The 71874-nt window shown below is 43.0% G+C and overlaps 1 protein-coding gene and 1 non-coding gene across 2 annotated transcripts; one reads left to right on the top strand and one right to left on the bottom strand.

The window, feature by feature from the left end:
• Positions 1–17394: 17394 nt before the first annotated feature.
• FUNDC1 (FUN14 domain containing 1) lies at positions 17395–29946 on the top strand. Its single transcript, XM_043569906.1, has 5 exons — positions 17395–17591; positions 18313–18469; positions 22232–22307; positions 26945–27073; positions 29307–29946. The coding sequence occupies exons 1-5, from the start codon at positions 17564–17566 to the stop codon at positions 29382–29384; spliced, it is 468 nt and encodes a 155-aa protein (XP_043425841.1). The 5' UTR covers positions 17395–17563; the 3' UTR covers positions 29385–29946.
• On the bottom strand, positions 21966–22038 carry TRNAR-CCU. Its single transcript has one exon. It is a non-coding gene; the product is annotated as a tRNA-Arg (tRNA).
• Positions 29947–71874: the final 41928 nt, after the last annotated feature.

Below are 71874 nucleotides of genomic sequence, written 5' to 3'. Positions count from 1 at the left end.
GACATTCCTGTCCTTTGCATAAAGGAAAAACTTAATACACATTGTTGAATGGATAAATTAAGTAGCTAAATTATTCTTCACCCAAGCTGAACTTGCAGAAATAGCTCATTAACTGGGGAGTGGGTCAGTTGCTACTCATGTCTACTTTGTGCCTCCACCCCCCCATATGTAGGTTTCTACCTTATTGATGGGTCCCTTGCTGTCAGTAACTTAAGAATGTGACAAGATTTGGAGTTTTTGCTTAGGCAATACATTTAAGAGGGTTGAAAATAAAAATAATATAAAAAGGTGTGCTGAAGAAGAAATCTTTTTTTCTTTGATGTTTTGTTTCTTTATTTTGAGAGAGAGAGAAACAGAGCGCATGAGTGGGGGAGAGGCGGAAGGCGCCGGAGAGAGAATCCCAAGCAGGCTCCTCGCGGTCGGCGCAGAGCCCGATGCAGGGCTCGATCCCACAACCCCGAGATCGTGACCTGAGCCGAAATCAAGAGTCGGACGCTGTCCCAGATGAACCACCCAGGTGCCCCCGGAATGAGAAGTCTTAATCCCGGAATCTACCCGCTCTGTTCCTTCCTCGGCCTCAGCCACTTTCATTGGTGTTCGAGAATTATTTTGGAACACGCCTCTTTGGCATAAGGATCATTTTTGAGAAGCTGCACACACAGGGGACTCTCTGAAAACAGAGTAAAATTTGCCCTTTCGCACGGGAAACGTACATCTGTAAAGGAAATCTCCATTTGTAAGAATGTCTCCCCCCACCCCCCACCCATACCAGGAAGGAAAGGTGACGCTTAGACCACAAGAAACTCGGTGGGGAAAGGCACCTAACTTAAATCTGCACGACAAACTCACCCTTGTTAACTGTGTGTTTCCTGATAATCCTGCATGACTGGCCTCCCCAGCTCACATCTGGCTTTTGGCTTTTGCTGAAGGTGGTATTTAAAGTCATGGTTTGGGCCATTTGGGGTATTACTGCTTTCCTGGGTCTCTTCCACGCATACAGGAGGTATACATGTTATTAAACTTCTGCTTGTTTTTCTCTTATTAATCTCTCTTTTTGAAACAGGGAAGCCAAAGGGACCCCGTGAGAAACTGCTATAGTCGCTCTTTTTCCTGCTCCCTACCCCCCCCCCCCCACCTTACAAACACCTTATAGAACGGATAACGAATGTTCTCGTAAAGGTCGTAAAGGTCGAGGATTTAATGATTTCTTTGGAGTCTCCCAGCACAATAGATGTCATCTAAGGAGTGATTGGGTGGGGACCTTTTTGCAAAGACCTCTCATCAAGACCTCTGGTTCCAGGGCATAAGGGACTTATGGGGGACACCTGAACACTCTTCTTCGTTTCTGCATTACTGAGAAGACACGCAGGCCAGACCACCATACTCAATAAAAATGTCAGGCCCCAAGCGAAGAGAGGGCTCCCTTCCTGTCTCTTCCCTTTCCCCTCCCCTCCCCTGCCCTTCCCTCCTTTCCTCTCCTGTCCTCTCCTCTTCCAGACACGCTCTGGCTGTATCTATGCTCCCTCTGTCCGTTTTCAATAAACTCTTCTCTCACTTCCTCTCGGTTTGGGGTTGCTTCCCATCCTTCACGAAGCCAAGGACGCTCTGGGTCCTCGGATCCAGTCAGCCTGCATCATTTTATTATGGGGGGAGGGTGGGTCTCACTCAAGAACCTAGAAGGCTAGAGAAAAATTATTCCTCCCCCCGTACACTTTTGGCGATCCAGATGGGTCCTGCTGAGATACCCTACCTGCTCCAGAGCCTGAAGAACTCTGGAAAACCGGCAGAAGCCAGTGAAGGTTAAGACTTCTTACCAAAGTCAGGTCTCTGTCTATAGTACCCAATCTGGAGAGAAAGGGAAACATTTCACATTGTCCTTCCCTTTCCAAATTCAGATTCATAAGGGAGAAACGTTTCTAAGACTCGGTTCTTAGTTCTTTAGACTGTGACCCTGATTAAAGTTTGGTTTGGAGGTACCCTTTCCCTCCCAAGGATAGTTATCACTTTCCTGTTTAGCTCATCCTCTGTTCTGAGAACTTAGCGTGGCTTTCTACTGCCCAGGGCATGGATGTTTTTGGTTTTAAACTGTAAGGTTGGGCGCACCAAACATACGGCCAGACAAGTTACACGGGATGTGCCCTATTTGCTGTTGCCAGCTCTCAGGGGAGTTATCCGAGTATTTCTTTCGGAGGGTAGCACCTTCTGCACCCTTTTTGGGGACCCCTCTTGCATCCATGGGTAAACCATAAAAGGCTTATTGGTCTTGGTTTTGGGACATCTGATAGGGATGACTTAGGTTTAAAAGCAAAAGGGGGGTGGGCGAGGGGGAAGGCTGTTTAATGCCACCAGAGATATCTACTGTTTGTCCCAGCTGAAATCTGATAAAATATTTGAAAGGATTTTTTGTTTTTTTAAGTAGTTCTGGTCAGGGGCGCCCGGGTGACTGAGTTGGTTGAACATCTATCTACCTCTTGATTTCAACTCGGGTCATGATCCCAGGGTCATGGGATCGAGCCCCAAATCGGGCTCCGAAGCTGAGCATGGAACCTGCTTGAGATTCTCTTTCTCTCTTTCTCTCTCTAACAAAATAAATTTGTGTTTTATAAAGTAGCTTTGGTCAGAAGTTGGCTGTATTGGAAGCTGATATTCAGGGTTTGATATGAGTTTCTTTTTAGGCCTTCTCCCCTGAGATAGTAATCTTTTGATTCCCATCTTGGTTGGAAATCTTCTCGTTGATGTAAAGGAGCAAATTGAAGATAATGCATTTGGATCAGCCCCTTCATAACATTCAGGTTGCAAGCCAGTTCTTTGAGGAATTAAAAACAATGTCCTTGTCTTACAAATGGAGTCTTTACAAGAACAACTGGGCAACTCTAGAAGCAATTCAAAGCTCGTCTATCCCTTTTACCAATCCCCAAGCCTCCCCTATTCATTTCAGAAGGCCTGTGGATATTGTAAAAAAAAGAATCTGAACTTAGAAACAAAAGTCCTTTGAGGGGAAACTTGTGTCCTTTCTCTGTGCCTTGGAGATATAAAGGTTTACCTGGTCTTTTCTAGGAACCCAGAGTCACTTCTCTGAAATGCAAATTTCAGGGCGGTAATTCTTAACAGAAGGACAAAAAAAAAAAGTCTACTCAGAAAGTAGGGAATGAAAACCCTTCAAAGTCTTCTTTTACTAATAATTATTAGTAAAAAACTTTAGCCACCTCAGGTAGCGTTCATTTATTCCATCTGTCAGAAACCCAATTTGGATCCAACTGTCCTTTTATAAATGAGTGACTGCTGTGTTATCATACCTGTCTCATGCCTAATATTTTTATTTGTTTTTAATTTTTTTACCATTTCTTTTTTTTTTTTTTTTGAGAGACAGAGCACGAGTGTGTGTGTGGGGGGGGGGGGGGGGCGGTGCAGAGAGAGAGGGAGACACAGAATCCAAAGCAGGCTCCAGGCTCCGAGATGTCAGCACAGAGCCCGACGTGGGGCTCAAACCCGCGAACCGTGAGATCATGACCTGAGCCATAGTCGGACGCTCAACCGACTGAGCCACCCAGGAGCCCCTCATGGCTAACATTTTTAAATGAAAGCTATAAGATCTCTGTTTGCATCCATCTGTATGTTATAGACATGTGATTTTTCTACCTCTGGATGTCATTGCCGAAGTCAATTTGTAAAGAGCTCTATTAAATTGGCTTAAAGAAAAAGAACCACTTATATAAATTAAATACTCCTAAAACTCTCAAAAATATAGAAACTAACCCAAATGTTTTTTTCAAGTTCGCGTGATCAGGGATAATCGTCAGCAAATAAAAGCTAGTTTAAGGTTGTTGGTTTAATTAAAAGAGGCATGCCTTCAGAGCTATCAGCATTTAATATAGTGCAGCCATACAACTTTTATTGGAGCCTGCTCCGGATTCTGTCTCCCTTTCTCTCTGCCCCTCCCCTGCTCACTCTCTGTCTCTGTCTCTCTCAAAAATAAATAAACATCAAGAATTTTTTTTAAAAAAATAGCTTCTAAATCTTTTAGGTAATTTGAAACCTTAAAGTTGTATTAAGTTAAGTTAAATGATGAATATTGGGGCACTTGGGTGGCTCAGTCGGTTGAGCAGCCAACTTCAGCTTAGGTCATGATCTCATGGTGTGTGAGTTCAAGCCCTGCATCGGGCTCTGTGCCATCCATGCAGAGCCTGCTTTAGATCCTCTGTCCTTCTTTCTCTGCCCCTCCTGCACTCATGCTTTCTTTCTTAAAAATGAATAAACATTAAAAAAAAAAAAAAAACCTCTTAAAGAAACCTACTAGAAATATAAGAGAAACAACTGTGTATAAGGAAATTAGATGTGTTTTTGGTAAGAAAAGGTAATAGGAATGGGGATACATTTTTGTTCCGAGAAAAGAAAGTAATTTTGTCCTAAAGTAGAATGACTATTTCAGAATGAGAAAGAGGAGAATAAAGGACAAACTAAATAGATATAGAAATTTGGGAACTGACGGAGAGAGAATCTTGTGAAGTCAAGTTTTCTTGGACTGTTGGTCTGCTCTTGGTAAGAGATTGCTAAGGGTTTTTCTTTACCTTTTAGGTAACCTGCCTAGAAAGCAAAATAATTTGCTGTACTTCATGATGCCTTTATCTTTGGGTCTTTGATTACTTAAGAAAACCGAGTCTTCTTAATACTCAACGAACTAAGTTTTTTTTCAAAACTATGTAACCTTCTATTTTGCCTTTGAAATTGTTTATTGTCACTTTGGCTCAGTAGATAACTAAGCATTGTTTCATCATGATCTGTGATCCTTTTTAGTCAAATGACCTAGCCTTTTGATGTTTTTGACAAATTTCCCCAAATCAAATTCTAAGTGAAGTGTTTTGACCTTGACTTTGGGATTTTCCAGAGGGTTCCTGGGATACGGCAAAAGAATTTGTGCTCCTGCTTTATAAAAAGGGAGATATTAAACTAATTATGCTTATTTGTTATGTTAAGTTACATAAAAAGCATGATGATGTTCTTAATGTAGTTGTTTCTAGAAATTGTATGAAATTCCTAAAAATCTAGTGAGTCCCTCTATCATGTCATGTTGCATTTCTAGGGTTTTTTTTTTTTTTTTAAGTTTTTTAATTTATTTTGAAAGAGACAGAGAGAAATGCAGAGAGGCAATCCCAAGCAGGCTCCGCACTGTCAGCAGAGAGCCCGAATGTGGGGCTCGAACTCACAAACCGTGAGCCGAAATCAAGAGTTGGATGCTTAACTGACTGAGCCACCCAGGCGCCCCACAATTCTAGCTAGTATCTTAAAATGTTGTATGTTACAGAAAAGACCAAACTTTCACCATAGCCACTTTTAAGGCTTTTGTTATTTACAGATAGTTACTGTTTTTACTCTGATGCTTCTGTAAAAGTGCTTCATCTTCAAAGAGATTCCTTGGGGGGCGCCTGGGTGGCGCAGTCGGTTAAGCGTCCGGCTTCAGCCAGGTCACGATCTCCCCGTCCATGAGTTCGAGCCCCGCGTCGGGCTCTGGGCTGATGGCTCAGAGCCTGGAGCCTGTTTCCGATTCTGTGTCTCCCTCTCTCTCTGCCTCTCCCCCGTTCATGCTCTGTCTCTCTCTGTCCCAAAAATAAATAAACGTTGAAAAAAAAAAATTAAAAAAAAAAAAAAAAAAAAGAGATTCCTTGGAAAGAACTCTGCCAAGTACAGGTTTCTGATAACTTTCAGATCCCACTGTTGACCTAGGTGAGAACTCACAGAACTCTGATGGAAACACTGATGGATTCATAAAATTGCTGAGATCAACAGGAATCAATTGTACGGAGCTGAGTGAACAGATGGGGATGATTATAATTTTTATGACTTTTTGTTTGTACCACTGCTCATTATTTGAGGTTTTGTTTGTCCAGATTTGAGGAAACCTCTCTTAAGCTACCTATAACTTGCAGCAACTTGGTAAGTTATGACTTTGTAAACAGAACTGACATATTTATCTTTTTCTCCCTGCCTCACTCCTCCCGAATTATGAAATTCTTATCGAGTATTCTTAGTTTCATGGCAATATACTCCTTTGCATAAGTTCAATAAGAACATGTTCTCCTTGTAACAGGACACAATCGGAAACACGGGTGACATTACCACGACTGTGACTTGAATGCTGTATTTGAGAATGCTGTGCAGAGACTCAGATATGAGCAGATAGCTTTAAGGCACTGACGCTTTTTTCCAAAGATTTTCTTTTTACGTGATCTCCACACCCAACGTGGGACTCAAACTCACGACGCCAAGATCAAGAGTCTCAGGCTCTCCTGACTGAGCCAGCCAGGCACACCCCTAAGGTTGATTTTAGAGAGCCAATAAACTTTTTTGGAAAAACAGCCTGGGGGCACCTGGGTGGCTCAGTCGGTTGAGCGTGTGTCTTTGGGTCAAGTCACGATCTCGCCTGAGCCACCCAGGCGCCCCGAAATGCTGCTTATTAAGTACCTCCTGAAACAACTCTTTGACTTATCGTCAGGACTAGGCGACTGGATCACTGAGATACGGAATGATGTATGAACTCAGCTTCTGGACTGTGAGACTTCATGGAGAAGTTTCAAAGACGGGAACGAAGAGGAGGAGAATAGCCTCCCCCAAAATATCCCACTTGGCACACAGATTCTTTTGAGCTGATTATTTTTGAGGGGGTGTACACACAGGAGAATCTCTGAAAACAGAGTGGATTTTACCCTTTTTTTTTCCTTTTAAGTTTACTGATTTATTTTGAGAGAGGCAGAGAGAGCAGTGGAGGGGGAGAGAGAGAGAGAGAGAGAGAGAATCCCAAGCGGGGTCCGCATTGTCAGCACAGAGCCAGATGCGGGGCTTGAACTCATGAACCGCGAGATCATGACCTGAGCCAAAATCTGAGTCGAAAGCCTAACCGACTGAGCCACCCGGGTGCCCCAGGATTTTACCCTTTTTTAAGGGAAATTCACATGTATAAAGGAAATCTCCATTCGTAAGGGGTGTCTCCCTCTCTGTACCGGGAAGAAAAGGATGACTAAATCACAACAAGCTCAATGGAAAAGGCAGGGACTTAAATCTGCGTAACACCCTTACCCTTGTTTACTGGGGTTTTCCGGGTAACCTCCTTTACTGGACGGCCCCACTCCCTAGCATCTTTATTTTGTTTATTTGGTATTTAAGGCGATGGTTTGGGCCATTTGGGGTAGTACTCCTGTTTTCCTGGGACTCTCCCATGTATACAGGAAGTGTCCATCTTATTAAACTTCTGTTTGTTTTTGTCCTGCTCATCTGTCTTTTATTACAGGGAGTCTCAGCCAGGAACTTAGAAGGACAGACAGAAAATGATTTTTGCCACCCTACAGTTTCATATGTATTCTTCCAGTGTCCCTGTAGACAGGTACAAGCCACAAGCAAATGTACGTATGTACGTAACCGAAGGTTGTCACACACGAGGCAGCATTCTGAGCAAGGGCTAGAACCAAAGCTGCTACACCAAGGTTCAAGGCAGCATCGCAAAAGGTGGAAACAACCCAGGTATCCAATGAAATATCATTTAGCCGCACAGAGATAATGGAGCTCTGAGGGGTGCCTGGGTGGTAAAGTCGCTTCAGTGTCAGACTCTTGATTTGGGCTCACGTCATGCTCTCACGGTGGTGAGATCGAGCCCCGCGTCAGGCTCTGTCAAGAGTAGGGGGAGGAGCAGAGAGAGAGGGAGACACAGAATTGGAAGCAGGCTCTGGGCTCTGAGCTGTCAGTGCAGAGCCCAACTCGGGGCTCGAACCCACGAACTGTGAGATCATGACCTGAGCCGAAGTCAGATGCTTATTTTTTATGTGTAAGTTTTCATCTTTATGGAGTCAAATTTATGAATCTTCTGAGTCATTCACAAAAGGCTGCAAAGTTAAAAATGAACTTCCCCATGATTTCTCCAGTTGTTTTTTTATTATTTCAATGTCTACATCTAGATATTTGAGCCATTTGGAGTTCATCCAGTACATGTTGTAAGGTATGTATCCAGCTGTATCTTTTTCCACATGTCAGATACCAGCCTTGGTTGCTTCAGCAATAGTGTTTTTTGTTGTTGTTGTTGTTTTTTCAACGTTTATTTATTTTGGGGACAGAGAGAGACAGAGCATGAACGGGGGAGGGGCAGAGAGAGGGAGACACAGAATCGGAAACAGGCTCCAGGCTCTGAGCCATCAGCCCAGAGCCCGACGCGGGGCTCGAACTCAGGGACCGCGAGATCGTGACCTGGCTGAAGTCAGACGCTTAACCGACTGCGCCACCCAGGCGCCCCTGTTGTTTTTTTTAAGTAGGCTCTACACCCAGCGTGGAGCCCAACGCAGGGCGTGAACTCACGACCCTGACATCAATGACCTGAGCTGAGATCAAGACTTGGACGCTTAACCGACTGAGCTACCCAGGCGCCCCGCAACAACAGTTTTTTAAATAAAGGTCAATCTGGTATGTATTGTTTTTATTTCTGGACTTTCTATTCTGGTCCCTTTGTCTGTTCATACACCAGTCTCACAACTGTTTTAATTGGTACCTTTTTAAAAAATTATATTTGCCTATGTGATCAGGCTCGTCCTGTCTCACTGCTCTTCCTTTTTAGAGGTTTCCTGGCTATCTTTGCTTATTTTTTCCGCCCAGTACCACTGCCTTATAAACTAGTTCAGCCTAACAGGGATAAACGCCAAAGGGCCAGAATCGAGTCTGTAATGTAATCCATTCTGGCTTATCAAGTCTATGCATTTTTAGCAGAAATTGAATAAATCACTTGCAATAAAGGCATAAATACAATTTGGCATGCAATTTTTTTCTTCACTGAAGCACTTTCCTGTTATTACAGTCTTTTTAAACATAACATTCCTTAATTTCCATAACTATTCATTGACTGTTGGACGCTTTCCATTTTCCTCTATTGTTTCTATTCCTTTTCACTATGCAAACAAAACAAAACAAAGCGACAGCCATGTAATGAATATCTTTAAGCATACGAGCTCTTTATGCAGTCCTTGGCACTGATTTTTGGATGATTAAGCGGGATTATTGAGGCAAAGGACATGAGCATCTTTAAGACTGAACACACGTTGCTAAAATTTGTACCTGTTCACCCTCTGACACGCTTGTGTGTGCAATATCCACTTCAGCATCCTTCGCTCATGAGCAACTGGTTATCAGGCCTCTGAAACGTCACGCGAGAGCATTTTAAGTCCCGCAAATGTGGGGTGAGTGGGTTCCATTGTGTTGGGATCGAGGCAAAACGATACCACTTACAGACTAAATTTTGCACAACTTGTCTCCCTCTTGGAATGCTGATCGAATCTTCGGAGGATTAGATTTATTTGCATCATGGCCCAGGCGTCTTCTGGGTGTTAAGGACTACAAGCGTCCGACCCATCCTGCAAAAAACACTTCTGGAGAATTCAAATGATGGACATCTATACGGTTGGATAAAGGGTGAGGGTGATACCGATCAAGGCCTAGTGGCTTAAAACAAACAGTAATAGCCTTGAAGTCAAATTAGCAGAAAGGTTAGGAGACAACTATAGTTGGCACTTGAACAACGTGTGGGTTAGGGCCACTGATTCCACCCCCCCCAGCACACAGTTGAAAATCTGTGTATAACTTGACTCCCCCCAAACTTAACTACTGATAGCCTACTGTTGACCAGAAGCCTTACTGATAACATACACAGTTGATTAACACAGATGTTATATGCTGTGCGTACCACATAATGTATTTTTTTTAATGTTTATTTTTGAGAGAGAGAGAGAGAGAGAGCACGAGCAGGGGAGGGGCGGGGGTGGGGGGGGGACAGAGGATCCGAAGCAGGCTCTGCACTGACAGCAGACAGCCCGACGCGGGGCTCAAACTCAGGAACCGTGAGATCATGACCTGAGCCCAAGTTGGTCGCTTAACCGACTGAGCCACCCAGGCGCCCCTGGGCTGTATTCTTACCATTAAGCAAGCTGGAGAAAAGAAAATATTAGTAAGAAAAGCACAAGGAAGAGAAAATACATTCCCACTACCGTACTGTATGTATCAGAAGAAATATCCGTGTGTAAGTGGACCCACACCGTTCAAACCTGTGTTGTTCAAGGGTCACTTGTAATGGGTTAGCCTTGCCGTTGAACAGGAAGAAGAGCTGAGAAAGCTCCGGGAGAGAGAGCTGCAAAGCTCTTCAGTTGAGTTGCACACGGGAAGGCTGCTTCACCGACCAATACCGCTTGGACTTCAAGGTTAAATTTCAAAGCTAGGGGCTGAAGTGCTGGCTTCTGAGTCCTCTCCACTTGGGTCTCGATTTCAAGGCCAAACCAGTTTGAATGGGACTTCTGTCACTCGAACTTCTGGTAAGTTCTTTGGGATCCCAAAACCCACGGAGTGGGTAGTGGCTGAGGAACGGTATTAGTCTGCCCAGCCTGCCATAAGAAAATGCCAGAGACCGGGTGACGTACACGATGGACATTTATTTTCTCACGGTTCTAGAGGCTGGAAGTCCAAGATCGAGGTGGTGTCAGGCATGGCCTCTGGTGAAAGCTCTTTTCCTGACTTGGGAGATGAGTGTCTTTCCCTTCTTACACGGACACCAGTCCTATGGAATGAGGGCCCTGCCCTCAGGATCTCATTTAACCTAGTTGCATCCTTTTTTTTTTTTTCAACGTTTATTTATTTTGGGACAGAGAGAGACAGAGCATGAACGGGGGAGGGGCAGAGAGAGAGAGGGAGACACAGAATCGGAAACAGGCTCCAGGCTCTGAGCCATCAGCCCAGAGCCTGACGCGGGGCTCGAACTCACGGACCTCGAGATCGTGACTTGGCTGAAGTCGGACGCTTAACCGACTGCGCCACCCAGGCGCCCCCTAGTTGCAACCTTAAAAGCCCGATCTCCAAATATAGTCACATTGGGGGTTAGGATTTCAACATATGAATTTGAGGACCCAATTCAGTCCCCAACAGGAACATTAAGAAGGTACCTTGTAGCGCTAAAAGTCTCGCTAATATGGATAGTTTGGGTAGGAATGTGGAGAAAACCAGAATTGTCTATGGGCTATTACGTATACCGTTGGGAGTCGGAAGAAAGTTTAGAGACCTAAGACTTACTTTGTAGTTAAGGAAAGACCAAAAAGCGTAGAAGACATGTCTAAGTTAAATTTGGGATTTAATTCGTTATCCTCCCAGTAGATGGTTGATTATATAATGTCAGGCTTGGTGCCCTTTGTATTTCTTTGCTTATACTGATTACAATTTGTGTGCAGCTGTTTTATCTTCTTGTTGTTAAGTCCACGAAGACCAAAATCTTACCCATCTTGTTGACTGAACTATCACTGACAATGCCTAGCACATCACCTAGCCCTTTGTAAGTTCCGAATAAATATTTAGTGAATGATAAACGACTGATTAATAAAAGCTAACCTTTAACGAACATTCAACGCAGAGGGTACCTGGGTCGCTCAGTCGGTCAAACGTCCGACTCTTGATTTTGGCTCAGGTCATGATCTCGCGGTTTGTGGGTTCGAGCCCTGCTTTGGGCTCTGTGCTGACAGTTCGGAGCCTGGAGCCTGCCTCGGATTCTGTGTTTCCCTCTCTCTCTGCTCCTTCCCCGTTCCCACTCTGTCTCTCTCTCTCTCAAAAATAAATAAACATTAAAAAAAATTCTCTCTCTCCCTCTGTCTCTCTGCCCTTCCCTGCTCTCTCTCCCTCTCTCTCAAAATAAATACATAAACTGTAATATTTTTCAATGTTTATTTATTTTTGAGAGAGAGACAGAGAGCACAAGCAGGGGAGGGGCAGAGAGGGAGAGAGAGGGAGACACAGAATCTGAAGCAGGCTCCCGGCTCTGAGCTGTCAGCACAGAGCCTGACACAGGGCTTGAACTCACGGACGGTGAGATCATGACCTGAGCTGAAGTCAGACACCCAACCGACTGAGCCACCCAGGCGTCCCCTCCATATATAAACTTTAAAAAAATAAATATTCATTCTGTGCCACGCATCAAGCTCTCTACACGCTTGATTTTATCATCTTATTTTCATAATAATTTCATAATAAATAATCTCTCTCATTTTTTAGAGGAGGAACCTGAAGCTCAGGAAGGCTGAAAACGTTTGCCAAAGATGAAGTTAGGAAGGACAGAGCGGACATCTGACCCCGGATCTTGCTGACCTCAAAGTTCATTCAAAATGTATAATCAAGGGGCGCCTGGGTGGCTCAGTCGGTTAAGCATCCGACTTCAGCTTAGGTCACGATCTCGCGGTCCGTGGGTTCAAGCCCCACGTCGGGCTCTGGGCTGATGGCTCAGAGCCTGGAGCCTGCTTCTGATTCTGTGTCTCCCTCTCTCTCTGCCCCTCCCCCGTTCATGCTCTGTCTCTCTCTGTCTCAAAAATAAATAAAAAACATTAAAAAAAAATTAAAAAATGTATAATCAAAAATTTGCTTCAAATTCAACCCACGGATCATAAGGATGGGAGGGAGTTCTTTGGGGGACGTGGAGAAAAAAACTGTGTGTAAGTTACTTTTTAGATGTATCTTAAAGTATGTCTGTCTGTTGCCTGGTAGAAAAGGGAGCCATTGCTTTCAGAGACAGAAAGCACATGGATCCAGCCCGGAAGGTTGGAAAAAGCAATGTGTATTCAGAAAACAAGTTCAGTGGACGTGGAAGAGGAAGAAACTTGGAGCAAGTAGCAGCCGGAGGCCAGAGAGGTAACTTGGGTCCAAAATGTGAAGAGTCCAGTATGCCAAAGGTCAGCAAACTATGGTGTCAGGACAGATTTGCCCCAAGTTCTGTTTTGGTAGAATCTATGAGCTAAGAATGATGGTTACATTAAAAAAAAAATTTTTTTTTAATGTTTATCCATTTTTGAGAGGGAGAGAGAGACAGAGGTTAAGCAGGGGAGGAGCAGGGAGAGAGGGAGACACAGAATCCGAAGCAGGCTCCGGGCTGTCAACACAGAGCCCGACGAGGGGCTCGAACTCACGAACCATGAGAAGTCAAACCTGAGCCGAAGTCAGACACTTAACTGACTGAGCCAATCCAGGTGCCCTAAGTTTTACATTTTAATTGTACTTTACCTTTTTTTTAAAGTAAGCTCTAGGTCCAACATGGGGCTCAAACTCACGACCCTGAGATCAAGAGTCACATTCTGGGGGCGCCTGGGTGGCGCAGTTGGTTAAGCGTCCAACTTCAGCCAGGTCACGATCTCGCGGTCCGTGAGTTCGAGCCCTGCGTCAGGCTCTGGGCTGATGGCTCAGAGCCTGGAGCCTGTTTCTGATTCTGTGTCTCCCTCTCTCTCTGCCCCTCCCCCATTCATGCTCTGTCTCTCTCTGTCCCAAAAATAAATAAACGTTGAAAAAAAATTAAAAAAAAAAAAAAAAAAGAATCACATTCTGTAAGGAATGAGCCAGTCAGGTGCCGGATTTTTAGATATTTTTATTTTATTTTATTTTATTTTATTTTATTTTATTTTATTTTATTTTATTTTATTTTTCAAGTTTACTTACTTATTTTGAGAGAGAGAATGAGCAGGAGAGGGGCAAAGAGACAGGAAGAGAGAGAATCCCAAGCAGCCTCCATGCTGGCAGTGCAGAGCCAGACGCGGGGCTCGAACTCATGAACTGTGAGATCATAACCTGAGCCAAAATCAAGAGTCTGATGCTTAACTGACTGAGTCACCCTGGCGCCCTGAGTTTTACATTTTTAAAGGATTGTTTACAAAGTAACAAGAGTATATGTAACAAAGATGACACATGGCTTAGCAAAGCCTAAAATATTCACTATCAGGCCATCTGCAGAAAAAGTTTGCCCATACCCGCAGTATGCCTTGAGAAGTTTAGACTTTATCTTGTTATGGGCAATTGTTGCTCAGGTCATGATCTCACGGTCCGTGGGTTCGAGCCCCGCGTGGGGCTCTGGGCTGACAGCTCAGAGCCTGGAGCCTGCTTTGGATTCTGTGTCTCCCTGTCTCTCTCTGCCCCTCCTCTGCTCGTGCTCTGTCTCTCTCAAAAGTAAATATTAAGAAAATGTAATTAAAGGAATGCAGCTATCGAGTAGCGAGTGACCATTGCAGCCAATGGGGGAGATTAGATTGCCCAGGGAATGCTAACTATTTTTCTGTTGGTTGTTTCGTCTGCTTTTTGTTTTTCTCAATTCTGACTACATTGTTTTTAATAAATGAGGTTTCCAAAGGCAATGAAGAAATGCGGAGATCAGGAAGGAATGGTTTCATCATGGCTTCATTATGGATTAAATAGAAAATGTTCTCGGGGCGCCTGGCTAGCTCGGTTCGGTAAGCGTCTGACTCTTGATTTCAGCTCCGGTCATGATCTCACGATTCATGGGTTTGAGCACCACATGGGGAGCTTGCTTGGGATTCTCTGTCTCCCCCTCTCTCTGCCCCTTGCCTGCTCGCTCTCTCTCTCTCAAAATAAGTAAATACATTTTTTCAAAAAAGAAAATGTTCTCAATTTCAAATAAATTGCTAATGCACTTTTGGAACACACTCCATTGAAAGGCTGGGAACTACCCGAACTATGTTTTGGTATAGTTGTAGATAGGATATCAGTGTCCACGATGAAAATGTTTATTAGGGCAGACTAAAAAATAATAATAATAATAATACACCCTTTAAAACGGGAATAAAAAAGGAAAAAACCACCCCCTTGAGCCCATCAAGAGGATCATAGTGCCTTTAAAAAGTCTGTGTATACAACTCACACGTTAAACCATTTGTCATTGACCAACAAAATGACAGCTTTTTCGCTAGGGGCAAGAAAAAAACTCACACTAGAAAAATATCTTCTACAAGCAAGAAGGAAGGGAAACACATTAAAAAGTTCCTTCTCAGCCCTCAAGGCCTTTGGAGAAATGATAGCCTTTTAATTTACCTGCAGATATATTTTAGATATTTTGGATACAAAGGTCGACTCTTTGGCATCTTTTGTTAAAGTTTATTTATTTGGGGGCGGGGGAGGGGCAGGGAGAGAGGGAGATGGAAATTCCAAACTTGATGCGAGGCTTGAACCCCACTAACTGTGAGATCAGGATCTGAGCCGAAGTCAAGAGTCAGACGTTCAACCCACTGAACCACCCAGGCACCCCTACTGTTTGGCATTTTAAGGGCAGTGTTTTGTTTCCGTTTTCTCCTTAATTTCTCCATAACCATTTGATTCTATTTTTTTTTTAATGTTTATTTAGTTTTGAGAGACGGAGAGAGAGCAGAGGAGAGTCAGAGACACAGAATCTGAAGCAGGCTCCAAGCTGTCAGTGCAGAATCAGACGCAAGGCTTGAACTCACAAACCGTCAGATCATGACCTGAGTGAAAGTCAGACCCTTGACCGACTGAGCCGCGCAGGCGCCCCAGAAACATCTGATTCTAAATGCCACAGTGCCTTAACAGGAAAATGGCTCCTTTCTGTAGTTGGCAGATGTTGCTAGAACTATGTGAAAGTGTCCCTTGGACATCACTGGCCCAGTCAACCTTCCATTTTGCTCTTCCAATTTTTAATTTTCCTTTCTCTTCTCTCCATTCTCTTCTTCCAGGGGCCTCTCATTTGCTATATCTCCATTTGTTAGCACCTCATTAGGAGAGATTGGGCTACAGAAAGGGAGCAAGGGAGGGAAGGAGGTATGAACTCAGATGTGTTAACTTTTGGAAAAATATTTCAGAGAGGACCTCTGAAGAAAGCAAGCCTTAAAGCTGTTTTGTTTCGGAAAAGTGGAATCTTCCACAAAGTAACTGTCTTTGAAGGCTAACGTCTTCAGCCAGTCTTACAATTGAATTTGGGGGGCCACAGGCTGAGGAACTTTAGAGAACCAACCTTTGCATTTAAAGCGCCAGGATTTGGGGACACCTGGGTGGCTCAGTCGGTTAGGCATCTTCATTTTAAGATCTTATGGTTTGTGAGTTCGAGCCCCTGTCAGTGCGGAGCCTGCTTGGGATTCTCTCTCTCTCCTCTCTCCGCCCTTCCTGCCCTCCTCTCTCTCTCTCTTTCTCAAAATAAATAAATAAACTTTAAAAAAAAAAAAGGGCTCATTTTCCTTTAAAGAAAAAATAAGGCACCAGGGTTTGAAAAGCTAAGTGCAATTATGCAAGTCAATATTTTAAGTAATGCAACCGTATGGGAGGGAGAAATTTCCTTCTTTCCCCCTAGGCTGCTTCCAGCTGGTTTAAGAATTAAATTCCTATGAGACAGGTGAACAGGAGGGGAAAAAACCCAAACAAACAGTTTTATTACGTGTGCACAGAGGTCCAATAATGAAATTGAGACCCTCAAGAAATGACCAAGGTAGGCAGTTTTGATACATTTTAGACAAAGACAATAATTTCATGAGGAATTGACAGGATAAGGAAAATAGATGTTTGGGAGCTTTAGTAACGAATTCTAAGCAGAATTCAGGCTGAGCTAGTAGGTTAGGGGGGAAAAAAATAAGGTTTGTTTCTACAGCTTTCTCGGTTTTAAAGTTCCTATCTCTGGTGATAAGGATGTCTTTTTAGTTCTCAGTACAGGGAAGGTAGTTTTCACATGGGAGATTTGTTTCCTGTTTTCAGGGGGACAGTGGAGGGTCTGAGCACCCTTTCATCGTTGTTATCCGGGGAGCTTCAATTCAAAATAGTCAGTATGCCATAGCAGTATATTTGGGGGCAGCCGGCCCGGGGCTCCTACACGACCTATACCAGAATTCCTTGTTTTCCCATTAAAGCGAATAAGAGGAGGGCTTTTTTTTTTTTTTTTTTTTTTAAATTGTACAGCAGGTGCAATGCAAATTCAAAACAAGTTTAGGGACTGGTTTATGTGAACCTGAGTTAGCTGCTTGGTAATCAACACGGTTTTTCATTCTACTGAATCCGGTGGGGCTCCTGGGGGAAGAGCTTGACCTCGTTCCTCTCTCAGATTTAAGTAATAAAAATGATGCTATAAAACTGTGTCCTCTTGAATATCGTGTCGGGTCAATCCCTAGGCCCTTCCTCTATTTCCCTTGGGTTCCTGGCAGGAAACATGTGGACAGGGAGCGGATAAACAGGTTCCAGTTCCCAGCAGCAGCACGTTAGAAAAATTTTCCATCTGTTGATGTGCCCTTGCCTCCTCACAAAAGTGGGGTTTGAAACAAGGTTTCTTTTATCTCCTTTTAAAAGCCTTTTTTTTTTTTTTCTCAGGCGCTCGCATTCTCGTGCAGTGTTGAGAACGCCAAGCTGGACGCCGCTTTACGCCGTCCGGCGAGGCCGCCTCTCCTCCAGCCCTGGGGCTCTTTAAAACAAGATCACGGAATTCAGTTACTGAAATGCTAGGAGGGGTGGGGGTGGGGTGGGAAGCCAGGGTTGCGACGGGCAACGCACTACAACTCCCACAAGCCCTCGCGCGGCGGCTAGCCTCCCTCCCTCAACCCACCCACCGCTGAGCCTTGCGCTTGCGCGGAAGACCCAGCGCTGAGAAGAGGGGCGGGGACCGGACAACGCGCCCGGAGGGGGAGGAGGAAAAAAGGGACCATAGACTTTCACCTGGGCCTAGAACGTCTCTTAAAGTAGTGGGGAGAGGCAGGCGGGCGGGTGGGGACCACCTTCAGAGCTGGCCGCCGGCGGTATCATGGCGACCCGGAACCCCCCTCCCCAAGGTGAGCGGCCGGGGCCCGGAGTAGTAGCTTAAGACGCGGCTCACAGCTCTCGACCTTGCTCTCGGGGGCGCCTCTTCTTGCCCCTGCCCCAGGGCTCCTGGGGCTCTGGTTTTTGGAGGCACCCCTGTTGAACTAGACTCCCTCCCCTCACAGCGGAGAGCGACCCCTGTCCCTAACACAGCCCCGCCTCCTGCCCTACCTTCACCTCTGGTCCTTCATGTCCATCTTCAAACGTGCTGCTTTGGCCTTGACTGAAGTGATTTCATCCTGCCGGGCCCCTAACCGGTTCGGCCAGGGGAGGACCCCCCCTACTCCCCCCCCCCCCCCCCCACCATTCCTCCCACTGATGAAACTGGATCTAGCTCTGGTCCTGACCCTACTGAGATTTGGGGGTGACCCTTCATGCTGTGAAACTCTGACTTGACCTTACTGCCATTGGTGGGGGCGGGAGGGGGGCGACCCCTCACTTCTGTGTAACTCCGACGTGGCTCCGGTTCGGGCCCCTAGGCCGGTCCCTGGGCCTTTTGGAAAGGAGATGCCAGGCTCTTTGGAAAGGGATTGGATGTAACAAACTAATGTTTCCATCTGGGCATTTTTAGCTGCCGGCCAAACCTGGCAGTGAGTTATAACAGCTAAAAAAAAAAAAAAAAAAAAAAGCTACAGGACGTTTCTGACTTTTGGTCGCCTCTAAATCTCTTTCTTTCCATTTTGTATTTTGAAGAGTATGAAAGCGATGACGAGTCTTACGAAGTGTTGGATTTAACTGACTATGCAAGAAGACACCATTGGTGGAATCGAGTGTTTGGCCACAGTTCCGGACCTATGGTTGAAAAGTACTCAGTGGCCACCCAGATTGTAATGGGTGGGGTGACTGGCTGGTGAGAACAACATCTTTTTCATTAAGTTTTGTGGGCAGCCGCACTGCTGCCCTTTCGTAAACAGGCCAGTTACTGTGCACGTTCAGTGGCTTTGCACTGCTAATCCCGGAAGAGCGCTGCCTTGAGGCTTTTCTCTGTGATGTGATGGGTGTGATGGACACACTCAGGAGCCTCAGTGTGTGGTTTTGGGGATCTGCTCCCCCATGCCCACCACTTGTGCCGCTGTTCCCTCCTGTCCCGCCCTTTGATCCTTTATGTACTTTCCCACCTCCTCAGATGTAGGAGATGTAGAGTGCATTGGATTCAGTGACAGTGGCTAAAAAGGAAGAAACATAGGAGGGTTAATTACATGTAAATAATTTTGACTTGTTCAAGGCTAACAACTGGAAAAACCTGTGAGGACTCCCGCAGTGGGACTGGTCTCCAGGACTGTCAGCCCTGTAGAGAGCCGTGGAAAATTCTCAGTGCAAATTATTGATTAAGATACCGATGGTTCTGTGGATGTTCACTGGGCTAATTTGGATTATTATAATACTTTGAAGAAGAGTTGGAATTGAACCTGGTCTTTGCTGGAATTACAGGACTGATTGCTTACTCAGTAATAATATTGTGGAATGCATTAAGGAGGAGCAGTTAATAAGCATTAACCTAACTACCCAGTGAATGTTCTAGACTTCATGCTTACATAATTGCTACTATAGATCAAGTTTATTCGTCTTGGAATAAAAGATTAGCCAGATGACAAGGGTCAAACAAGTATGACCCTTTATTTTGAAAATGTTCACGACCGTAGACAATTTTTGTAGTTGGCGGGGGTGCTTAGTTTGTGAGTAATCATTGTTTTCTTCGATTCTAAGTTAAGTTTATCTTACATTAAAAATTTCCCTATTTAAACTCGATAAGTATTACATTTTTTTGATTTGTGATGTACATGTACCTTGGAACAATGGTTCACTCCTTTACGCCGTCTTGTAAATGCCGTTTCGTGGTAGAAACCTGCATGGTGAAGATTCCATGGTGCAGAGTTGCCGTATTTATTCATGTGTACTTATTAATGCTGCTAAGGAAAAGACCTGCAATTAGAAGAGAGATGCCTGGTCAGGGCCCTGGTTATTCAGTTGATTCTCCGCAGATGGTTTGGACCTCGACCCCTGATAATGGGGAGTCTGGTCCTCTGCTCAGCGAAGCTCACCGTGTGGTGCCCTTGGGTGATTGGTTCATGTGAGTATGGGCCTAAAGCCCCGTCTTAAAGGAGACTAAAAAATAATGGAGCGATAGAATTATCACATCATTGTGTGCTTTCTCCTCGTAGGCCAGACTCGGTGAGAAGCCCCATAATTGGCAGAAGTTTGCTTGGATATCCTAGAGGCAGAGCAGGGGGAGTTAGTAGCTTTTTTTTTTAGCGGCTCATGCCATCTAGCAAAGGGTAGACGTGCTTGTGGGATACGGTCCCTGGGACGCAGTTGTGACTTGGCTGCTGCTTGCCTCCTCTGCTCCTTTATCAGAGCCTGTGTTGCTAACTCCCCTACTGAGGGACACGGTCTTCGTAGTAATACATATGTCTGGATTATAGGCAGTGTTGGCCCAGGAGCTGTTTCGTAGGACTCTAATGTTACACAGGTGGTTTGTTGCAATGACTTTGGATCCAGCATAGTACATTTTGGCAGCTCTTCTTAAGGTGTAGAACTGCCGTACTATTGTGGCATGCATGAAGGAGGAATGGTTAATAAGCATTAATCTAAGCAGTTCACGTTTCAGACCAGTTCAGGACGTGGCCTGGGAGGCTAAGGAGATTACATGCAGGTGTAGGCAGATAGAGGTTTTGGATGATGAGAAGAAATACCAGAGTGGGTGTCTGCTAGGAGAGATGGGAGGTGTGAAAACTAGCCAGAGGGCCCGCCCTTAGTGTGGTCTGGAAGCAAGGCAGTGATGTCCTTGAGAATGGAAAGAAGACAGTCAAGTGATCTGGAGATAGAGTATATAGAAATGGCAATCAGCTGGCCCCCCGAAGGTGATGAAGAAGCCCGAGTCTGAGATGACCACGAGGGGGGAAACCTAGAGAACAGCGCTGTCGCTTACAGATGAGGGACCTTAGCAACAGTGGATTTGGTTGGAGAGAGGATTTTTGCCTTGGGATGTTCAAATATGTGGTTCTGTGTGCTAGAGAAGCCCCCGGAAATGTAAAATGCCCATTTATGACGGCATGTGAGTTTCCTAGAGCTATTGTATCAAAGTACCGCGACTAGGTGGCTTAGAAATCCAAGAAATGTATTCTTTCACAGGTCTGGAGGCTGGAAGTCTGAAAGGTGTGAGCTGAGTCGGTTCCTTCTTGGAGGCTCAGGGGGAAAATCTCCTAGCTTCTCTCCTGGCTGTTGCTGGTTGCCAGCCGCCCCCGGCATTCCTGGGCTTGTAGACATAGCACTCCGATCTCTGGCTGCACCATCACATGGCTGTGTTCCCTCTGCGTGTCTCTGTGACATGTTGGATCAAGTCATACTGGATTTTGGACCCACTGTATTGCAGCGTGGCCTCATCCTAACGAATTACATCCTCAGTGACCCTTAATCCAAAGGTCACGTTCTGAGATTCTGGGAAGGACGTGAATTCAGGCTTGGGGGGAGAGGGCACTTTTCAACCCAGTTCAGAAGGCTAGAGTTAGAAATCTGGGCTTCTTTTACAACAGTATGGATCTGGAACACTGAGGGAATGAGCTCACCACAGGGGAGAATTAATCAGAAAAGAAGTATGGACTGACATTCTTACAGGATAGATGGGACAAAATAGGTTTAATCTAGAGATGGATAGACATCGGTATAGATGGAGGTAAAGAAGCCATGAGAGGGGCGCCTGGGTGGCTCAGTCGGTTAAGCGTCCGACTTCAGCTCAGGTCATGATCTCATGGTCACGCCCCACATGGGGCTCTGTGCTGGCAGCTCAGAGCCTGGCGCCTGCTTTGGATTCTGTGTCTCCCTCTCTGCTCCTCCCCTTCTCGCACTCTGTCTCTCTTTCTCTCTCTCTTTCTAAAAAATAAGTAAGCATTTAAAAAAAAAAGTTAAGCAGCTATGAGAAATATGGGCTTAACTGTAGTCCTGAAGGTGGAACTTAAGTGGGACCTTAAAGGGTGGAAAAGCTTTAGATGAGCAGAGCTAGGCAGAAACCCCTAGAAGCAGGGAGATGAATAGCTTGAGCAATGGCGATAACCTGTTTGGAAACTAATGGTATTGGCGCAGAAGGGTTGGGTAGAGTGGGGGGTGGCCAAGTGTATGGAACGTCTTGACTGCATTATAACAAACAGACAAACAAAATCACTTTTCTTATGGGGAATTTCAAATTCTACAAATGTAGAAAGGAGAGCACAATGAGGCCCTTGGGCACTCAACATTGTTTCAGTAGCCGGTCTTTTTTCCTCTAAATTCCCCTCCTCTTCTCTCCATCCCTGATTTTGAAGCATATCACAATTTAGATCGTACACTTTTTTCTTTTTAAGTAAGCTCTAGGCCCAACGTGGGGCTCGAACTCACGACCTTGAGATCAGGGGTCGCATGCTCTACCGACTGAGCCAGCCAGGCGTGCTAGATTGTGCGCTATTGACTTGCCTATATAACGAGGGAAACACTGAGGGGTTCTGAGCCGGTAAGGGATATGATCAAAAGAAATGGAAAGACATTAAGATTTTATTAGGAAAGCAATGAAAAAGAGAAGAGGGAGAGAGTTTAGTACCTCACTGGTTGTTCTCATCTTTTGTCATTTCTTTCATTCAAGGTGTGCGGGATTTTTGTTCCAGAAGGTCGGAAAGCTGGCAGCCACCGCTGTAGGCGGTGGCTTTCTTCTTCTTCAGGTATGTCTAAGCCTCAGTCTTTGCCTCTGCTTACATATGTAGCCCTCGGGGACTGCGAAAGTCAAGGTCAGCCATTTCATTCCTGTCCATTTTAATAGAGGGTGGAGGGGTTTTTCTTTTAGGTATCAGTTTATGGAAGAACTAAAATGAGTTTTGAAAGCTGACATCTGTCAGGAAAAACACCAGTTTAAATACGTCTGCATTCCGTAACCATGGTTTGATCCCAGCTAAAGAGATCCCAGTTAAAAAGACAAGTATCAAAGTTTGAGGTGCCTCATTTTTTTTATGACGTACCCAGATTTCCCTTGAAGCAAAATAAATATTTCATCCATAATATAACCTCATCTTGACCGTTTTAAACGTATATTTAAAAATCAGACAGATAAAATTCAGAAGGTCTCTTTCTTTTCCCCATTTTCCAGCCATGCAATTTTCCTTCCCAGAGGAAATTGCTGTTAGCAATTTCTATCTTGTTTTTTAAAACTGGGAAACCATAATAATCTAGAAAGTGGAAAATAGGGTTTAAAAAATCATCTGTAATCCTATTTCTGAGGCAGGGGGATTTGAAATTTTAGTTTTTGTTCATGTTCCTCTAGGCATAAGGTTTAAAAATGCTTTGCAGTTAGAGGATGTTTATCAGGATATTGTCTGGCATTCATGTCTGTTTGGCATATATTTTTCCAAAAATACCATTCCCTGAAGATCAAATATAGTAAATCCCAAAACTGAAAATCTCTGGGAATGAATGTTAGCAATAATTTTAAAGATATAGAGGACCGTCGTACCAGATTTTTAAAATGATAGATGTTCATGGCAACCAACATCTGACTTCAGTACCAAAGCCATTGATCATGTAATAACCAGCGTCATTGCCTGAAGTGCAAAGGGACTGAATTCGTATGTGTTAAGCATAGATTTTGGGTTGTTTACTAAACAGCTATGTACGTGTGTGTGTGTGTGTGTGTGTGTGTGTGTGTGTGTGTGTTATTTTTCTAAACAGCTTTAAAAAAATATATTTTCTTTCTATCAGTGGCATTATTAGGAGTAATTGCCTATTGTGGTAAGAGGTAAAAAGGAATATGGTTAATATCGAAACTTAGGCCTTTGGATGAATATGCCAGCCTTGGTACAGAAGACAATTGTACTTAAGCTGATTTTGACTTGTGTTTATGTAGAATCAAGACACATTTAACTCGACAGCTATTTTGAAAACTCAGTTGTCTTTTCTGTGTAAGGGAAAAGGGTACCGAATTGAAGCAGAGCTTTCCTAAAATGTTCACAGAATAAAGAGAATTAATACATGTGAGTCCACTCTGTCAGTTTTTCAGAAGTCTGTTTCAGTCCCCTCAATAGACTCCCTTCAGGTTCACATGTTGCCCTTGCTGCCTTCTGTGCCTAATCTACATAGTCTTTGAAGTCACTAAGCGGAAGACTGTGGGACCTGTCTGCATCAAACCAGCTTTTCCCACAAATATGACTCACCTTGAAAGCTCAGTAGGAAGAAACTGAAAGAGGAAATCAGAGTAACACATGACTTTTAGCCTAATTGCCCATTGTTCTTCAGGCCTGCTTCCATATTTTCATTACCTTTACTTATATTTTAGGGGCACCTGAGTGGCTCAGTCAGTTGAGCGTCCGACTTGGGCTCAGGTCATGATCTCATGGTTCGTGAGTTCGAGCCCCACGTCGGGCTGGCTGCCGTCAGCATGGAGCACACTTTAGATCCTCGGCACCCCACCCCACCCCTCCCTCGTGCACACACAAGCTCTCTCTCAAAAAGAAAGAAACCTTAAGAAAAAGAAATTTGTTGACTTAGAACTTAAAGCTTTTCTAGTAACTCAGTGTTCAGTGTTCTCCAGTTATTTATCACAGTGCCATCTTAAAATAGACAGTGGTATGCAGATCTTTTAAACTTAGTTGTTTTTTTTTTGTAGTTGTTTGTGTGCCCCTAATTGAAAGGGTCAAATACACGTACAAGACTCGTTATAGGTTAGAGTAATTCCCTACCTCCCTCACTACCTACCCTCCCCATTTTTCCCTCCCTTGAGGCAACTCCTTGAGCTCTTAGCCGATGCTCAAGGTACTTATTTCCTCTTTCCTAAACAAAGTTAATTGACTATTTCTTGATCTTTCAGTTTGAGGTATTGACTAGTGGCTTCCTGTTATGGAATATGAGAATTTATCATTTATTGAACTTTCCTTGCCCACCGTTCCCCTCCCCCCAGTCTCACACACTTGCCTGCTTTATGTTCCTCTGTGCCCCCCCTCCAACCCATGCATCATCTGAGTATTGTTATTTCATAATCGTGTTAGATCATTACCTGGAGGTCACTGAGCCTGAATCTGTAAATTTATGTGTTTAACCATGTTTGGGAAGGTTTTGACCATTCTTTTCTTTTCTTTTCTTTTCTTTTCTTTTCTTTTCTTTTCTTTTCTTTTCTTTATTTTTTAAATGTTTATTTACTTTTGAGGGGGGGAGAGAGAGAGAGTAGAGCAGGGAGGGGCAGAGAGAGATAGGGAGAGATTATGACCGTGATTATGTGCATATTAGGCTTTTTGATAATGTCCTAGGGTTTGTTCATTCCTTATTCAGTCTTTCAAATTGTGGAATTTCTAGTGATCTACCTACACGTACACTGATTCTTTGTTTTGCCATCTACTTTTCCGCCATCAAGCCTCGCCAATAAATTTAGTTCGGATACTGTATTTTCCAATTCTAGAATTTTCATTTGGCTCTTTTTAGATTTTCTGTATCTCTGGTGAGATTCCTTATCTTTTCATTGATTACAAGCACAGTTTCCTTTACCTCATTGAGCATCGTTCTAATAGCTGGTTTAAAGTCCTGATAATTCAAGTACCTGGTTCATCTTAAGGTTGGCATCTGTTAATTTTCTTTTGAGACTAGGCCATATTTTCTTATTTTATCCTATTTCAAGAAAGTTTGGAGTTTATCCTGGGTATTGGGAATGTTATGCTCTGGAAACTCTGGATTCTGTTTTATTCCTCCGAAGAGTATTGATATTTCGCTTTTGGCAGAAAGTTGACTTTGTTGGACTCAAATGGCAGACTGTTTCACCTGAGGTGGGTAGCAGCTCAAATCTCCATTCAGTCCTGTTAGCCTTGGCCAGATTGCACGGCTCTGCCTTATGAATGTGTGGTTCGGGACTTGGGTAGAGTGTACACGTCGAATTTGGGACTCCCCTTATCTATCTAGCGCTCTCATTTCTGGCAGTTGTTATTATCGTAGACTCTGTCATCTGGTTCTTTGGGCCGGAAAGGTGGCATGTTTTCTGTTAAAGGTTTAGCCACCCTGCACGTGCAACCTGCCCTCAGGATAAAACCAGAAAAATGGGCAACTGACCTTACATTGTTGCTTTCCTGCAAGTTTCAACTCCCTTTGAGGTCTGCTTGCTTTTGCTAATTCTGGAGCGCTTGTGTTTTAACCAGGGTTTATAGTTGCTATGTACGGGAGGGTCCCTAAGGCTCACCATCACCTCCTTGCCTGTGACCCAAATTGCTGTGTCAGGTGCTGCCAGGAAAAGCTCGCACTTGCCATTTGATTTGATCACCACTCTTTTGCTGAGGCTGGAGTTTGAAGTGATCATAGGTGAATCGATACAGGAAGAAATGCAGATGAAGAAATTCTTCTATGGAGTCATTCACAGTGAAAATGGAACTTAAGATTCCCATGCAATCTACTTATATACAATCACATACTTTTGTTATTTGAAATATTTTATTTATGGTTCAAAGTCAAGTGATGCCTTTCAAGATTACAAAGAAAGCATAAGCTTGATAGAAGTGATTTATACTGGTATACCTGGCTTAATTGTTTACTGCTCTTGTGATTCTTTATATTTTGATTTTATTATTTGAAGAGACTAATTTATGGTACTGGCTTACACACTATGTTATGGTTCAGATTATTTGTAGTGTCTCCGTAGTACCACATTCGGGGTTTTCTTATAGTTAATATGCATTTAGCTATGGTTTTATTAAAAGGAATTATGGCATGAAACCTGTATAGAGCATATTTCTTTTGTATTCCGCTTTCAAAAGCGATTACCAGAAAGTATTCTTAGAGTTAGTAAAGACCCTTTATCAAGCTACTTTAGATTTCTTTAGTGACCTAATAACTGATTGGCTTCTGATCCCTTATAACTAAACATCTATTTAATTAAAAGGTACTGTTTTATTAGCTGTATAATTTAGATAGTTTCTGTGTCTTTTTAGCTAATTCTCAAATTCTAAAAGTTATGATAGAATTATAGTACAGTTATAATATAGTTTATTCCACAATAAAAAGATTGTGGAATCTTTTCCCATCATGTAGTATATGTTTCTTAACGTAGTGTTCATCACATCTAAATAATTAATTATGCTCAATATCTTTTTTCCCTTGTGGACCCAGAGCTCTTTGAGCGTGGGGACTTATTTATGTCTCTCTTCTTCTTGGCTATAGTTACAATGCTTGGCACAGGGTAGGCACTCAGTGTTTATTAAATGAGTAAATTGTGATATCTTACCTATAAGCCTCATGGATTTCTTGAAATCTAAATGTCCATATATTCCTGGGTAAGAGATTTGTCAACAGCCTGGTTGGTTTACAATTAACCATTTTGATTATATTTTTGCAGATTGCCAGTCACAGTGGCTATGTGCAGATTGACTGGAAGAGAGTTGAAAAAGATGTAAACAAAGCGAAAAGACAGATTAAGAAACGAGCAAATAAGGCAGCACCTGAAATCAACAATATAATCGAAGAAGTAAGACGATGTACATTTTTGGCTCTCTTTTTTTTTTCTTCATGGGTTTCGCTTAGCAGAAAATGCGACTGGTGATTGCCTTTTAAAAAGTTGGTGTTTTGGGTCACGTCTGGAGTGTTAAGTAAAACTGTTGGGATCAAGCCACCATTTCAGTCAGTCATCATTAGGGCGCCTGGCTGGTTCAGTTGGAGGAGCACGTGACTCTTGATCGTCCGGGTCATGAGTTCCAGCCCCACGTAGGATGTAGAGGTGACTGGGGGAAAAAAAAAAAAAAAAAAAAATCAATCTTTTTTTTGTTTTTGTTTTTGTAGTAGTTAACATAGTTTTTCCTGCCCATCTCCTACCTACTTTGATCTGCATATAAAAACTGATAACATGACTCTTCCAGAAGTTTTCCTCCGGTTTTACAAATGTGTACATGTGTCGGCAAGGTGTGGTACCACTAAAACTACCTGGGTTTTTTTTTTCACGAGGTGGGATGTTTTGAAAGTGTGTGTATTTTAGTAATAGTTTTATTAATGTTTTTATGTGTATTTTGTCTTCTAGTCTGTTTAGAATTGAATTGAATACTCCTTGCCTTCGTTTTTGTTCTGGTCTCTTAATACCTCCAACTTTTTATCTTGGAAACTTTCAGACCAGTTGAAGAGTTGAAGGACTTTTCAAATACCCCTTGTTCAAGGACACATACCCTTCACCTATTTACCAAATCGTTTTACGACATTTGCTTTAGCTCTGAGTGTGTATGTGTGATTTACACTTTTTTTTTTCAACTTTTTTTTTTTTTTTTTTTTTTTTTTTGGGACAGAGAGAGACAGAGCATGAACGGGGGAGGGGCAGAGAGAGAAGGAGACACAGAATCGGAAACAGGCTCCAGGCTCCGAGCCATCAGCCCAGAGCCTGACGCGGGGCTCGAACTCACGGACCGCGAGATCGTGACCTGGCTGAAGTCGGACGCTCAACCGACTGCGCCACCCAGGCGCCCCTACACTTTTTTTTTTTTTGCATAATCATTTACTACATGATTACTTTTCACTCAAATCTTCAGCATATATCTTCTAAGAGATAGATGTTCTCTTCTACAATTACCCTATTTAACAGGATGAAGTAATATTTCCTAGTATGCAGTCCATATTAAAATTTTTCCACAAAAATCTCTTTTATACATTTTTCCGCCAGTCAAGAATTGCATATTGCATTTGGTTGTCGTGTCTCTGAAGTCTCCTTTGGTCTTCAACGGTCCCCTTATCTGTGGGGGTTCCCCCCCCGCCGTCCTTCATGACATTGACATTTTTGAAGCATCTAGGCAGAATATCCCACAGTCTGGCTTTGTCTGTTGCTCTTTCCTAGTTTTATTTGGGTTAAACATTTTATCAGGGTGATATTTTTTGATCCTTGTACCTTTTTCCTTGCTGGCTAAGTGGACTGTTAATAAAAATCTTTGTGCCTGCTGTGGGCATTTATTAAATCTGTGCTAATAACTTGCATTCATTTATGTCTGCCCTATAGCTTCTTGTTCCCTGTGAGATTTTTGCTGCTGATATACCTATTATCTCAGTAGCCAAGAAGCTTACTGTGTCTGGCCAGGACTCTGTGCTCCTTCAGATTGTAATGGACAGTCCTGGCATCTTGTGTGGTGGTTGGCACCCGCAGCAGTAGGTGTAGAAGCGTTTTTGCCAAATATTTATTGGATTGGGGAAAACAGCCGTGAAAACGTTACTTGGCACGAAATTCAGTGGTTAAGGGTGGCTTTTTAAATTTTTAATTTGCGCCATGTTTTTTCTTTTTCTTACTGTGGCAAAAGATACGTAATATAAAATTGACCGTTTTAATATACCTATGTATATATATAGGCCACGAGTTCAAGTCCCGCTTTGGTTTCCACGCTCGGCACGGAGCCTACTTAAAGAAATATGTATATACGTATATGTATTCTAGTAGCATTAAGTACATTCACACTTCTGTGCAAACATTACCACAATCCACGCGTAGAACCTTTTCATCGTCCCAAACAGAAACTCTAAGCATTAAGCAGTAATTGGCACAATGAACCCCTCTCCCCAGCCCTTGGTAGCCTCTGGCCTACTTCCTGTCATGATGAATTTCAGTATTCACGTTAAGCGGAATCACGCAACGTTTTGCCTTTTCCGTCTGTTGCACTTAGCGTAGCGTTTTCAAGGTTCGTCCACGTCGTAGCACAATTAAGAGTCTTTTTTTGTTTAAACTTCTGTTTCAGGCAACAGAATTTATCAAACAGAACATTGTGATATCCAGCGGATTTGTGGGAGGCTTTTTGCTAGGCCTTGCATCCTAAGGAGATGAATGTTCTAGCACAGCGGAGTCACCTTTAAGAAGAGAACGGTGGCCACAAGGTGGTCTGTCAACACGAGACCCCATCAGATTGTCCAGGGCAGCAAGAAACAACTGGGTGCACACTGCCAGACTCAAGACTTAGTGTTTGGCCATTGATGTTTGGCAGACCAGCATCGGCTGTGAAAAAACAACCCCTATGGCATGTGTACGGTAGTATTCCTGAGCAAAACATGGCTTTCGTTTATTTTTTGAAAATTTGCGTTTGTTTTTAAATTAGCCTATAAAATACCGGCCTTGGATGCAGACCGCTCGAGAAAAAACAACGTGTCGGATAGATGCCCCAGTGCAATGCCATCCTCCTTTCGTTTAAGTAAGAGGGTACTCATTCTGCTTTGTGGTGTAGTGCCAGTAATTAAAACTGTGTGTCGTAGCCTCAACATCAAGCTTGGCTTTTTTCTTTTTAAAGATACGTTTGCAGTAAACGGAAAAAACTGTAAAGCCCTTTCGTGGAAGGATGTAGAAGTGATAGCATTATTAAAGATATTAAACAGATTTAATACCAATTTTTAGGTGGTGGTTTTCTGCGATTCTTACTTTGCTTCTATAGTAATTATAATAAACAGTTTCAAGGAAGGCTCTTCTAAGGAAATAGTCATGTCTGAAGCTCTTTCTCCTTTTTTTTTTTTTTTTGATGTCTGTAGTTATAAAAATGTCTTGTATATAAGCTTTTTCAATTAATTTATTTATCCTGGCGGCCCAGGCAGAGCTAATTATTTTGAGGGAGCATGTAGTTGGGTCCCTGATTCATTTTATTAACCTTGAGTGAACCTCCTTTCTCATTTCTAAAAATCCTAATTATTATTTTGGCCCCTTCTTCCACCAAGAGGTACAAATCACTTTAAATTACTTATTTTAAATAAGTAAATTTACTATTTGAAGAACATTGATTCTCTGTGTCACTATGAAATCGGAACTGAAAGAGAATTTTCTCTCTGATCTAATCTGAGACGTAAGTGCTAAGACTTTCAGGTTTTGGTAGCATCGTGTTGAGCACTAGACGAGTTGACTTGTTTCTCTGAGCCCGATCACACTCCGTCAGAGGCTCCTTTGCCCAGAAAAGCTTTCTGTATTAATTCTTTTGTTCATAGAACCCTATGTTGGAATTGGAAAAACAGCAGAGCCGCCTGCATTGGGGGCTTCAGATTGGAAAGTTTATGTATTTCTTTCAAGAGAGAGAATGGGCGTGCACACGCACACGCACGCACAGGTAGGGGAGAGTCAGAGAGAGAGAGGGAGGGAGAGAATCCCAAGCAGGCTCCATGCTGTCAGCACAGGGCCCGCAGCCGGGCTCGATCTCACGAACCGTGAGATCGTGACCCGAGCCGAGATCAAGAGCCCAACGTTTGTTCGTGAGTTCGAGCCTCACGTCGTGGGGCTCTGTCCTGACAGCTCAGAGCCTAGAACCTGCTTCGGCTTCTGTGTCTCCCTCTCTCTCTGCCCCTCCCCCTGCTTATGTTTCTCTCTCTCTCTCTCTCTCTCTCTCTCTCTCAAACATTAAAAAAAATTTTTTTTAAAGCCTGACGCTTAACTGCACCACCCGGGCACCCCAGCCTTTCTTAATATGAAGTGATTTCGCTTATCAATACCTGTTTTGTCCTTGAGCTTTTCTCTCTTTTGGCCTTGCCAAGCCTTCCACTGCTGTGGAATTAAAGGGGAAAATCTGCTACATTAGGTAGAATATTGGCTGTACTTCTGTGTGCCATATCCGTGTGATGTTTTCATCTGATACAATGAGGCAGCCTACTGTGGGGAGCTCTGAGAGTTGGCTCAATTTGTTCATTTTGGAAAATTTGCCGTGTCTGCTCTGTGCATGCTACACTAGGAAAGTGGGGGCACAAAAATGTCTGCCTTCAAATAGAGACTAAGAGATTCCCCTATAGAAGTTCCATAATAATATTGGAGAACGTGGCATATGATTAGTGGCCAGTAAGGATAGGGCTATCTACTTAGGGAGAGGTAGGGATAACTACTTTCAGAGTCCAACCATGAATGAAACCTGAAAAAAGATGGCCCTTCATTTTCTCCCCTACCTTTCCAAGTATCTGTTGATGTGTTTGAAAATATTTACAGACCAAAGTGAAATCCCATCTGGGCTCTCCATACTGTCTTTTCTGTGTTAGTGCCCCTTACTCTCTGCCTCCTATCTGCACCGTCTCCCCATAAGGTTGTAGGCTACTTGAGGCAGGCCTCTGTGTTCATCTCTAACTTGTTGACGCGCGCTGTGTAATGCTTTGCTCGAGGGAGGTCTTCACTTAATGTTGGGAATGGGCGACTGAGTGTGTGGAAAGCCCGTTACTGTGCCAGAGGGTTGGTGTTAACCCATAGGAACCTTTTTCTGGGTGGCAGTCCAGTAAATCAGAGGCTCCATCACAAATGACTTGGTGGGGCTTAGCTAGAATGAAAAGCCTATAGCCTGCCTTTGTGTAAAATGGGAATTTTTTTTTTTTAATGTTTGAGGGCATAAAGACTATTTGCAAAATTTGTTTAAACTCGAGCGTGTGGGATATAGGTATTTTGTGGCCTAGGCTTTGGAAGATATTTAAGGACATTTCGACTGGTTTTTAGTTTATTTTCTTCCAATGCTCCCCACCCCCCTCACACACAAAAAGACGACTTTGAATGTGTTTTCTTATTTCAAATACAATATAAATGAAATATGCTCATGAGAGAAAATTACATCAGCATAAAGAATATATAGAGGGGCACCTGGGTGGCTCAGTCAGTTAAGTGTCCGACTCTTGATCTCAGCTCAGGTTGTGAGTTCAAGCCCAGCATTGGGCTCTGCACTGGGCATGAAGCCTACTTAAAAAAATATATATATTTTATATATATATATATATGTGTATATATATATATATATATATATACACATACATATATATGTATATATATGCGTGTGTATATATATATACACACACACACACGCACACACACATATGTATATGTATATATACATGCACATATATACATGTGCATATATATATATAGAATGTTTATAATATGATGTACTTAGACATAACTATTGTCCATATTTTGGTACATGGCCTTTGGAGTCTTTTCTACCTGTGCATGAACACATTGTATGTATTTTGTATAAAAGTTGAGTGTAGTTTATGTACTGTTTTATAAATAGCTATTTTCCATTCCATATCATGAATATCTTTTTAAAATAGCGGGTACATTTATGGTGACAGATATAAGTGCCCAACCTCATCCCCTTTTATGAGACAACCGTTATTAAAAGTCCTTTTGATATACTTTTTACTATATTTATACTTATGTTTATTGTCCAAGTTTGGCTAGTAGATATTGAATGCCCACTCTGAAACTTAAGGAATTTTGTGTATATGCACTTTGGGTTTTTTTGATGGCTAATATATTTTGTCCTTCCAGTAGATGCCTTTATTGCTTTAAATATCATACTTTTTCTACCCTTATTTACCAACTTGAATAATATTAGCTGACTCCTTGTCACTAAAGATGAGGAAAATGAACTTATCTCTTCCCTCCTACTGTCTGGCCTCCTGAGTTTTGTTAAATTGTCATTACTTTTAATGGTACATTCAAATGACAGAATTCTGTGCAATTACTAAGAGGAATGTAGAGCTGTATCAATTGACCTGGCAAGATCCGTATGTTAGTGATATAATCAGGTCACAAACAGTGTGATCCCAACTTTTTTGAAAAACTACCTGGGAGCATAAATATGCACATGGATGTGCATAGAGGCGATCTCTGAGAGTGGTGGTGTATATATAGGATTTTCACGTTGTATTTTCAACATTTCTACGTCACCTTAAGTCCTTATGGTGAGTACGTGTTAATTTATAGTTAGCAAAAGGTTTTTTTTAGAACTAGGAATAGGAATGTAATAGGTTACTTCCTTTCTTTCTCTTTTCTCTTTTTTTTTTTTTTAGGTTCTTGCTGGTTTAAGGGACTAAACTAACTTCTTTGCCTCACTTACTGAGTTAATTTTTTAAGTTGTTTCGTCAAAACATTGTGCATAGTTTAAGAAGTCAAACAGTGTTTGTCTACAAATCAGGCTTCTAAAACAAGGAGCACTTCTCTGATCTACCTTTTTCCAACTTGGTGCTTCTCTCCCCAGAGAAGGTGTCCACTCTATTGGTTGTTCATCTTGGTTTTTACTACAACCACATTTCTTGGACTTTGTATTATGATAAATGACTTGACTTGGACTTCCTAGAAAGATAGATGTGGATTTAGTTCTGTAACACCTTCCTTTTTACATCCTTGTGGTAGCGACTTATTAGATTTCTATAAAGTTTTCTACGTTGTTACGACAAATAGTGTTGACTGTTGAATAAGGACACAGCCTCCTATAAGTCCCTTTGTATGGCTCCAGCTGGAATCTAGCCTTAGCCTGAACCTGCGAATAGCTCTGGAGCTCGAAGGGTGCTGTGGCTGGCAGAATAATGGCCTCCCAAAGACATTCGCGTCCTAATCCTCTGAGCCTGTGAGTACATTAGGTTATGTGGCAAAGGGGAATGAAGGTTGCAGATGTGATCAGAGTTGCTAATCAACCAGTCTCAAAGAGATTATTCTGGTGTATCCTGGGCCCAATGTAATCACAAGAGTCCTTAAGATAGGAGGAGGGAGGCAAAGAAAGAGAGAAAGAGATGTGACTGTGAACGAATGATCAGACTGGCGCTGTGCTGTGGTTTTGAAGAGGGAGGAAGGGGGCCGTGAGCTAAAGAATACTGGCGACCTCTTGAAGCTGGACAAGGCAAGAACACACATTCTCCCCTACTGCCTCTTACAAGGAACACACGGCCCTGCTGACACCTTGATTTTAGTTCAGTGAGACCCATGTTAGACTTTTCACTTTCACACCTGTAAGGGAATAAATTTGTGTTGTTCCAGACACTATGTGTGTGATCGTTTGTTATAGCAGCAATAGAAAACTAATACGGGCACCACAGGCTTGTCCTCTGTTGTGGCAAGGGAGCTGGCTTTTTTTTTTTTTTTTTTAACTTTTGGTTATTTTCTGTTTATCTATTTACAATGCAGGGGAAGGGCAGAGGGAGAGGGAGAGAGAGAGAATCCCAAGCAGGCCCTGTGCTGTCCGTGCGGAGCCCGATGTGGGGCTCGATCTCATGCACCGTGAGATCCTGATCTGAGCCGAAATCGAGAGTCGGATGTTTAACCGACTGAGCCTCCCAGGTGCTCCAAGAGCTGGCTTTTTGTATCCCCATATAGGCCAGGTACTGGTTACGGCCTGTTCTTAGGGGTTGGGATGGTAACCTCCCAGCCTGGGATGCACTGTCTTCCTCAGAACAATCCTCCCAAGAATGGTGCAGCCATCAGTTAATACGCCAGCTGGGCAATACGTATACTGCCTCAATTAAAGGGGTCTAGGTGAGGGGCGCCTGGGCGGCTCAGTCGGTTGAGCGTCCGACTTCGGCTCAGGTCACGATCTCGCGGTTCGTGGGTTCGAGCCCCGCGTCGGGCCCTGCGCTGACGGCTCAGAGCCTGGAGCCTGCTTCGGATTCGGTGTCTCCCTCTCTCTCTGCCCCTCTCCCACTCTCTCTCTCTCTCAAAAATAAATAAACATCAAAAGAATTTTTTTTTGAAAAGGGGTCTAGGCGAGACACTGACAATCTTCACTACAGTCGGTAAATCTAAGCAAGCATTGCGCGTGTAAAACAACAGTCAATGTCTGCTTGGGGGGTGGACGGGCAATAATGTCAAGTTCTTGTCTTGTTCCAGAGCCTATTGATTGACCTCACACGTTGAGTGGGCAGGCATATTGAAATTTTAAGAGCAATCCCTAAATGCATGGCTGTGAGTCGTGAACAAATCGCATTTCAAGCACACCAATCAGCAATGCGGTCCGAAGGCAGGAGAGGAAGAAGAAAGAAGCACAGAAGAAACAAAGTAAACGGGAAGCATAAAACAAGATGGTAAAAGTCAACCCGAATATATCAGTAATCACACTTGAAAAGGAAAAACGAACAGAATTCACAATGCGATTTTATAGAAATATCAGGCCACGTAGATTCAAGCAGAGGGATTAGAGCCACCGAAAAGGAAAGAAATGTTTCTAAAATGTCACCGTTCAGTAGAGAAGTCTCCAAGCCTCAAGATGTAATAAATCCCCTTTTCATTTTCCTTCAAATCCTCCCACCCCCACCCCAGTCTGAGACTCAGCACCTGGTGTTTCTTTTTTAAAAAAAATTTTTTTAACGTTTATTTTTGGGAGAGAGAGAGGGAGGCACAGAATCCAAAGCAGGCTCCAGGCTCCGAGCTCTCCGCACAGAGCCCGACGTGGGGCTCGAACCCATGAACTGGGGGATCATGACCTGAACCGAAGTCAGACGCTCAACCGACTGAGCCACCCAGGTGCCCCAGCACCTACTGTTTCTTATATCTCCTGCATTCTTTCTTGGATTACTTATATTTTTGGCTGAACTATTCTCTTGAGTAATTCCTACAGGTGTGGGAGGCAAACTTTCCGAGCTCTTGTACGCTTAAAATATCTTTTGTTCTCATATAATTTAAGATTGACAGTACTTTTAGAATTTTGAAGACACTGCTCCATTGTATTCTATGTGATGTTGCATGATGTTAGTCGGCTTTGGAACCTTTCTGAGTCACCTTTTCTTTTTCTTTTCTTTGAAAGCTTTGTAGGTTTTTTTTTCTTTTGCCTCAGAATTTGGAAATTTCGTAAATGTGTCTCTAAATGTGAGTTTAAAAAAGCTGAATTAGCTCTAAAAAGCCATGTCCGTGTCCTTTTGCTGTGTGTTGTCATTACAGAGATGATACACATGGAACATTTAAAAACCAAGGCCAGGAGGAGGGGTTTAAACTCACTCCCTAGACTGTGAGATTGAGAGCCCCCAAATAAGTACTCAGTAAATAAGACAGGGAGGGATTCAGAATCATGAAAAGGGAACAATGTTTATCTCTCCTTACACCAGCATTCTCTAGGTCCTTTCATTCGGAAGATTCGCGTCTTTTGTTTAAGTAAATTGTACTTTTTAAATAGACTTGACTTGGGGTGCCTGGGTGGCCCAGTCGGTTAAGCGTCCAACTTCGGCTCAGGTCATGATCTCACGGTCCGTGAGTTCAAGCCCCGTGTTGGGCTCTGTGCTGACAGCTCAGAGCCTGGAGCCTGTTTCGGAATCTGTGTCTCCCTCTCTCTCTGACCCTCCCCTGTTCATGCTCTGTCCCTCTCTGTTTCAAAAATGAATAAACATTTAAAAAAAAATTAAAAAAAAAATAAAATAAATAGACTTGACTTTTTAGAATAGTTTTAGATTCACCGAAAAATTGAGCAGCTAGTACCTTGTTCCCATGTATCTCCCCCAGACCACCACCGTTTTCCCCACGACTGTGGTACGTTTGTTACAATTAATGTACCGATGCTGACACCTTATTATTCACTGAAGTCTATGCTTTATTCCCATTTCATTTGTACCTAATATCCCTTTTTATTTATTTTTTTTTCCAGGATCTGATCCAGGATAGCACATGACATTTAGTTTTGTCATGTCTCCTTAAGCTCCTCTTGGTGTGACAGCTTTTCAGACTCACCTTGTTTTTGATGACAGTTTTTGAAGGGTAGTGGTCAGGTATATTGTCGAGTGCTCCTGTATCGAACTTCTTCTGATGTGTGTTCACGACTGGACTGGAGTTCTGGGCTTTGAGGAAGGAGATGATAGAGGTGAAGTGCCATTTCCATTCCATCACATCAAGGTTTCATACTATCAGCGTGACTTCGGGGCGCCTGGGTGGCTCCGTCGGTTAAGTGTCCCGCTCTTGATCTCGGCTCGGGTCGCGATCTCATGGTTCGTGAGATGGAGCCCCGCATCGGGCTCTACGCTGACAGCGTGGAGCCTGCTTGGCTTCCTTTCCCTCTCTCTCTGCCCCTCCCCAGCTGGCACTGTCTCTCTCTCTCTCTCTCTCTCTCTCAAAAAATAAATAAACTTAAAAAAAGAAAAAGAAAAAACTGACATGCCTTACCACTGCTGATGTCGGCCCTGATCGCCTGGCTGTTGGTTGGGTGTCTCCACTGTCTTAAGTTTATTTATTTTGAGAGAGAGAGAGAGCACGAGAGGGGGAGGGCAGTGAGAGGGAGAGAGAGAACCCTAAGCAGGCTCCACCCAGGCGCCCCCATTGCAACACTGTGCGAAAGGCAGCCCCACACTTACGGAGTGGGGAATGACGACACCCCTCTTTAGTGTGGCATAGCTACATAAATTATTTAATATTCTGCACAGGAGGTGAGGGTTTTCTCCCCCATTTATTAATGTACTCAGATCATTTATATCAGTAAGGACTCAAGGAGGTTTATTTTAGGCTTTGGGCTGTAATCCAACACTATTTTGTTCTGATTGTTCCCGTTTTGACCATTGGGAGCTTCTTCTGTTGGCTCCTTGTGTCCCCTTTGACATACCCCGATCAGTGTGTTTAGCAAATCGTATTTTATAATAATTTCGATTATTTCTCCCCTGACATGCTGTCCATCCTCCACTTCTGGAACACGGATTAGTGAGACATTGGAGCTTCTAGATTTTTCCTTGGTAACTTTTTAATACTTTGTTTATTTTTTGCTCCGTACTCGAGGGCGGTTCCTTCATTTTACTTCCAGCCCACCCATGCGGTCTTCCAGGCTTGATTTATCATTCAGCCTGTTCATTAAAAGATTTAGGTTAGTCATTAATGTTCATTCGCTTATTTTCTAAGCCTCCTTTTTGTATTCCTGGTAGCTTCTTTTTCATTGCAGTCTGTTGGTATTTCACTTTGTTTTTTTAATTTATTTTTTAAATTTCCATCCAGGTTAGTTGGCATAGAGTGCCACAGTGATTCCAGGAGGAGATTCCTTCGTGCCCCTTCCCCGTTTAGCCCCTCCGCCCTCCCGCAGCCCCTCCAGCAACCCTCTGTGTGTTCTCCATATTGAAGAGCCTCTTACGTTTTGCCCCCCTCCCTGTTTTCATATTCTTTTTGCTTCCCTCGGTATTTCACTTTTTGTATTTTACTTTCCCATTGAGGGGTTGGTTTTTCCTCAAGGATCCGGCAACTCTTGGCTTTCAGTTTGTATTCATGAATACAAGGATTGCTCTGATCGATATCGATAGCTGGAGGGGATTTACTTTGTAGCTCTTCAAGAGGCCAGGTCGCAGCTGCGGGAGGCCCTCCTTGTAGGTAGGTGGGGGGCAGAGAATAGTAGGCAAGTGCACTTTACTTTGTCAGCTTTTCCTGACCTCATTAGGGCCAGTTTCTTTATTTTATTTATTTAAAAAAAAAATTTTTTAACGTTCATTTCATTTTTGAGACAGAGACAGAGCATGAACGGGGGAGGGTCAGAGAGAGGGAGACACAGAATCGGAAACAGGCTCCAGGCTCCGAGCTGTCAGCACAGAGCCCGACGCGGGGCTCGAACTCACGGACTGCGTGATCGTGACCTGAGCCAAAGTCGGCCTCTTAACCGACTGAGCCACCCAGGTGCCCCTAGGGCTAGTTTCTTTAGAGAACATTCTTGGACTTCTCCTACCAGCAGTTCTATTCAGGTGCGGGGGCCTGGGAAGGGTCAAATGGAGAGACAGCATCCTGATTGTTCCAACTCATGCCAATAAGTTTTGAAACTATATAACGCTGGGAGGGCATACTTCCCCACCCCCTTTTCTCGAGGCTGCTTTGGCAAGAACCCTTCTGATGACTTAATCTGTGGTTTCCTGTCTTCTGACTTCTCTTCTGATCCCATCTGCTTTCAAATGTTTCACATTTCACATTTTTGGTCTGTGAATGGCACCTTTGTTTTCCTGTACTGTGAGGGTTTTTAAAAACTTTCTTATGGACATTTCTAAATACATATAAAAGTAGAGGGAATAATATAACAAAATCCCACATACCCATCACTCAGCTTCCACATTTATCAACACGTGGCCAGTCTTACTTCAGCTACACTCTCCCACTACCTTGAATCACCCTTTCCCCCGCAATTATTTTGAAATACATCCCAGATATATCATTTCACCAGTAAATGCTTCTTACACATCTCTAAAAGATAAAGACCCTTAAAACAAAACTATCATTACTGTTATCGCACCAAAAAACTTAACCACGATTCCATAATAGGGTGAAATATCGTCTCAGTATTCAAATTTCCCCAATGAGCTTAAGGCTTTTTTTCTTTTTATTACGGTTGGTTTCTTTCTTTCTTTCTTTCTTTCTTTCAAGTTTTTATTTGAGAGAGAGATAGAGAGCAAGCAGTGTGAGCACAGAGCCCGACGTGGGGCTGGAACCCACAAACCGGGGGATCATGACCTGAGGCGAAGTCAAGAGCCGGACGCTCAACCGACTGAGCCACCCAGGCGCCCCACGGTTGGTTCTTTCCAACCCAGCTCCTATTGTTGCTGATTGCCTCCTTGTGTCAGTGCGTTTTGTTCTTTTGGCCCCCGTGTTACTTGTCCACCGATAGCTAAATAAAGACATAATCAGATTCGAGTTTGATTTGGCTTAGGGGGAGGGCCAAGAACACTTGATAGGTGGTGGTGTGTATTTTGTGTTCCATCACAAGAGGCAACACATAATTTCCGGTTATTTCTCTTTGGGGAGCACTAGAATTGATCGCTGGGTTCAAGTAGGGTCAGCCTAAATCAACCATTATATAACTTCCCATCAGCTTATCACTTAATAGTTTGAACAGCCATTAATAATGACTGCCTAGATCCATGATTTCATTTGGGGTTACAAAATAGTGACATGCTTGTGGCTCGGTCAGTTGAGCAGCCAACCCTTGATCGCAGCGCGGGTCTTGATCTTACGTGAGTTTGAACCCTGCGTTGGGCTCTGTGCCAGGCATGAAGCCTACTTAAAAAAAGAGTAAAAAAAAAATAGTGACGGTCTACATTAACTGTTGATTTTTGAACAAATAATTTATAAACTGGAATTCTTTCTAAAACAGAGAACATTCAGGGGCGCCTGGGCGGCTCAGTCCGTGGAGCGTCCGACTTCGGCTCAGGTCACGATCTCAGGTCTCTTGAGTTCAAGCCCCACGTCGGGCTCTGTGCCGACGGCTCGGGAGCCTGGAGCCTGCTTCGGATTCTGTGTCTCCCTTTCTCTGCCTCTCCCCCGCTCGCGTTCTGTCTCTCTTTCAAAAATCAATAAACATTAAAAAAAAAAAAAGAATTAAAGAAACCAAACATTTCCTCATCGGCTGTTTGGTTACACTCAGTTACAGTTAGTTACAGGAAAGGCAGTATGTGAAAATTTGCATGAAATGAATGAAGCTTTCAAAAAACACAATTTACCAAAATTTATGCAAGAAGGTATAAAGAATCTGAATAAAAGCTGAAGATTGTTGTATCTGTTAAAGAAACTGAATCTGCAGTTTAAAGCTGCCCATAATGGAAACTCCAGGCCCAGATGGCTTTGATGGTGAGTTCTTTCAAACATTTAAAGAAATGCCACCATTTAATAAATTTGAAAAGGACGGGGGGCCTTGATTGGCTCAGTCGGTGGAGCTCTTGATCTTAGGGTTGTGAGTTCGAGCCTGACGTTGGGTATAGAGATTAGCTTAAAAAAATAATAAATAAATAACACTGTCTTACTCAAACTTTTCCAAAGAATAGAAGCAGCAGAAACACCACCAAACTTATTTCATGAGGGCATCATAACTTAAATACCAAAAGGTGACAAGGACATTACAAGAGGAAAATTAAAAGCTGATATTCCCAGGATTATAAACTTTTTTTTTAATGTTTATTTATTTCTGAGACAGAGACAGAGCATGAGCAGGGGAGGAGCAGAGAGAGAGGGAGACACAGAATCCGTAGCAGGATCCAGGCTCCGAGCTGTCAGCCCAGAGCCCGACGCGGGGCTCAAACTCACAAACCCTGAGATCATGGCCTGAGCTGGAGTCGGACGCTTAACCGACAGAGCCACCCAGGCACTCCGGATATTCCCAGGATTATAAACCCCAAACCCCTAGGAAAAAATATTGCAGATCACATCCAGCAATGTGTAAGAAAAGACAGTATATCATGACCAAGTGGCATACATTTCAGGAATGCAAGATAGGGTTAACATTTGAAAATCAACGTATTTTGCCTCCTTAACAGAACAAAGGGGCGGGGGGGGGGGGGGGGGACACGTTTCATCAGATGCAGAAAAAGCATTTCATGAAATTAAACAATTATTTATCATAAAAAAACGTAGACTCTCAACAAACTAAGAGGGGAACTTTCTCAGTCTGATTAAGATTGAGAAACTAAGAGGGGAACTTTCTACAAAAAGTATACATCATACTTAATGGTGAAGTATGGGGATTAGGAATGAGAGCGGAAGTTGATTTTAACAGCTTCTGTTCAACTTTGCGCCAGAGGCTCTGGCCAGTCTGTCGTTCTGCTGGGTGAGAAATGGTATCCTTGTGAAACTTAATTTGCATCTTTTTCTTATCAAGCAGGTTGAACGTTGCTTCATGCTTGAGGACCATTTGCATTTCTTTTTGGGGAAATGTGTGTTCATTTCTCTTTCTCATTTTCCTAGGGGGCACGTGGCCTGTTATTCTTCTATTTTTAAACACATACTCAAAGCAAATTAAACCTTTATCTGCAATACGAGTTGCAAGTATTTTTTCCCGATTTGCCATTTGTCTTTCTCCATGGTTTATGGTGTTTTTGGGGGCACGGAGTTTTCTTTGTTGTTGTTTTTTGTTTTTTGTTTTGTTTTCTGGTTTTTCAAATTTTACGGGGTCAGATTTAGCGATATATTTCCCCTAGTTTCCGGATTTGGATTCCTAGATAGGAAGGTGTTTTGCACTGAGTATAGAAGAATTTACCTATGATTTCTTCTGGGCATGTATGGTTTACATTTTTCTACCTTTAAATCTCCGCCGTATTTGGAATTTATCACACTCTGTTTTATCTTTTTCTACATACCTAAGAAGTTATCCCAATACCATTTTTATTATTTTTTTAATGTTTATTTAGTATTTTTGAGAGAGAGAGAGAGAGAGCAAACAGGGGAGGGGCAGAGAGAGGGAGACAGAAGATCCAAAGAGGGTTCCATGCTGACAACAGTGAGCCCGATGCGGGGCTCAAACTTCCATGATCTGAGCTGAAGTCAGATGCTTAACCGACTGAGCCACCCAGGCGCCCCCCCCCCACAACATTTTTAATTTTTAAAAAAATGCTTATTTATTTTTCTTTGAAAGAGAGAGAGAGAGAGACAAGGTGTGAGCAGGGAGGGGCAAAGAGAGAGGGAGACACAGAATCCAAAGCAGGCTCCAGGCTCTGAGCTGTCAGCACAGAGCCCGACACGGGGCTCGAACTCACAAACCTTGAGATCATAACCTGAGCCAGACACTTAACTGACTGAGCCACCCAGACGCCCCCCACCCCATACCATTTTCCCCTCATTGTACTGAGATGCCACCTTTATCATATGCTATCTTTTCATATGCAGGTGGACCTATTTCTGGATATTCTGCTCACCTGCCAATGCCCCACTTTAAGTTTCTGAAGCTTTTTAATAAGTTAAAAAAAACAAAACTGGAGTCATTGGGGCAGTTGGCTGGCTCAGCTGGTAGAACGTGTGATTCTTGATCTCAGGGTTGTGAGTTCAAGCCCCACGTTGGGTGTAGACATTACCTGAAAAATAAGATAAAGTCTTAAAAAAAAAGACAAGCATTTTTTTTTCCAGATGGAAATAGAGGAGAATGCTTTGTTATTTCAATAGGCTGAATTTTTCAAAGCAGCAATGGAATGTATATACCGTAAGGGGAAAAAAAAATGATACATTTGACTATATTTAAAAGTAGTGTCATTAAAAAGTTTGGGGGTGCCTGGGTGGCTCAGTCGGTTAAGCGTCCGACTTCAGCTCAGGTCACGATCTCGCGGTCAGTGAGTTCCAGCCCTGCGTCGGGCTCTGGGCTGATGGCTCAGAGCCTGGAGCCTGCTTCCGATTCTGTGTCTCCCTCTCTCTCTGCCCCTTCTCCGTTCATGCTCTGTCTCTGTCTCAAAAATAAATAAACGTTTAAAAAAAATTTAAAAAAAAAGTTTGGTGGCATAAAAGACATCACAAATGTTTAAAATCAAGGATGCGAAAACACATTTGACACATATAGAACATCCAAATATTCTACAATATACAAAGAACTACAAATTAAAATGTAAACTAGGCAACTCAGTATGTAGGAACCGGGTCGACATAAAAGGACATGAATCATGTCCACGTCACGTTCCTGCCCAGCAAATTTTCAGAAAATTAAGGAAGAGTCTGAAAATAATAAAAATCGTTGAGGGTGCATGTATTCCTGGGAAAGGAGGGTGGAATTCGATTTTTCATACCGTGATAGTGGAGGTGAAAATTGGTAGGAGCATCTCAAAGTCAATTTGACATCTAGTGATACTGCGTTCTGTGACCCAGCAATGCCACTTGTAGGTATATTCTCCAGTTCACCTATGGCAGAGGCCACAAGGTGACATCTACAAAAGCATTTCAGGCAGCCTTCTTTTTAGTAGACTATTTTCTTTTAAAAAAAAAATTTTTTTATGTTTTTATTTATTTTTGAAGGAGAGAGCGAGAGACAGAGCATGAGCGAGGGAGGAGCAGAGAGAGAGGAAAACACAGAATTCGAAGCAGGCTCCAGGCCCTGAGCCATCAGCCCAGAGCCCGATGCGGGGCTCGAACCCACAAATTGTGAGATCATGACCTGAGCCAAAGCCGGACGCTCAACCACCTGAGCCATCCAGGCGCCCCTTTAGTAGACTATTTTCAAGGACAGCTTTAGATGTACAAAAAACAAATCTGAGAAGATTGTAGAGTTCTGACATCCCCCACACCCTTTCCCCTGTTATTAACATCCTACGTTAGCATGGCACATTTATTAAAATGAATGAACCAATGCTGATACATTATTGGTAACTAACGGGCACACTTCCTTCAGATCTTAGTTTTGCCCTAATGTCATTTTTCCTTGTTTTCCATATTGCCCTCTTTGGAAGGAAGTCACTATGTGCAGCCCACATAGGAAGAGTGGGGACTTAGGCTTTACTTCTTGGAGGTCAAGGAAGTACATAAATGAGATGAAATAATGCACAAGACACTTGTCTCTTCCCCATTCCCTTATCTCTATCAGTATGAACGCTTAGATATTTACTTTCTATGTTGGGTTATATAATGTCTTAGTATCTGATAGGGCAAGCCCTCATGATTGTCTATCTTTTTCAGGTGTTTCCTGGCTATTCTTGGTTGTTTGTCCTCCCTCAAGAGCTTTATAGTCAACCCCAGGGAACAAAAATTGGATGATCGTATTGTGATTGTATTAACTATACATACTGACCTGAAATGAATGGATGTCCTTTATGATGTTAGGTCTGCCTCTCCCAAGCTAAGGTATTTTTCCGTCGTGTCAAGTCTCCTTTTGGTCTTTGAGTTTGGTAATTTCCCTCATGTAAGTGTTGAGCCCTTCTTGTTACGTTTATGCCTAGAATTGTTCTTTCTTTTTTTTTTTTTTTTTTTTTTTGAAAAACATGATTTGGGGACACCTGGGTGGCTCAGCCGGTTGAACATCTGGCTCTTGATTTCAGCTCAGGTCATGATCTCAGGTCATGATCTCACAGCACGGAGCCTGCTTGAGATTCTCTCTCTCTCTCTCTCTCTCTCTCTCTCTCTGCCCCTCCCCCACTGGCTCTCTTTCTCTCTCTCAGAATAAATAAACAAACATTAAAACAAACAAACAAACAAACATAAAAACAATAACAACAACAAAAGTATGATTTGTGTCATACCAGTGGAATTTGGGCATTATGGGATGGAGTATTACATGTGTGTTCAGTCTTTCCCATGGGACCAGAAGTCCCGAACCATTTTTTTTCTGCCTTGCCCACTTCCTTTAAATTCATTTTTTTTCTCTCGTGGTAAAAATACACCTGACATAATATTTATCATCCTAACCACTGGTAGCCATACAGTTCAGAGGCATTAAATATGTCCACAGTCTTGTGGACGCATCACCCCTGTCTCTGCCCCAAACCTTTTCATCATCCCCAACATAAACTCTGTACCCAGTAAATAATAACTTCCCCTTCGCCACTTCCCCGGCCCCTGGCAACCTTTGTTCTCCTTTCCATCTCTGTGAATTTGCTTCTTCTAAGTACCTCAGATGAGTGGAACCACACAACATTTGTCTTTCTATTTCTGCCTTGTGTTATTAAGCAAAATTTTTTCAAGGTCTAGCCCTGTTGTAACGGGTATCAGAATTTCACTCCTTTTCATGGCTGAGTAGTACTCTCTGATCCATTTTTAATCATAAAATATGTTTCTCATTCCTCTACTTGGTGAAGAGTCATTCTAGTTTCATCCAAATCCTTACCTGAACTTTTCTCTTTTAAGAATGCCATCTAACAGGGGCGCCTGGGTGGCTCAGTCGGCTAAGCCTCCAACTTCGGCTCAGGTCATGATCTCAACGGTCCGTGAGTTCGAGCCCCGCGTCGGGCTCTGTGCTGACGGCTCAGAGCCTGGAGCCTGTTTCAGATTCTGTGTCTCCCTCTCTCTCTGCCTCTCCCCTGCTCGCACTCTGTCTCTGTCTCTGTCTCGCTCTCAAAGATAAATAAACATTAGAAATTAAAAAGAAAAAGGATGCCATCTAACCCTGTTGGTTTTCAGTAAATATTGAGTGGGTCAGTATTTCAGTGTAACTAAAAATCATTTCAACATAAAACAAGTGAAAAGTTAAAGATGTGGAAGCATCCAAGAAAAAGAGCCTTCTCGAATTAGGAATTTTCAAAGAGGTATAATTCAGAAATAAAACAACATTCTCTCTGTTTCTTTTGGTTGTTAAGCCCAGGAAAACTTTGCCATGTTTTCTGTAAGTGAAACTCGACTGCAGGTAAATGAAGTCCTATTACTGGGTCACAATCCATTAAAATCTGCACATTGGAAAACAAAAGGTAATTATGAAGTATAAAGTCATATTTAAAAACAGAACCATGGGGCACCTGGGTGGCTCAGTTGGTAGAGCGTCTGACTTTAGCTCAGGTCGTGATCTCATGGTTCATGAGTTCGAGCCCCACATCAGGCTCTGTGCTGACAGCTCAGAACCTGGAGCCTGCCTCAGATTCTGTGTCTTCTTCTCTCTCTGCCCCTCCTGCTCACATTGTGTCTCTCTCTCTCTCTCTCAAAACACAAACATTTAAAAATAAAAATAAAAATAAAAACAGAACCAAAAGAAATGATTTCGCAATGTCAATGTCTGCTTTGGAATGACAAGCGTATGTTGGTTTCGTTCATCCCCAGCGCTGCTTTTGGTTTGTTTCACCTACTTCTAGAAACAAGTGAACAGGAAAAAAAAAAAAAAGGAAGAGCCAGTGATGAGCCTAAGTGTACTGTTTTTTGGGAGGGAGAAAGGAGGGTGTTAACTAGCTTGAGGATGATTTTGTGTCATGGGCAAGCAGAAAGGATACTAAGGTTAGGGGAGATCATAAGCACCACAAAATGTCATGAGGTGACATGAGATCAAGGCAAACCATTCTGCAGTTTCCTTTGTCCTGCATTGTCGATAGTGGTCTCTCGTTGTGCTTAGTGGTGGTACTTACTTTGGGATTTTGCAGGGGAAAGCTATGGCTGTAGGGATGTGCTGTTTGAGACGTAGCGAATGCCTGTAAAACCACTTTTAGATCGACTGGATCCACTGTTTTAAATTTGCTGTACACACCAGGATATGCCATAGGCTGCCAACTTTCGGCATCTCTAAGAAGTCTAGCTACAGGGGCGCCTGGGTGGCTCAGTCGGTTGAGCGTCCGACTTCGGCTCGGGTCATGATCTCACGGTCCGTGAGTTCGAGCCCCGTGACAGGCTCTGTGCTGACAGCTCAGAGCCTGGAGCCTGCTTCCGATTCTGTGTCTCCCTCTCTCTCTGACCCTCCCCCGTTCATGCTCCGTCTGTCTCAAAAATAAACAAACATTAAAAAAAAATTTAAAAAAAAAAGAAGTCTAGCTACAAACTTTTGTTTGCAAAAAGAGTTAGATGCTTCCAAATACGTCCTATAAAAATAAGAGCATTTCTTATTTTTCCTGATGAAAATAATATGTGTCAATTGTAAATGTAGAAATGGAGAAGAGGAGAATGAAAACAAACTCGTAATATTATTTCCCAGAGACAAGATAATCACCGTTAAATTTTCTTGACGTATGTATCAAGTTATTTATCACAGCATTGTTTATAACAGCAGAAGCGTGGAAACAACCCACGTGTCCATTAGTGACCAAATTTAATAAATCATGATGTAGACAGTCCCCGACTTAGTAGAAACTGTACTTTGAATTTTGAATTTTGATCTCCTCCTGGACTGGCGATATAAAATAGGCTTTATGTTAGATGATTTTGCTCAACTGGAGGCTGATGTCAGTGTTCCGAGCATGTTAAAGGTAGGCTAGGCTAAGCTATGATGTTCGGTAGGTTAGATGTATTAAATTCATTTTTCTTCTTTAAGGTTTATTTATTGAGAAAGGGGCGGGGAGGGGCAGAGAGAAAGGGAGAGAGAGACTCCCAAGCAGGCTCCGTGCTGTCAGTGCAGAGCCTGATGCGGGGCTTGATCTCAGGAACCGTGCGATCATGACCTGAGCCGAAGTTGGATGCTTAACTGTCGGAGCCACCCAGGTGCCCCTAGCTGCATTTTTGACTTGCCGTATTTTCAACTTACGATGTTTATTGGGATGTAACCCCATCGTAAGCTGAGGAAGATCTGTATATTCACATGGTGGAATGCTATTTAGCTATAAAAATGCTTTATGTGCTGAAATACAAAATCAAGAGGCTTTATTATTAAATGAGAAAGGCAGAGGAGAGTAGTGAATGCTATCTTTTCTGAAAGCAAGAGGTGGGGCTATATGAAGTAAATGCATGTGGGTTTGGGTGTATTTCCTTAGGAAAAGGGGAAGATAGATATGAAATAAGTCAAAGTGGTTATCTACATGGGGTGGAGGAGGAAGTGGGGTTAAAGGAATCTCATTGGGAGTGTGACTTCTCAATATCCAGACTCTTATTTTGGTTTTTGAATCATGCATGTCTACTATATTCTTTGTTTTTTTTACTTTTTTTAACGTTTTTTAATTTTTGAGAGACAGAGAGAGACAGAGCATGAGCAGGGAAGGGGCAGAGAGAGGGAGACACAGAATCCGAAGCAGGCTCCAGGCTCCGAGCTGTCAGCACAGGGCCTGACGCGGGGCTCGAACTCACAGACTGCGAGATCATGACCTGAGCCGAAGTCCGACGCTCAACCGACTGAGCCACCCAGGCGCCCCTACTATATTCTTACAAAATTAAACCAGTGTAAGGTATAAAGCTGACCTAGAGCCTCCCGTGTGCTGTTTAAATTGAGGAAGTGCGATAATGTATTACAGCCGACAATGGGAAAACTATTCATCTTTTCCAATGAATGCCTTTATTTTTAACAAAGACTGGTGACTGGGTTCGGCACATGCTGCCCTAAAATGTGACACCTTAGTGTCTTGAATATTCTGAGTTGAAGGAGTTTGAGAAAACAGCAGAAGCAGGAAGGTTACTCTGACCCCCCCACCCCTCCCCCAAGTAGGTCATAAGACCCCCATGTGAGAGGTACCCACTCTATACCCAGAGGAAAGGAACAGCCTTATCTCCAAAGACAAAGGGAACTGAGAAGAATGATAACTGGCCTTGCTAAGTTTCCAGTTTGCTACACTTACCTCATACCCTCTGACCCTATTGTGTATCTCCGTGACTGCCCGCCCTTTGTCGATCCCCTCCCCGTATACAAATACTCAGGTCTGTTTCTTTGGGTCTTCATGGCCTTATGAAGGCTCCTTGTCATGTAAAACTTACGTTAAGTAAATTTGTATGCATTTCTCCTATCAATCTGTCTTCGTCGGTTTAATTTTCAGACCTAGCCAGGCACCTTAAAAGGGTCAAGGAAAACTTGTTCCTCTCCTACACTGGAGAGTCTCTGGTTTATGGTAACCAGAGAAACAGATTATTACCTGCTCATTTTTATTATTAGTTCTTTATTCTTAATTAAAAATTCGTTTAATGTTTAGTTTTGAGAGAGAGAGAGAGAGAGGGGAGGGGAAGGGGAGAGAGAGAGAGGGAGACACAGAATCCGAAGCAGGCTCCAGGCTCTGAGCTGTCAGCACAGAGCCCGACGCGGGGCTCGAACTCACGGACCGCGAGATCATGCCACGAGCCAAAGTCACATGTTTAACCAGCTGAGCCACCCAGGTGCCCACCTGTTCATTTTTAGATTGAGAGGAGTAAGGGTGCCTGGGTGGCTCAGTCATTAAGTGTCCGACTCTTGCTTTGGGCTCAGGTCATGATCTCACAGTTCATGAGATCGAGCCCCACACTGGGCTGTGTGCGGACAGCACAGAGCCTGCTTGGGATTCTCCCTCTCCCTCTCTCTCTCTGCCCCTCCCTCCCATCGTTCTCTCAAAATAAATAAACAAACATTTAGATTGAGAGGAGCAGAGGCACTTTTGTTTTCTATAAAGCAACAGTGGATTGGGAGTTTGGATGAAGCTGAGATAGATTCACTCTGATAGTAGATTCGTTTTTGAAGAGAAATTGACCAAACATGAATGAATGAGATCAGCTGGCTAGTAAAGTCAGTGCTAAATTGCCCGAGGATAGTAATTTAATTTGTAATCTCTTATCCTGAGTCAGGGTTGCCTGAAAACATATTTTGTGTGGGAATATTAAATAAATATTCAGGAAAATATCAGGAAAATGGCACATGAATGGCAAGGTTTCTGGCGAGTCTGAAAAGACTGAGAAGAATCCAGGCATATAAGACTGTAGAAACAGAATTTTTATAGCTGGAGACACATATCAAAACAAAACAGAAAACAACCAAACAAGCAAAACCCTGTCAGTATCAGTCATTCATTGACTGAGAAGTGGAAAAAAAAAAAAAAAGACGAAGAAAATGCTCTTAATTTGAGATTAATTTGAGAATAAACTGACCACATGGTGAGGTGTGGGGGGAGAAACCAAGTCTTAAAGAACTGCTAGAGGTGGGAAGCTGCAGGAGTAGAAATCAAAGGCAACCACAAATATTCAGGTAAATCTGCAAATCCGCTGTCTACATGGGTCATGATATAAAATAAAAATTGGTATTTGGGATAAACAACTGGAAGAACTGCAAATCAATGAAAATTCCGTGTTTTGGAACTTTCTGGGTTTCACAGGGAAGAGAGCAGAACTCTGGTGCACGTTAGGGAAATTTCTGAAAAGGCTTGGGAAGTGGTCGTGGCTGACCTCAAAGCTTCCTTACAGTTCTAAACCTAATTCCGCAGTTGTAGTGCTTATAGAGTTATCTCTTAGACCATCCATGCTCATAGTAAAACGGAGTGTTACTTCTGTTGCATCAGTGAGTAAATATATCGTGAGAACTGAGTAGCTAGATGGGACCGAACAACTTGTAAGTGCCAGGGTAAAGTTCTCAAAAGGGTGGCTCCTCTCAGCGTCATCGTTTTGAGGTTAATCAACGTCGTGCGTTTAGTAGTTTGCTCGAGTAGTATCCACTGTATGAAAATACCCACCATTTATCTGTTCGCCTGTTAACAGATATGGAATATTTCAGGTTTTCGGCTGATGCGTGAAGGCTGCCATGAACATTTATGTACAGTGCTTTGGTTAGACAGAGTCTCATTTATCTTGAATACATATCTAGGAGTGAAATTGCTGTGTCATATGGTAGGTTACATGCGTGACTCTGTGAGCAACTGCCACACCGTTTTCCAAAGTAGCTGCACGACTGTCCATTCCTATCAGCGATGCATGAGCGTTCCAGTCGTGCTTCACCCTTGCTAGCACCTCAAATCATCAGGTGTTTGAACTTGAGACATCCTAGTGGGGGGTATGGTCGTACCGTACTGTGGTTTTAACTTGCCTTTCTCTGACGAGTTATGATTTGGAGCATTCCTCAATCTGTGTCTGCTATTTATTTGTTTGTTTATTTATTTTTGAAAGGGGGGGGGAGCGTGAGCAGGGGAGGGGCAGAAAGAGAGGGAGAGAGAATCCCAAGCAGGCTCCACGCCCAGCGCAGAGCCCGACAGGCGGCTAGATCCTGTGACCGTGAGATCGTGACCTGACCCGAAATCAACGGTCTCCACCAACTGAGCCACCTAGGCGCCCCCGTGTCTGCTGTTTAAAACACAGTACTAAACTCAAAACCCCTGGGATGTGCTGTGGAGTCATCTGATTCCCAAAGCGTTAAGACGACTCACCAACAGCACAGCCGTTTCACACCATGTAAATCTCTACAATCCACAGTGCTGTGAGGGTCAGCACCATACGCGCGTTTTCTGACAGACGATGGTTTCAATAAACATTGTCTGAATTATGGTCCAATGAAATGCTTAAAGGTAACAGTTACCATAAGTAAGGGTGGGAAGGGTGTTTCAAAAGGAGATACGTCTGATTTAACTTGAATATTTTCAGTGTCACCCCTTTTATTAGGTGGTGAAACTCCAAGGGGGAAACTAGCGTTTAAGAGTATTTATTTATTTATTTACTTATTTATTTTAACGTTTATTTATTTTTGAGACAGAGAGAGACAGAGCATGAACGGGGGAGGGTCAGAGAGAGAGGGAGACACAGAATCCGAAACAGGCTCCAGGCTCTGAGCGGTCAGCACAGAGCCTGACGCGGGGCTCGAACTCATGGACCGCGAGATCATGACCTGAGCCGAAGTCGGACGCTCAACCGACTGAGCCACCCAGGCGCCCCTAAGAGTATTTTTAAATAAATGTTCGTAATAATGACAGAATCCTTGAAACTTAAAGATTCGAAAAGGACTCCCATGTCAAGCAGTTCTTGGGAAACACAGGGCTCGCTGTCCCCTGGACTTGTTTTCTTCAGTTACAAAGTGGGACCACGAGGGGAGCCTGAGTGGCTCAGTCGGTTGAGCGTCCGACTTCGGCTCAGGTCAGGATCTCACGGTCCATGGGTTTGAGCCCCGCGTCGGGCTCTGTGCTGACAGCTCGGAGCCTAGAGCCTGCTTCGGATTCTGTGTCTCCCTCTCCCTCTCTGCCCACACTCGGTATCTCTCTCTCAAAAATAAACATGAAAATAATTTTTTATATTAAAAAAATGGGACATTAGCGAGTCTGAGTCATCTTTTAGCTATAGTCAGTGCTCACTTTTTGGAACTTCCCATGACTACAAGGTAGGTTTTCCATGTGATTAAATTACTTAGCTTTAACAACAGGGTTTTGAAGGAAAAAAAATATTCCTGTTAGTATTGACAGTGAGATATGTTCCTCTTATCTTTATTTAAGATAATAAAGCGTAACGGACCTCCTGATTTTCTAGCTGTGACGGTCAAATATGCATGAAATCTTTCCCCCCAACATGTTAGGATAATTTTTCAAAGATGCAGAAAAGTTAAAGGATGTTATGATGCACACTTGTATACCTACCGCCTAGATTCTATAATTAACATTTTATTATGTTTATTTTATCATGTCTATCCATCTGCCACTCGATCCCACATATTTTTAAAAATATTTCAGCATAAATGAGAGATACCAGTACACCTCCCCTGAAAACCTTATAAAATTATTCTGTTAATTTTTTTCATGTTTCTTTATTTATCGTTTTGAAACAGAGAGAGAGAGAGAGAGAGAGAGAAAGTGGGGGAGACAGAGAGAGGGAGAGAGAGAATCCCAAGTGGGCTCCACGCTGACAGTGCAGAGTCCGATGTGGGGCTCGAACTCACAAACCGCGAGACCATGACCTGAGCCGAGAGCAAGAGGCGGAGGTTTAACCAACTGAGCCACCCAGGTGCCCCCGAAAATTATCTTCTAAGGACGGAGTCTCTGGGTATACATATGCCTGTTTTCTGGAAATGAGATGCCAGTGTCATTTCCTGGAATAAATATCTCCACGTGTCAGCCTTTAGGACAGTGGCTCTCAACCAGGGGTGCCTTTGCCCCACAGGTGCTGCTTGGCAACATCTGGAGACATTTTTGGTTGTCACGACCAGGGTGTGTTACTGGCATCTAGTGGGTAGAGCACCAGGCACGCCAGAAACAAATCCAATTTGAAGTATTTACTTATTAAGAATGTCCACAGCCACTCCACCCCTACCATACGGGAGGGAGAGTGTGATGGAGAGTACATTGCAGTGGAAAGAGACAGAGGTCTTAGTTGATGGTAATTATACTATTTTTTTTAATGTTTATTTTTGAGAGAGACAGAGCGCGAGCAGGGGAGGGGCAGAGAGAGAGGGAGACGCAGAACCCGAGGCAGGCTCCAGGCTCTGAGCTGTCAGCACAGAGCCCGACGCGGGGCTCGAACTCACAGACCGAGAGATCGTGACTTGAGCCGAAGTCGGACGCTTAACTGACTGAGCCACCCAGGCGCCCTAATCATACTATCTGAGTGCTATGGACTGCTTGTGTCCCCTCCCAGTTCGTCTGTTGAAACCCTAACCCCCAGTGTGATGGTATTAGGAAGTGGGTCCTTTGAGAAGTGATTAGGTCATGATGGGATTAGTGCCCTTATAAAAAGACATCCTCCCGCACACCCTGGGGGCACCTGGGTGGCTCAATCGGTTAAGCCCCGGACTCTTGATTTCTGCTCAGGTCATGATCCTACGGTTCATGAGTTCGGGCCCCCCATCTCGGTGCAGACAGCGTGGAGCCTGCTTGGGATTCATTCTCTCTCTCTCTCTCTCTCTCTCTCTCTCTCTCAAAATAAATACGTAAACATTTAAAAAATAAGTACATAAAATCAAAAGGCTCTGGAGAGCTCCCTCTCTCTGCTCTCTGCCATGTGAGCATGCCTTTCCATGTGGATTTTGCCAGTTCTCTCTCGGAGGTCAATCGTATTTTCCAGGCTCCCCACCTGAGTGTTACAAAAGAAGCCCAATGCGTTGGCTAAATAATGGATATTTTCAATCCATACTTTAACCAGTCCAATGACCATTTAGTCTTTCTCCGTCTTTTCTGTGTGTGTGTGTGTGTGTGTGTGTGTTGTCGTCGTCGTCGTCGTTTTTATATTTGCTCTTCCTGGTGGGAGTGTTGCAGGGAAGGAAAGAGCGTGGGGATACAGGCTGTCTGAAAGACGCATAATAGATTACGGATGCCATGCTAAGACATCACCGCCTCTGTGAAAATGCCTGTGGCTTTAAGGAGCTGCCCGAGGGGACAGGCCACCTATAGCCAAGTGAACCTTAATTATCTGCGGCAGACTGTGAATCATCATCCAGAGGTGGGGAACATTACAGGGAGTGACAAGCTCCCTGTCCATTCTCTCTGTGGAAGCGAGGCCGAAAGGAAAAGGTTTTTAAGTAGCAGCAAGAAATCGGGGTTAGATAGCAGGCACAATTTTATTTTGAGAATATGGACTATTAAGGCAATTATGGATCTCTCTTTCTTGTAGTTCTTAGGTAATCCTCAGAGTCTCGTCTTTCTGAGGAAATTTAGACACAGGTTTATTTCGCGTTAGGAGACGGAGCAAAATCACCGCTCAAGACTCTTTCCAGTGGAAATGACACTCAGCATGGGCTTACCTTGCTCAAAGCAAATCTAATCATCTAGATTCAATTTAGATTTTTTAAAAAAGTGTTGGGGGTAGTGGACGGGGGGAGAAAGGACTTCTTAATATAACACCTCCTTACAAGTTTGATTTACCCAATAAGGTGTCGTTCTAGTATGTTTAAACCCGCAGTCAGTGAACTACAGCCTACGGGCCAAATCTGGCCCACTCTCTGATTTTGTGTGTCTGTGTTTTAAACAACAAAAATTTATTTTCTCGGCTCTGGAGGCTAGAAATCCAAGATCAAGTGTCAGGAGGTCTTCTTTCTGTCCTGCTGTCTGGTTTTGTAAATAAAGTTTTATTGAACCACAGCCACACCACCCATTTGTTGACAACAACAGCAGAGCTGATGATCGTCTGGCCCACGAAACCCACAACATTTGCCGTCTGGCCCTGTACAAGTAAAGCTTGCTGGCTCTTGGTTTGTGTGATGATTGGATTTACAAAAAATGCAATTCTACACCAAATGTTTGATACGGGATCCAGTTTGGTTTCGCTAAGTTGCACGCTGCACGAAGAATTGAATCGGGGTACGTTTTATCGGTTGAAGATTAAATCTTCACGTTAGTGAAGAGCCTAAATAAATAGTCCTCTTACAACATCTGTCCGCTTGTGGTTGTGGCAGCTAAACGTAGTGCTAAACTACACAATGTATTTGAGGTTGAATCGGATTGCGTGGACTTATCACAATGTTAGGATTCTGTGACTGGCTCCAGGAAGGGCTCGGATGCCGTTCTCACCATAATGAATTCAATGGTCTGATTGCGGTATTGCTGACGTGGTCCGCTGCTTTAAACCCAACAATGAGGGGGCCTGGGTGGCTCAGTCGGTTAAGCGTCCGACTTCAGCTCAGGTCACGATCTCACAGACCGTGAGTTTGCGCCCGGAGTCGGGCTCTGGGCTGATGGCTCAGAGTCTGGAGCCTGCTTCCGGTTCTGTGTCTCCCTCTCTCTCTGCCCCTCCCCCGCTCATGCTCTGTCTCTCTCTGTCTCAAAAATAAACGTAAAAAAAAAATAATAATAAAATAAACCCAACAATGATTTGACACTAGACGAAACCACCGATCGCTTCATTTTCTCTCTTGCTAATGTACCACCTTTAACTCTTGATGACATTTCGTCCGCTTTTTCATCCGCATCCTCCCTGCCATCCACCTGAATGGAATATTCAAGTTGCCTTGGAATTATTTCTTTTAAAAAAATTTTTTTGAAACCCTTATTTACTTGTGAGAGAGAAAGAGAGAGAGAGGAAGAAAGGAGACAGAGGATCCAAGGCAGGCTCCACGCTGTGAGCACAGAGCCTGATGCAAGGCTTGAAGCCACAAACCGTGAGATCATGACCTGAGCCGAAATCAAGAGCTGGCCGCTTAACCGACAAAGCCACCCAGGCGCCCCGCCTTTGAATTATTTCTATAAAAACTGTTGAAAGATTTTTGGATCTTACGATGGTTTATAATATTTTGAATTTTGGTTTCTCCTTCCAGGTAGGGAAATATATTTTGGATACTATGTGCAAATCCTGGCATGAGTCAGTGTTCTCCAATAGTGTTATAGCTTGAATTGCGCCCCCCACCCGTCACCCCAAAAAGGAAAAAAAACTATTTAGGAAGTCTGAACCCCCAGTACCTCAGAATATGACCTCATTTAGAAATAGCGTTGTTGAGGATATAATTAATTCAGACGAGGTAGATGAGGTCATACCGGAGTGGGGCACACCCCCCAATCCAATATGACTTGTGTTCTTATAAGAAGACTGTCCTGTGAAGACGGGGAGACACAAGGAGGATCCATGCGGTGACAGGGCAGAGAGCACCAGAGATTGCTGGAAAACCACCAGAAACCAGGAAGAGGCAAGGAAGGATTCACTATAGGTTCCACAGGGAGCATGGCCCTACCAGAACTAGGAGGCAATAAGTATCCGCTGTTTTGGTTTTTTTTAAGTGTATTTGTTTCTCTTTGAAGCAAGGGAGGGGCAGAGAGAGGGAGACAGAGAATCCCAAGCAAGTTCTGCACTGTCAGCACGGAGCCTGATGAGGGGCTCGAACCTATGAACCATGAGATCATGACCTGAGCTGAAGTTGGATGCTTAACTGACTGAGCCACCCAGGCGCCCCAAGTATCTGCTGTTATGGCAGCCCTAGGAAACTAACACAATAAGTGAAGACCAAATTTTGTGGGATTCCCTACTGCCAGTGCAGTGGGAATATAAAAAGATAACGGTGAAAACGTTACATAATGCAAGTGCTTGACGTCATCCAGTGGTTAGAAATTCACTTTCACTGAGCCCACATGTCCATCGACTGATGGATGGATGAAGAAGAGAAATGGAATATTACTGGGCGATCGGGAAGAATGAAGTGTTGCCATTTGCAACAACGTGGATGGAACTGGAGGGTATTACGCTCAGCAAAATAAGTCAGTCAGAGAAAGACAAATAGATGATTTCACTCATATGTGGAATTTGAGAAACTTAACAGAAGACCATGGGGGAAGGGAAGGGGAAAAAATAGTTTCAAACTGAGAGGGAGGCAAACCCTAAGAGACTCTGAAATACAGAGAACAAACTGAGGGTTGCCGGGGGGGGGGGGGTGTCGGGCAGGGGGATGGGCTAAATGGGGGATGGGCATTAAGGAGGGCCCTTGTGGGGATGAGCCCTTGGTGTTATACCTACGTGATGAGCCACTGAATTCTACCCCTGAACCATTATTACACTAAATATTAACTAACTTGGATTTAAATAAAATTAAATCAATAAACAAACAAACAAATAAGAAAAAAAGAAAGAAAGAAATTCACCTGCACTGGTAACCTCACAAGTTCATTGTTATTGAGGTTTCCTGCCTTCTTCTGCCCCTTCTCCTGCCTTGTCCTCCCTGAGAGAGGAATCTTATCCAGAGATGAGGACAATGGCAAACGCCTTGACTCAGACTATCCACCCTAACTAGAGTCTGATACATAGGGAACTATGTTTAACTCTCCAGGGTGGACAGGCACAGTCTTGGAAGCCCACCTAGAGGCCTGGCTGCCATCTTGGAAAAGTATTAGGGAACGAAGGGCCTTCATACTCCCGTTCTTGATAAGCAGCTCTAGCTCTCACAGGGGCTGAAGGCTGCTCTCCCCAAAATCTGACTGCATTTCCAAAGCTGTGCTTCAGAACAGAGTCAACTGCAGCCAAACCACTAACAGACGTATTTTTTTTTTCCTGGGTCGGGCTCTGCGCTGACGACGTGGAGCCTGCTTGGGCTTCTCTCTCTCTCTCTCTCTGTCCCTTCCCCGCTTCTACTCTCTCTCTCCCTTTCGAAATAATTAAGTAAACTCAAAAAAAAAAAAAAATCCTTGGTAACAATGTAAGACATCATTTGAATGGCCAGTGGTTTACAGCTGACATAGCTCAGCAAAATCGAATCACAACATGAATAATCTTGAATAGCGAATGATTTATTTTGTTTCCTTAAGAGGGTTTCATGTTCCCGGAAGTGGTAACCTGTGAAAAAGGTCACATCTTACATTTGTGTGGCGTGAGGTAGGGGGTCAGGGTTAAGGGTCAGGTCAGTCGCCCCGTCACCATTTACCGACGACTTTTTTTTTCCCCTGTTGAACTGCTTTTGGGCCTTTGTTGAAAATCACGGGCCCGTATGTGTCCTACAGCTTATAGCTGTTTAACACTTTATAGTTTTCAACGCTCTTTGATGTTTGTTTTGTTCATACAACTTTGTGAGGTAGGTAGGGCAAGCGTTACTAGCCATATTTCACCTACATGGAAACAGATTCACAGAGGTTAAGTGGCTTGTTTAAACTCACACGGCTCTAAGTGGCAGACAGGATAACATAGAGCCTCCGAGGAATCATCCTGCCCTCGTCATTGTGTATTGTGCTTCCCATCTAGTGGCCACAGTGTATGGCTTTCTCGGAAAATTTTTTAGTGTTTATTTGGGGAGAGAGAGAGAGTGAGTGGAGGAGGGGCAGAGGGAGAGAGGGAGAGAGAGAATCCAAAGCAGGCTCTATGCTGTCAGCACAGAGCCCAATGTGGAGTTCAATCCCACGATTCATTCTTTCTTTCTTCCTTTTTCTCTTTTTTTCTTTCTTTCTTTCTTTTTTCTTTCTTTTCTCTCTCCCTTTCTATTTTCTTTCTTTCTTCCCTTCCTTCCTTCTGAGATCTAATTCATACAGCATAAAATCCACCCTTTAAGGTGGACAACAGTGTTTTTTTTATTTTTGTTTTGTGTTTTTTGTTTCAAATATAATTTATTGTCAGGTTAGCTAACATGCAGTGTAGACAGTGTGCTCTTGGCTTTGGGAGTAGATTCCCATGATTCATCGCTTACATACAACACCCAGCGCTCATCCCAACAAGTGCCCTCCTCAATGCCCATCACCCATTTTCCCCTTCCCCCTGCCCCCCATCAACCCTCATTTTGTTCTCTGTATTTAAGACTCTCTTATGGTTTGCCTCCCTCTCAGTTTGAAACTATTTTTTCCCCTTCCCTTCCCCCATGGTCTTCTGTTAAGTTTCTCAAATTCCACATATGAGTGAAAACATACGATATCTGTCTTTCTCTGACTGACTTATTTCACTTAGCATAATACCCTCCAGTTTCATCCATGTTGTTGCAAATGGCAAGATTTAATTCTTTCTCATTGCCAAGTAGTACTCCATTGTGTGTGTATGTATATATATATATACACCACATCTTCTTTATCCATACATCTGTCAATGGAAATTTGGGCTCTTTCCATAATTTGGCTATTGTTGAAAGTGCTGCTATAAACATTGGGGTACATGTGCCGCTATGAATCAGCACTCTTGTATCCTTTGGAGAAATACCTAGTAGTGCTATTGCTGGGTCATAGGGTAATTCTATTTTTAATTTTTTGAGGAAGCTCCACGCTGCTTTCCGGAGTGGCTGCACCAGTTTGCATTCCCACCAACGATGTAAGAGGGTTCCCATTTCTCCACATCCTCACCAGCATCCGCTGTTTCCTGAGTTGTTAATTTTAGCCACTCTGACCAGTGTGAGGTGGTATCTCAATGTGATTTTGATTTATATTTCCCTGATGATGAGTGATGTTGAGCATCTTTTCACGTGTCTGTTGGCCATCTGGATGTCTTCTTTAGAAAAGTGCCTATTCATGTCTTCTGCCCACTTCTTCACTGGATAATTTGTTTTTCAGGTGTTGAGTTTGGTAAGTTCTTTATAGATTTTGGATACTAACCCTTTATCTGATATGTCGTTTGCAAATATCTTTCCCCATTCCATCGGTTGCCTTTTAATTTTGTTGATTGTTTCCTTTGCTGTGCAGAAGCTTTTTATCTTGCTGAGGTCCCAATAGTTCATTTTTGCTTTTATTTCCCTTGCCTTCGGAGATGTGTCGAGTAAGAAGTTGCTGTGGCTGAGGTCAAAGAGGTTGTTGCCTGTTTTCTCCTCTAGGGTTTTGATTGTTTCCTATCTCACATTTAGGTCTTTCATCCATTTTGAGGTTTTTTTGTATATGGTGTAAGAAAGTGGTCCAGTTTAATTCTTCTGCATGTTGCTGTCCAGTTCTCCCAGCACCATCTGCTAAAGAGACTGTCTTTTATCCATTGGATACTCTTTCCTGCTTTGTCAAAGATTAGTTTGCCATACATTTGTGGGTCCAATTCTGGGTTCTCTATTCTATTCCATTGGTCTATGTGTCTGTTTTTGTGCCAATACCATACTGTCTTGATGATGACAGCTTTGTAGTAGAGGCTAAAGTCCGGAATTGTGATGCCTCCTGCTTTGGTCTTCTTTTTCAATGTTACTTTGGCTATTCGGGGTCTTTTGTGGTTCCATACAAATTTTAGGATTGCTTGTTCTAGCTTTGACAAGAATGCCGGTGCAATTTTGACTGAGATTGTATTGAACGTGTAGATCACTTTGGGTAGTATTGGCATTTTAATAATATTTGTTCTTCTAATCCATGAGCATGGAATGTTTTTCCATTTCTTTGTGTCTTCTTCAATTTTTTTCATAAGTTTTCTATAGTTTTCGGCATACAGATCTTTTACATCTCTGGTTAGGTTTATTCCTAGGGATTTTATGGTTCTTGGTGCAATTGTAAATGGGATTGATTTTCTTGATTTCTCTTTCTGTTGCTTCATTTTTGGTGTATAGAAATGCAACCGATTTCTGTACATTGATTTTGTATCCTGCAACTATGCTGAATTCATGTATCATTTCTAGCAGCTTTTTGGTGGAGTCTTTTGGGTTTTCCATGTAGAGTATCATGTCATCTGTGAAAAGTGAAAGTTTAACTTCTTTGCCAATTTGGATGCCTTTTATTTCATTTTGTTGTCTGATTGCTGATGCTAGGACTTCCAACACTATGTTAAACAACAGTGGTGAGAGTGGACATCCCTGTCGTGTTCCTGATCTCAGAGGAAAAGCTCTCAGTTTTTCCCCTTTGAGATGATATTAGCTATGGGTTTTTCATATATGGCTTTTGTGATGTTAAGGTATGTTCCTCCTATCCTGACCTTCTTCAGGGTTTTATTAAGAAAAGGGTGCTGTATTTTGTCAAATGCTTTTTCTGCATCTATTGACTGGATTATATGGTTCTTATCCTTTCTTCTACTAATGTGATGTATCACATTGATTGATTTGCAAATATTGGACCAGCCCTGCAGCCCAGGAAAGAATCCCACTTGATCATGGTGAGTAATTCTTTTAATGTACTCTTGAATTCAGTTTGCTAGTATCTTGTTGAAAATTTTTGCATCTATGTCCATCAGGGATACTGACCTGTAATCCTCCTTTTTTTAGTGGGATTTCTGTCTGGTTTGGGAACCAAGGTAATGCTGGCTTCATAAAATGAGTCCAGAAGCTTTCCTTCCGTTTCTATTTTTTGGAATAGCTTGAGAAGGATAGGTATTAACTCTGCTTTAAATGTCTGGTAGAATTCCCCCGGGAAGCCATCTGGCCCAGAACTCTTATTTGTTGGGAGATTTTTGATTCAATTTCTTTGCTGGTTATGGGTCTGTTGAAATTTTCTATTTCTCCCTGTTTGAGTTCTGGTAGTGTGTGGGTGTCTAGGAATTTGTCCATTTCTTCCAGGTTGTCAGGTTTGTTGGCATATAATTTTTCATAATATTCTCTAATAATTGTTTGTATTTCTGTGGTGTGGGTTGTGATCTCTCCTCTTTCAATCATGATTTTATCTATTTGGGTTCTCTCTCTTTTCTTTTTGAGAAGTCTGGCTAAGAGCTTATCAATTTTGTTTATTTTTTCAAACAAAAACAGCTCTTAGATTCACTGATCTGTTCTACTGTTTTGTTTTGGGCTATTTTTAGATTCTATATTGTTTATTTCTGCTCTAATCTTTATTATTTCTCTTCGTCTGCTGGCCTTGGAGTTTCTTTGCTGTTCTGCTTCTAGTTCCATTAGGTGTGTGGTTAGGTTTTGTATTTGGGACTTTTCTTGTTTCTTGAGATAGGGCTGGATTGCAATGTATTTTTCCTCTTATGACTGCCTTTGCTGCATCCCAGAGGGTTTGGACTGTCATGTTTTCATTTTCATTTCCTTCCATATGTTTTCAAATTTCTTCTTTAATTGACTCATTGACGCATCCGTTCTTAGTAGGATGTTCTTTAATCTCCTTGCATTAGGAGGCTTTCCAAATTTTTTCTTGTGGTTGATTTTAAGTTTCATAGCATTGTGATCTGAAAATATGCATGGTATGATCTCAACTCTTTTATATTTATTGAAGGCTGTTTTGTGACCCAGTATGTGATCTATCTTGGAGAGTATTTCACGTGCACTTGAGAAGACTGTGTATTCTTCTGCTTTTGGATGAAAAGTTCTGAATATATCTGTCAAGTCCATCTGGTCCAGTGTATCATTCAAGGACATTGTTTCTTTATTGATTTTTCTACCCAGAGATCTGTCCATTGTTGTAAGTGGAGTATTAAAGTCCCCTGCAATTACTGTTTTCTTAGTAAGATTGCTTATGTTTGCGATTAACTGATTTATATATTTAGATGTTCCAAGTTGGGGCCATAAACATTTACAATTGTTAGCTCCTCTTGATGGATAGATCCCATAATTATGATATAAAGCCCTTTTGCATCTCTTGTGACAACCTTTAGTTTAAAATCTAGTTTGTCTGATATAAGTATGGCTACTTCAGCTTTCTTTTGACTTCCAGTTGCATGATAGATGGTTCTCCATCCCCTGTTTCAATCTGAAGTTGTCCTCGGGTCTAAAATGAGTCTCTTGTAGACACCATATAGATGGATCTTGGGTTTTTTGTCCATTCTGATACCTTATGTCTTTTGATTGGAGCATTTAGTCCATTTTTATTCAGAGCTATTGAAAGATGGATTTACTGTCATTGTGTCATCTGTAGGTTTCATGCTTGTGGTGATGTCTCTGGTCCTTTGTAATCTTTGTAGCATTCCACTCACAGAGTCCCCATTAGGATCTCTTGCAGGGCTGATTTAGTGCTCATGAACTTCTTCAGTTTTTGTTTGTCTGGGAAAGCCTTTATCTCTCCTATTCTGAATGACAGCCTTGCTGGATAAAGAATTCTTGGCTGCATATTTTTCCTATTCAACACATTGAATATTTCCTGCCACTCCCTTCTGGCCTGCCAAGTTTCACTGGACAGGTCTGCTAATACCCTTATGTGTCTACCCTTGCAATTTAAGGCCCGTTTTTCCCTAGCTGCTTTCAGAATCCTCTCTTTCCCTTTGTATTTTTCCAGGTTCGTTCTGATATGGGTGGTGAAGGTCTATTCTTGTTGAATCTGAAGGGAGGTCTCTGTGCTTCCTGGATTTACGTCTGCTTCCTTCCCTAGATTGCAAAAGTTCGCCGCTTTTATTTGTTCAAGTAAACCTTCTGCCCCTTTCTCTCTCTTCTTCTTCTTCTGGAACTCCTATCATATGGTTATTGTTATGTTTTGTTGAATCACCTAGTTCTCTAATTCTCCCCTGCCGTGGTCTAGTATTTCCTTATCTCTCTTTTTCTCAGCTTCATCATTTTCTATAATTTTATCTTCTATTTCATTTATTCTCCCCTCTGCTTCCTCCATCCTTGCTGTCACTGCATCTAGTTTATTTTGCACCCATTTACAACATTTCTTAATTCGTCGTAACTATTTCTTAGGTACTTGATCTCTGCAGCAATTGTTTCTCTGCTGTCTTCTATGCTTTTTTCAAGCCCAGCTATTAATCTTATGAATATTATTCAAAATTCTTGATCATATGTATTGTTTATATCTGCTTTGAGCAATTCTCTAGCTGTCATTTCTTCCTGGAATTTCTTTTGAGGAGAATTCTTCTGTTTCATCCTTTTGGCTAGTTTTCTGTCGTTTATGTGTTTTAATAGCTTGCTATGTGTCCTGCACCTGCGAACACTTCTATATTAAAAAAGGGTCATACACTGTCCAGGGCCTGGCCCTTCAGGAGGTGTTTTTGGAGTGTGTTGCATGCTCTCTGTTGTGACTCTGGTTGCTTTATCTCCCTACTCGCAGTGGTGGTTTGTACCTTCCACCAGGTGTGCTTTGATTTGTTTGTGGAAGTAACCCTGGAAAAAATTTAAAAAAGGAGGAGTGGAAGAAGCCTTATTCTCTACAAAGAGAGAAATGACAGGGGAGGGGGGGAAAGGAAAAGAAAAAAAAATTACCAGGCAGAGAATCAGAGAAACTATACGGCTTAATCCAGAGAGAGAGAGAGAGAGAGGGAGAGAGGGTATATATATATAGTATATATATAGTATATATAATGTAGAGTATATATACTATATATAGTATATATATATAGCATATATAGTGTAGTATATATATAGTATATACTATATATAGTATATATATATAGTATATACTATATATAGTATATATATAGTATATATAGTGTAGTATATGTATAGTATATACTATATATAGTATAGCATATATATAGTATATACTATAGTATATATATATAGTGTGTATATATATAGTAGTATACTATAGTATAGTATATATATATATATAGTAGTATACTATAGTATAGTAGTATATATAGTATATATAGTGTATATAGTATAGTGTATATATATATATATATATATACTATATAGTTTAGTATATAGGGTATAGTATAGTATACTATAGTAGTATAGTACAGTATACTATAGTAGTATAGTATAGAGGGTATATATATATATATAGTATATATAGTGTAGAGTATATATACTATATATAGTATATATATAGTATATATAGTGTAGTATATGTATAGTATATACTATATATAGTATAGCATATATATAGTATATACTATAGTATATATATATAGTATATATATATAGTAGTATACTATAGTATAGTAGTATATATAGTATATATATAGTGTATATAGTATAGTGTATATAGTATAGTATAGTATATATATATATACTATACTATACTATATATAGAGTATATATAGAGTATATATAGAGAATATATATATATACACTCTATATATAGTATATATAGAGAGTATATATAGAGTATATAGAGTATACTATACTATATATATAGTATATACTCTCTATATATACTCTATATATACTCTCTATATATACTATACTATATATATACTATATACTCTATATATACTCTATATATAGTATATACTCTATATATACTATAGTATATATACTCTATATATAGTATAGTATAGTATAGTATATAGTATATATACTCTATATATACTATATACTCTATATATACTATATATAGAGTATATACTCTATATGTACTCTATATATACAGTATATATAGTGTATATATAGTATATATATAATATATAGTGTAATATATATAGTATATACTATATATATAGTATATATATAATGTGTATATATGTATATACATATATATATATACACGATATATACTATATATATATATATATATATATATAGTAAGAACTGACCAAGAATCAAATCAGAGAATACAAAACTGCTGGACCAATATCTGATGGTGCCTTGGAACCGGTGCCTGTGTTGGTCTGCATAAAGGACTGTCTGGTTCCATCAGTGTCAATGTCTTTCCAGTAGATCCAGAGTTACCAGGTGGGATGTGGTTTGGTGTAGGCCCGTCCCACCTCCACTGTGGGCCGCTGTCCATTTCCCAAAACCCCGCCTTGTTGGTGATGGGGAGAAAAATGTCAACACCCCAGTGTCTCCTCCCTGGACCAGGTGTCCCAGACCACTCTGTTCAGGCCATCCTCACGGTGTCATGGGTACGAGCAGACCACTTTGTCCTGCTCCACAGTCTCCCGTGCCTCCCAGGCACTCAGCTGGGATTCAAACCCTGGTGTCTTAAAGGATGCACTCCAAGTGCCCCCGGTTCAGGGGTAGAGCCACTCTGCCCAGCTGACAAAGGGCCTCTGGCTGACAAGCACCTGCAGGGTCTTTTGACCTTGGAGCAGCTACTAGCCTTCTTCCCACAGCACTCAAGGGAGGGGAATGGTCTCTCAGACTGCACCTCTGAGCTTGCTACCGGGGGGCAGGCTCCCCTCCTCTCCAGGCATGCCCACAGGGCGGCCGGCCCCAGCCAGAGAAAGCCCCACCACCCTGAATCGAGTTAGAAATTGACTCTTTCTCCATTTTTTCTGTTCCCCAGTCCGTGGTTTTTCTCTTGTCCAAATTCAATCCTACCCTTCCACAGCCTCTCGCCTCTCTTTCTCTTCCTTTGGTCTCTCCGCAGAAAGGGGATCCCTCCCCTCCGTGCCTATGCCGCCCATTTTATCTCTCCCAGTTTGCAATCCCACATCTATGGCCCGCCAAGTTGTCCCCGTGGGCCCCCGGAGATGTTTCTGTCGCTCTGTACCCCAGATTCCCGGAAGTCTCGGTCTTCTGGCCTCAATACTGCTGTGTTTGAGGGACAAAGGAACTTCAGGTCCCCCTACTTCTCTGCCATGTTGACTCCTCCCCCACAGTGGTTTTTAGCATACTCACAAAGTTGTCCAACCATCACCGCTATCTAATTCCAGAATATTTTCATCACCCCCCCCCCAGAGAAATCCCACACCTGTTAACAGTCATCCTTCTGGGGAGCTTTGAAAAAAATAGTGCCAGGCGCCACACTCCCAGAGATTTAGATTTAAATAGTCGGTGGTGTGGCTGGGGCATCAGTATTTTTATAAAGCTCCCTGAGTGATTCTAACGTGCAGTGAGGGTGGAGAAGCACTGTGTCTGGGTCATGTCCACTCTGGTCTGTCCCCTGTGTGTCTGTCGGTACAGCTTCCTAACCAATTGCTTGTATTGAGTCATTCCCAGCTCAGAAACTGTCACTGGTTGTGTTTGTTCAGAGCAAAATCCGTTCTGGCGTTTAAGGCCTCCTGGGACTGGCTCCCCATTTTATAGCTGTCTGTGTAATCACCGTAAGTCTCCTTCCATGGCTGGTCTGCCTCAGCCAAACTGGTTTAATCCTTGTCTTTTAAGGAAAGGGGCAGAGAGAGGGAGACAGAGAATCCCGAGCAGGCCCTGCGCTCCTAGTACAGAGCCCAATGCGGGGCTCGAACCCACGAACCGTGAGGTCGCCACCTGAGCTGAAACCAAGAGTTGGACGCTTAACCGATCCAGCCACCCAGGCGCCCCCGGGTCAGGGTGTTTTTATGGAAAGACAGAAGATACTGGGATGTTTCCCTCCCAGCAACCCGGAACGATTATATTTACCAAACGTAAGATTACGTTGTAAGGATGTCAGATTAAAAAAAAGACACCGACACAGCCAGGAGCAAGCACGTCTCGGAGAAAAGACAGCCACTTGCCCTTAATATCTCATTTGTTTCATTGACTTCTAGCAGATAAGCAGTAACAAGCACCAAGGAGAGAACAACTTATAAGGAATTATATCTGTTAGCCTGTTCTTGCATGTGCGTGCTTGTGTGAGGACAGACAGACAGTGAGAAAGAGAGGGAGAAAAAAGAAGTGAGGAAAGACCATCCCTGTTGGAGTTGGTTAGAGGTGAGAAGTGACCCTGGACCCCCTGACCAGTTCCATCTGCACTTGTCAGGGATGTGAAGGGCAAGTTCTGTCTCCCCAGTTGTAAGTCCTTCCCGGGCAGAGTTGTCCCTTTCAGGTGTTTGTATCTTCTGTGTGTGACAGCGAGTCCTTGACTGTTACCTGCTCTACGTCTATAAGGATGTGGCCCGGGCATTGGGCTCACACAGACCTTGCCTCGTAAACTCCTAGACAAATTAGCTTCTGAGCCTCACTCTTCCTCATGTGAAGAATGCGGGAAACAATGCCTATTTCAGCTTAACGGGACTCACAGTGTCAGGAGACAATTCCCCACGGGTCTCTTATTTTTAAAAAAAAATCTTTTTTTAAATGTTTATTTATTTTTGAGAGAGACAGAGACAGAGCAAAAGCAGGGGAGAGGCAGACAGAGAGAGGGAGAGAGAGATACAGAATCCGAAGCAGGCTCCAGGCTCTGAGCTGTCAACACAGAGCCCCACGCGGGGCTCGAACTCTCAAACTGCGAGATCATGACCTGAGCTGAAGTCGGACCCTGAACCGACTGAGCCACCCAGGCGCCCCACCCCCACCCCACCGCATGGGTCTCTTGTATAGCTGCACATCTTATGAGCAGAAGTGCTGCTCACAAAAACGGAAAGCTTTTGTTCCAGACTATGTTTCCATGGGTGTTGGGATAGCAAACCACTTCCAACGGGAGATCGTGTCTCCCTCCAAAGAGGAGGGCAGATTTGTCCTGTGTCATAAAGGTAATGTCTCTTCCTGGAGCAAAGGTCAGGCAGACTTACTGCCTATTATAAGAGATTTGGGTTCCTTGAGGCTGGAGTTCCTCTCCTGGAATACAACCCCCTGTGTTGTACAGGCTTCGCCTAGTTTTCACGGCATCGCCTTTGGAGAATTGGAGTTCAAGAAACCGGGCTCGGGGCGCCTGGGTGGCTCAGTCGGTTACGCGTCCGACTTCGGCTCAGGTCATGATCTCACGGTCCGTGAGTTCGAGCCCCTCGTCGGGCTCTGGGCTGATGGCTCGGAGCCTGGAGCCTGCTTCCGATTCTGTGTCTCCCTCTCTCTCTGCCCCTCCCCCGTTCATGCTCTGTCTCTCTCTGTCTCAAAAATAAATAAACGTTAAAAAAAAAATTAAAAAAAAAAAAAAGAAACCGGGCTAAATGCTCATCCTCTGGCTACTGCTACCGTTGTGATAATGAAGTGTCCTTTGCCAGCACCCGTGGAACCGTTAATCTGACACTTCGCAGTTTTTGAGAAACACAGTAAGACCTTGGATGGCGAGCGACTTGTTCTGCGAGGGTTCCACGAGGTGAACAAACATTTCTAGTAAAATTTCAGTTGACAAACGAGCGATGTCTTGCAACGCGAGTAGCACGTGACGCTGAACATCACACGATCACGATTCAGCCCACGGTTGTTGAAATTCGCTTGGATATACGAGGGCTTCAGGTCACAAGCACGTTTCTAGAACGAATTCTGCGCGCAAGGTTTTACTGTCACTGAATGCGTTTCTTGACATGTACGTAGCAGGCTTTCAATAAGTGGTAACTAAGCGTACAGTGATGACGAATGATGAAATGGCAGAGAGATGCCATCAACGGGTGACTTTCTTTTTTTTAAAAGCAGGCTCCACATGCAGCTTGGAGCCCAACGCGGGGCTTGAACTCACGACCCTGAGATCGAGACCTGAGCTGAGATCGAGAGCCAGATGCTGAACCGACCGAGCCACCCAGGTGCCCCTCAACTGGTAACTTTCTACTCCACCCTCCCAAACCATAAACCATAGAGAAACCTAGGGGTGGCTAGTGGAGAGAAAATAAAAAGGGACGGCCAGGTCGAGGGGCTCCGGCCAACTGGGAAGAGGAAGCAATTTTTACCAAAGGCCAGAAACTCAGCTTCTCAGGCTCCAGGCCACAGCTTCTCCCTCTGACCCTGTTTGTTTTCTGACGTCCAGGACGTGGGAAGGAGAGAAGGGAATGTGTGGGACACAGGACCTTCAGTGCCAGAGGGATTTCTAGAAGTTCAATGTGGTAGGAAAGATACATGGGAAGGATGGGCCAGAGTCCCAGGCTCCAACATCAACCGTGTCTAGGCTGAGGCTATAATGGACCAGCCAGTGTGGTCCTCTCCGGGAGAGAAGTCACCCCAGCTTCCATCAAGAGAAGTGCTCAGGTATCATCTCATTGAGTAAGTCCTTCCCATAGTCCACAGAAGATTATGGAGCCCGTTTAATGTCCAGAACTCACGGAGGAGTTTCTTGTGAACATCAGGCAAGGGACCTGCTCTCCCGGCCACCACTCTACACCACTCCAGACTCTTCTCTGTGTTTGCTAATTCCTATTAGAAAGAAAAATGTGTGTGACAATACAAAGAGCTGCCCCCTCAAGGTCACATCTTTCCTCCTGAGGAGGGCTGCCTTTATTTCCCCTTTCAGAATCTTCTTGGCTTGTAGGCTTGCTAATTATTTTATGTATTTGTTTAGTATGTCTCTTCCTCATTAGAATGGAGAGTCCACAAGGGCGTGGGTTTTTCCTTCCTTCCTTCCTTCCTTCTCTCCCTTTCTTTCTTTCTTTCTTCCTTCTTTCTTTCTTTCTTTCTTCTCTTTCCACAAACTGAAATTTTACTTTTCCCCCAGTTTGATTGAGACAAAATTGATATATAGCATCGTATTCGTTTCGGGTATACAACACAACGATCTGATATCTGTATACATCGTGAAATGATGACCACAATAAATTCGGTTTAACACCCATCGCCTCACGTAGTTACAATTTTTTTTTTTGTTATGATGAGAGCTTTTAAGATTTACTCTCTCAGTGACTTTTAAATATACAATATTGTTGACTATCGTCACCATGCTGTATATTACATCCCCAGAACTTATTTATCTTATAATTGGAAGTTCGTACCTTTTGACCACTTCCACCCATTTCCCCCACCCCTGACTCCTATGCCTCTGGCAACCATCCATCTGTTCTCTTTCTGTATGAGTCTGTTTTTTTTTAAGATGTCACACATACGCGAGACCATACAGTTTTTGCCTTTCTCTAGCTAATTTCACTTCGCATAACGCACTCAAGTTTCATCCATGTTGTTACAAATGGAAGGACTTCTTTCTTAATGGCTTGTTTGTTTGCTCTCGAGTATATTGTATGTGTTTTTGGATAGCGACCCTCTAGGAGATACGTGATTTGCAAATATTTTCTCCCATTCTGTAGGTTGCCTTTCATTTTGTGCAGAAACGGTTTAGTTTGATGTAGTCCCGCTCGTCTATTTTGGGTGTTTTTCTGTATTTTGTGAGCTGCTATATAAACAGCACACAGTGGCACTGCGGAGCACTGGGCAAGGAGTCTCTACTTGTGGTCTAGCCCCACCTCTTCCTCTACCTGTGTGATAGCCCACTGTTTCTTTTTTTTTTTTTTTAATTTTTTTTTTCAACGTTTATTTTATTTTTGGGACAGAGAGAGACAGAGCGTGAACGGGGGAGGGGCAGAGAGAGAGGGAGACACAGAATCGGAAACAGGCTCCAGGCTCCGAGCCGTCAGCCCAGAGCCCGACGCGGGGCTCGAACTCCCGGACCGCGAGATCGTGACCTGGCTGAAGTCGGACGCTCAACCGACTGCGCCACCCAGGCGCCCCTAAGATTTTTTTTAAATGCTTTTTATTTATTTTGAGAGATACAGAGAGTGAGAGAGTGGGGGCGGAGCGGAGAGGGAGAGAGAGTCAGATGTTTAACCGACTGAGCCACCCAGGCGCCCCCCAAAAGCCAGCTTTAAAAGCAGGTGTCCCAGTGAAAGCAGAAGGGGTTCCCCAGTTTCCCACCAGGACCTACTGACGTGACACCCTCATCCTGAACCCTCTTTGGGTGGGTGGGGTTGGAGGGAGAAGGTAGCTGGAGTGATGGAAAAGTAGAAGTCATTCC

Source organism: Prionailurus bengalensis, chromosome X, assembly GCF_016509475.1.
Source record: "Prionailurus bengalensis isolate Pbe53 chromosome X, Fcat_Pben_1.1_paternal_pri, whole genome shotgun sequence".
Taxonomy (NCBI): Eukaryota; Metazoa; Chordata; class Mammalia; order Carnivora; family Felidae; genus Prionailurus; species Prionailurus bengalensis.
The sequence above is the reverse complement of the archived record's forward strand: the minus strand, read 5'-3'. Positions and strand labels throughout refer to the sequence as shown.

Excerpts from the sequence above, each read along its gene's own strand:
- FUNDC1 (XM_043569906.1), top strand. The coding sequence starts at position 17,564 with ATGGCGACCCGGAACCCCCCTCCCCAAG. Across the intron at positions 22,308-26,944 it reads GTGGCTTTCTTCTTCTTCAG|ATTGCCAGTCACAGTGGCTA; the intron begins GTATGTCTAAGC and ends ATATTTTTGCAG. Across the intron at positions 27,074-29,306 it reads TCAACAATATAATCGAAGAA|GCAACAGAATTTATCAAACA; the intron begins GTAAGACGATGT and ends CTTCTGTTTCAG.